At 40.6% G+C, this 72089-nt stretch overlaps 1 long non-coding RNA gene across 1 annotated transcript; it reads right to left on the bottom strand.

Annotated features, from left to right (window-relative positions):
* Positions 1-19169: 19169 nt before the first annotated feature.
* LOC116063361 lies at positions 19170-66524 on the bottom strand. The gene is made up of 3 exons (XR_004108254.2): positions 66141-66524; positions 65415-65466; positions 19170-20352 (listed from the first exon to the last, which is right to left on the bottom strand). It is a non-coding gene; the product is annotated as an uncharacterized LOC116063361 (long non-coding RNA).
* Between the last annotated feature and the right edge of the window lie 5565 nt (positions 66525-72089).

Genomic DNA, 72089 nt, shown 5'->3' with positions numbered 1-72089 from the left:
TTGCACAGCTGATGAGCTGTAATTATGTTTTAATTATTTCTGTAGGGCATCATTCTCTCCCGACATAACCCCACCCCACCCCACCCACCCCCATCCTGCAAATTAAGACATTCAGTATTTTTGAAAACATTTGGTGATGAAACCCTCTTCAGTGAAATCTACTAATTACTGCACAGCCTCGTGTCAGCACCCAATGAAGGCAGCTTTGATGTCTACTGCCCAGGATGATAATCAAGGGCACAGATCGCATGTGATAGGCTGTAATTGGGACAAGTTGTTTTAAAAAAAAGGGCACCGCATGACTTTGACGGCTGCTTTGCACAGCCACTGCTCCGAGACAGTAACCTCACCCTTCCCCCATCCCGTGCCCACGGGTGAGGAAGCCTTGTCACTTATTAAGGAGGCTGTTGCCATGAAGTGACAGATGTCCTGATGTGATCTGTCTGCATCTTTGGCCTCCATCTGTCTTGTTAGTACAAATAGTTAAGGATGGTGTGGGGAGAGAGAGCTGTTGTTCTTTCGTATATGTTAAATGTATTGGAAGCTCTCGTTTCTGGGAGCTGAAACTACCTCCCCTGGCAATCGCTCTGCAACAATATCCCAGCTCTTTTTTTCAAACCGCAAGGTTTCTCTGCCTCCTCCACCACTTCTGCAGGCCCTGATGTTTTAGGGTTCAGTGGCACTGAACCATCTCTGAATCTCCATTTTTGCTCTGCTTTGCTCCCTGCTTGGCAGAGAAAGATTAGGGGCTCGGGTCCTGGGGTGCGTATCCCACCCTCTCTCTGGTCCTCACACCCTCCCTCTCTTCACCCATCCTCTGAGATTCAAATCCTTTTAGCTTCTTCCTCAGGTAAAATTGCCAAGGACCTTGTGAGCCCTAGGTTCCCCTGGAGGTAAAATCTATAATGGAGTTTTGATTTGAGCAAGAACAGCCTTGAAAATGGACTTCTTTAACCAGGTAGCTGCCTCGCAGAAGGTCAACCCTACTCCAGGTGGACACAACATGCCACAACTGTGTTAGAAAAAGGCAGAACAAAGGAACAGTTTTACTCCAAAGAAAGTGACCTGTTGACACAGTTGTAAATAAAAAACTAAGTGATGGGTTACTTTTGTAAAAAAACAACAAAAACTGAATTATTCAGCAATACTTACAAGATCAGCATCAGGTGATACATACATCTCTGTTGACAGAATAATCCCGTATCTACTCTCATGTCCGTCATAGTTTTATGACTATAGGCTATGTCATATAAAATGACTCCAAATGAATGAAATTTCCAAGAAACAGTTGATCAGTTTACATTTAATCAATAATGTTTTTTTGCACCCTAGACTCAAAGATAGAGGGCACCAGAGCCTCAGTTTTGAAACGGCTGCTGTTCAAATCATCATCAGCACAGAGGATTTGAAGTGCTTTGTGTATTCAGTGTTTATTGTATTTTGTAATTTTACACTAACCCTAACAGGTTTAGGGCTAGGGTTAAGAAATATTCTATTTGAGATTAAATAGCTCTATGGCATGGTAAAAACCAGGTTATAGTATTAGTAGTAGTAATTGTAATAACAGTAATGATAATAAAACTAAAATAATCATTATTAGCTGTAGCAGCAGTTGCAGTAGTAGCATTAATGGTGCTGTTATTATTCCTTTAAAAACTAATGTGGATACATTTGAAAAGGTGCCATTTAATATGAATCCAATTAACATACAGTAAGCTACATAACACCAGATGTTTTTAGACTGCAAGGAGAGTGACAGAGTTTGAGAATTAGAAATTTCACACAAATATGCTTCATTACCACTTTATTGATGTACCCTCTGCTGACGTTCAATTATTCATCAGCCACTCAAAAAAAACCTGTTTGCTCTGCCTCAATTTATGCTCCGTATCAACACAGAAATCACATCCCTGCTGCAGCTATAATCTTAGTTAATCAGCATCATTTAATGCACTTAGCAGCAGTGTTTCAAATTCAAATGAAAACACTTGTGCAAAAGCAATCGCCGTCTGCCCTAGTTCTCATCGATGGTGGGTTTGTCAAAATGATGCAATTGGTCATTACCTCACATCAGACGCCTCTGAGACATAATTCTGCCTGACAGTTGGATTCTAGCTTTGACAGCCTCAAACTTGTTGAGTTTTCTCTAAATACTTGCCATTGCAATGAGTTAAACATCCCCCGGAGGCACCGCAGAGTTTTCCTTTTGAACCAACACCCGAGGGACACCAAGCTGGGACTGCACGAGGAACTGGAGGTCTTACGGAGCGGGCTGTTTGGGTTTATCTAATGGTACAATGGGTAATTTCTTCTGCCATTGCAGAGAGAGGGGAGAAAAGAGAGAAGGGAGTATGTTTAAGAGAGAATCTTTATCTGGGCTTAATATCCCATGCTCAAGCAGAGTGGAGGATTTTTTTGTTGTACAGATCTCTTTTGTCAGATCCTACCTACCCATGGAAGACCCAGGGGCACTCTAAGAACATACGCATCATCTAGATTTGCCTTCCAGCCCACTTCTCTCCAGCGATTGCACCCTCTCCCCGCTGGCTTCTTTGTGTAGAAGAGACGAGCGAGCATTTTGGAAATCAAATCTCAGTTTGTCGGAGTAAAACTGGAGCAGACTTCAATTTGAATAGATTTATTTCTACATAATTGTTCCGAGCACATACATGCGCAAAACCCTCTTCTTCTGCGCTTTGCCTGGTTGTGATTAAAAAATGGGGCTGAATGGGAACCACTGTGAAAAATAGGGGTCTACCGATACTGGTTTTTCAGGGCCGATGCTGATCGTTAATGAAACCAATTACCGATATTTGGAACCGATATGCATTTACAGTAAAAATGAAAATCTTTTAGTCAAAACTAACATTTTGAAATGTTACAAACTCCAACAAAAAAGTTTGTTGCAATGCTTAAAACTTACATTTTTAACATAATACACAGTCAAAAAATTAATAAATAAAAACAAAAATAGCTTTCTGAAATTTTAACATGCTAACAGTTTGTTTGCAAGTGCTTGCAGAGCTGTAGCGAAGCCAAAATAGCGCAATTTTTTTTAATGAATTAACTTTATCGGTTATCTGTCAAATAAAACACAGATACAGATAATCTGCAAATTGCCAAATATCAGCCCCAATAATCGTCCAGGCTGATAATTGGTCAATCGCTGGTGAAAAATACTGTGTGTCACCCTGGCTGCACCATTGAGAATCCCTTCAGAAAAGTGAATGTAATCTTCCACCAGACTCAAATTTATGTATGTTAAAAACTAGGGATCAGGGCACCTGGGTAGCTCACCTGGTAGAGCGTGCGCCCATATACAGAGGTTTACTCCTCGACGCAGCGGCCGCGGGTTCGACTACAACCTGCAACCCTTTGCTGCATGTCATTCCCCCTTTCTCTCCCCTTTCATGTCTTCAGCTGTCCTATAAATAAATGCCCAAAAAATAATCTTTAAAAAAAACTAGGGATCGACCGATACTGGTTTTTCAAGGCCGATACTGATACCAATTATTAGTAGTTAATAAAACCGATAACCGATATTTGGAACCATTATGCATATACAGTAATAAAAAGAAAGTCTTTAAATCAAAATTAAGATTTTGGAATGTTACAAAATCCAACACAAAACTTAGTTTTGATGCTTTAAGCAATTATTTAATAAATTAGAAACATTCAACATAATACACAGTAAAAGATAGTCAGATAGTGTTGTGGGTGGGACATTATGTCAGACTCAGTGGTGAGTGAAACCAAAGCAGAGGGGCAGACACAGAGCTGTAGTGGAGCCAAAGTAGCACACTTTTTAATGAATTAACTTTATCGGTTATCCAACACGTTCTCACACTCATCTCGTAAAATATGGACGCTTGGTCAGGTGCCTTTGTCGTTCTTATTGGCGCTAAAAGTCTCCTTTAGCGCTTTAAGTAAAAGCGCTTGGTTGGGACTATTGCCGTCCCTTTTGGCGCAGTTATGTTAAGGAAAAGGTCGTGGGTGGGCTTACGGTTCGGTGACACGCGGGAAGAACAGGACGGTTGGGTTTAGGAAAGGGTCGTGGGTGGGCGTATGGTTCTGTGACACGCGGGAGGAACGAAAAAAGCGACTATAGCAAGCGTGACAAGCGGGACGCGAACCCGCTCTCCTGGGTGAAAGTCCTGTGTTTGACCCATCCACCTCCTTGCGCGGAAATTCGCCCTTACATACTACTCGCTAAATCATATCTAACTGCTGCTCTCCCCAGTGCGTTACACAAACACGCTGAAAGACGTCTTTTTCGTCGCATCAGACACTGACAGCCACTGTCCAAACGTCCTTATTTTACGAGTTCGGAATGAGAACGGGTTGGGTTATCAGGTAAATAAAACACCAATACAGATAATCTGCGATCTGCCAAAAAACTGATCGATAATTGGTCTATCCCTATTAAAAACTAGCACAATTATAATCTAAAATATAATTATCTTCCCCTGCCGGTACAAGTTTTCACGCTGTAATCGTATGCTCATGTCTCCAAACACCCGGAGAGGCCCGAGACCTTGAACGGAGTGTGGCTGGTCTCTGAAGGCCAAGCCACTTTGCAAGGGAGAATTCAGGCACGTACAGTAGTCATCATTGTCAAAAAGGAGTGCACAACACTGCTGGGACAAAGGAAGGCGCTGATGAAAACACGAGGTGAGGTGCAGATAGGAGGGGAGGGAGGGTGGGGGGGGGGCAGTGAGAGGGAGGGGATGGGAGGTTGAAAAGAGTCCCAAAGCTCCCTGCCAGTGATGACCAGAGTGTCCATCAGCGAGGTCTCACGGGTGCCCACTGAAACAGCAGCGCTGGCAGAACTAAAAAACACCCACCCTGGGAAAGTGCTTTTTCTCCCGCCAGACGCCGAGTGATGGATTGGGCCGGCCAGTGCACACAATGCATTTGTGAAGAGAGACAGAGGGGGGTGGAGGAGGGGAGAGGGGGCAAGCTCTGTCAGAAAAACACTTCCACTTTACTCCTAGAATGCACTAAAATATTTAAGAGTTCGATATTTATTTCATTATTCCGCACATCTGATGTGAGAATAGACATACGGACAAATGGAAGCATACAACAAAATGTTTGAAGTCGCTTACTGTTCTGTACTGTACACTGAAGTAAAGACAAAGAAATGCCCAGATGAATATTTTAACAGGGTTTTTACTTTTTATAGCAAAATCAGAATATTAGCTACGATTAAACACTTCCACAACTAGGAGCCTTGGAAAGTTGGGAGTAGATTTCCAGTTTGGCCGCATTGAGGTTTTCTTCCTGAATGATGGAAATGCTTCTACTGAGAGGTACGCACCAACCGCACCTGCCAACCTCTAGAGTCAACAGTATTGATTAAACCGCCGCATCCTCTCAAATCCATCCCCATTTCCTTTGAAGGCGAAAATCATCCTTGATATCTGCCAACAGCTTACTTACTTAGGGATTTCTTCCTTTCTATCTAGGTTGTATTAATTAATGCACGTTTTTCTTAAATTAGCCCTCTGAGGAGCTATAACTCAAATTCCTGTATTTATGAAAGTAATAGGTTGGGAAAAAAATGCTAAACTGAAATAATTATGCAGTCCAACACTTTGCTTTGAGAATAAACTGCAAGAAACCTGATGAAATATGAATGTGGATTGGGTGCAAAGATAATTAAATATTTACAATCCTGTGTTAGTCCACAATCCCAGTAAAGATGCTAGTCAACTGCAATAATTGCTTTACTGCAAAACTTTGCACTTGATTCATGGATTTGCAGGGTGTTATACCAGTTCAGAGGTTGTTGTTTTTTAAATGTACACCTATTAAAAAATATATATTTTTGAAACTGCTGGTACACCCCATACAGTCCTGTGTACATTCCATTTCTCTACTTAATATAATAAGACAGGTAGTTGCATCTTAAACAGACCATACTGCAGTTAAGATGTTGAGTGAGCCCCCTGAGGGACTGATCTTATATCAGGAGACTGTATATTTCTACGCTAAAGAGGCTATTCAAACCCACCAATGCTTGAATTATTAAAGACACTGTATGCTTTTCAAAGCCTTGATTTAGCTTTTTTTAACGGGTGGTATGTGTGCTGTGTTGGTAGTGGTGTGACCAGAGGTTGGGGATTGTAGGGAGGGAAGGGGGTGGGGGCCATCAGAGGTTGGATTGTTTCTGTTTTTCACCCCTCCCAACACTGGCCTCGTCTGCTAAAGTGGCCTTTTACTTTCTAAGCATGCTTTTAAGTGCCTTTGAAGAGTTATTTTTGTTGATGAAAAGGATACACTGCCTCGGTTTAAGCGAACCCCGGCTATTCACAAGGTTGTTTAATACTTTCCCCTCCGTTTGGCTTATAAATTTATCATCAGTAAAGTATACCAGTGGTCTCACGGCGTAGTACAGGCTTCAAGCTAAGTGGCTAAGGTTGAGTGAGTGAACGAAGGACAGAGTGAGAGAGATAAACAGAAAAACAGAGAAAGAAAGAAAGAAAACGGTTTAACAGTGGTTGATCCCGTTCTGGAGTGGAGGAGTGTGTACTCAAGGTTTTAAGACATTAAAAGTCTCAAATTGGCTTTATCGATGACTCTCTTGATTCCTAGATACAGTACAGAGGCCTCACTTGTTAACAACTTGTATGTTAATGACTTGTATTAGAAGTGATCAATCTACTTTGGATGCAAGCGTTTCCCATCGCTTTGAAGTGAACGCATTGATTGGTGAGAATATAACAGAATTAAACAATCGCTCCTCCTAAGTGCTGAGTGCAGCTGTCTGCTAGTAAGCCTGCTTTGCTTTCTATTAATAGATTGCAAAACAACATGGCTAGTAGAACACAGATAACCATGTTAAAGGGCAACTATTATATAGCTTTTTCAGAATAAAACTTGCATTTTGTGTTTGTACTGAAACATGTCTATACAAAAAAACCCACTTTATTTTTCTCATACTGCCCATGGCTGCTGCATCTGTATGAGACGCTCTGTAGGAGTGCCTGTCTCTTTAATCCCTCCTCCCAAAAAAGCCCAGTCTGCTCTGATTGGCCAGCGTGTTTCCTGGAATCTCTGGTGCTCTCCAGTTTTGTTTCACTAGCTAGTTGAAGCTGGAGTTACTGCAACAGAGTATATAGCAGGACTTTGTACCGTGAAAAATCACCAATAAAGGCTTCTAAACCAAATATTACACAACCGGACATGTCCCAGCAGTAAAGTGACCGGAATTCGGGGAGATATGAGCAGCATTGGCCGCCAAGATTACAGCTATGTCGCGTTAGCATGCAGCTACTTAATAGTTAGCATAGGGTGACCAGATTTCCCGGAACTAGGCGTTTTTGTAAAAATAGGCTAACGATTGTGTCATAACCACGTGACTTTCTGTCGCATAGTAGACAAATTACCGTATAGTCAGGAGAAGCTCGCAGGCAGTTTCGACTTACATTAGCTGTTTAAGTTTAATTACTAATGTTAACTAGCATTTTAGTTAGCAATAATTAGCCTGTGCCTATGTTATCTCCTTACATATACCTACACTCTGTCTCTGCAAGATTTGGAATGATTGAGATTTATCTTGGCACAGCTACCAGAAGACAACTTTCAGACAGGTTGCTCACGTCACATCTACGTCGTCAAGCTCAGTTTGAGGCTGCGCAGCAACGCTCAGCCATCACTGGAAAAGTGCTTCTAATTGACTTCACTGGTCTCTGTGGAAGTCTATGGCGAAGCTTTGTCCATTCTTTTATTGTTTATGTATTTATGTTGGATGTGTACATAGCCTATTGTTTGCTAACACATTAGCCATTTCAACTGTATGACAGTCAATGTTGTGCATATAGCTTGTTTCTGCAGCCCCCATGTGGTCACAGAAATGAATTAATCCAGGTTTAAAGGCTCCAAACACCCACACAGATGTTTTCAGTTAAGGAACGTTCAGCCCCGACAAAACATAGCAACATGCTTATTTAAACTGAAACCGGGGTGCATTGAATCGAGCGCTGTGTACGCAAGCGCACTGCCTTTTTAATACCACAAGGTTGCATACACGTCGCTGCTGATTTTTAAGATTTCCATTAACTGGCACTAAGGGGCCAAGCACAAACCATGAAAAAAAGCCCCACAGAAAAATACTGAGGTTTCCACATATTTTTGACCACACAGTCTATGCAAATATGTTCATGTCACACCTGATTGCTCTCCTCACCTAACAAGACATCCCATCGCTTTCACATACAGATGTTCAAGATTTTAGTTGTTATTTAGAACCTGGTATAAGTGGTGCTAAAATCACATCCTTTACATAAATACATAGAACCTCCAGTGAAGAGATGCTGTTTATGGATGCTATTCCAGGTGGAACATTGCTGATGCTCACCCAACAGATGCCTCTCCTGAATTAGTTACCTCAGGATCCTCCCTGCATACCAAATCAGGGGAAACATACAAGTTGTACACAATTTTGATTTATTCATCCAGTCCATGCTTAGATAGAATGCAAATCAATGGTATTTATCACATTTTCACGATATACAGTATATAGTATACAGTATGGATAGCAGTTTGATGTTTCATTGATTTGGGTCCTACAAGGATATCATAAATAAATAAATGATACAGCCTTGAATTAAAGGTGCTGCTGCTGTATCTGACACCATCAGATTGGGATTGATATGGCTGCTCTCTCTCTGAGCTCCCAAACAAAAAATGCAGATTGCAGTTGTATTGCAGTGGCATGGCGAGGTGGTCTAGACTTGTTCTCAGTTCAATCATGGTTAGATCACTCTTAAAGTGGGAGGACATGAAAACAAGTGGAACTCATGATATCATCCCCTCTCCTCCTCCTCCTCCTCTTCCTCCCCCTCCTTTAGCCGACCACACAGCCCAGCCTTTCTTTATTGATAGAGGAATGCTTGACAAAGCAGGGTAATTAAAGCAATAGTGCCGGTTGGGTTTTCATTGATAAAGATTGGAGCCGATGCACCTCTCTGTGGTGTGTCAGTAGCAGAGAGCTCCCGTCCCCTGGATCCCTCATTCGCCTTTCATCTCCCCCTCTCAGCCATGAAAAATTCATCCAAGACCTCCAGAAATATTTATTGTAAAATCTTAGGGAGAAGTGGTAGCACTGAAAAATTAATGGCCTTATTCGCCTCCCAACAGCTGTGGACCCCTTAATTAATTTGATTGCTCACATTACACAATAAATTCATTTATACAATATTTATCTGTCCTTTTCCTCAACTTGGTCTAATCAAACAGACAGATACAAGCTACAGTGTGTTTTTCTATTCTTTTTTTTCACATACAGCACAGTACATATTTCTGTTTTTTATTTGGTTATCCTGCCAATATTTTTTCTTTCACACAATACCACTGTGTGGAAGACTAGTGTAGATGTGATATACAGTATGTGGAACAGCTTTGGCTATTTCATCAAGATCATAAGATGGCACTCGAAAATAATATTTTTATCACATCTTTGTAAATTCTTCATTTCTAAAATAATCTGTAGTGCCTTACTCTTCTGATAGAGACAATGCTAACTAAATCAGCATGCTAACATGCTCACAATGACAATGCTAACAGGGTTATAATAACAGATATAAACCAAGTTCACCATCTTAGTTTAGCGTGTCAGCCAAGTGGCAGCTGAAAGGTAAAGCCAATGCAGAAGTGCCAGCATTCTTTTTAATTTCCAGCAGGGGGCGACTCCACAGGTTGCAAAAAGAAGTCCCATTGAATAGAAGTCTATGGGAAAATGACCCTTTTTCTCTTATTACCTCAATAAACATTTTCATAATGAGTTTATGGTCTCAATTGTTAGTTTCAAGTCTTCTTCAATACAGCATAATGTTCATTTAGTTAATTATGATCCCATTTATTTTAAAATAGACGATAAAGCAGGGGATGCTTTAGGGATGTGGCTACATGCGGACCTGTCAATCAGGACAGAGGCTTCCATGGCTCTGTGTACATTAAAATAGATGTGAACATGTCTTTGGGTGTTGTCCATGTTTTTGTCTTAAAACTTTCACCCTCTCACTGTATGTTTTTACTTCATTTAAGTTAACTGGAACATTGTGATCGCAGGTTGAAAATTGGCGACTATCCTTCTTTAGCTTAGCGCAGCACCATTGAAACCATACACAACACTGGCTTAGCCACGTCATCTTCCGCAGCCCTCTTGTCCAAATATGGTCACTTCTGGCTCCAACATACCAAGATGGCAACGGCCAAAATGTAAACTCCCGTCTTCAAAACGGCAGTCCGCAAAACCAAAGGGTGACGTCACTGATGCTACATCCATTATTTTTACAGTCTATGGTGTCAGTATGCTAACATTTGTTAATTATAACTAAACACAAAGTACAGCTCAGGTTGATAGGAAAGTCTTTAGTGTTTCAGGTATTTAGTATTTGATAAATTAATAGTTTTACCCCCTTGAGGGTTTTACATGAAAAGTCAGTGGATCACTAAAATCAGCTTTTCGGCCTGTTTTTCGCTAGCCAAAATGAATTACGGATGCACCTTGCTAACCAAGAAAGCTCACTACCGCTAGCGTTAGCTGATAATGATAACTTAGCGTTCATCCCCAGCTCACCCCTCTCGTCCAAATATGGTCACTTCTGGCTCCTAAAAACAAAGATGGCGACGGCCAAAATGCCAAACTCAAGGCTTCAAAACGTCAACAAACCAATGGGTAATGTCATAGTGACTATGTCCACTTCTTGTCTATGGTCTGGATGCTAGCGTGATTTAAGAAGTCTTTTCATGAGATAACTGAAATATTACAATAGTTTTTATAATTTAAATATAATTTAACTTTTTTGACAGATTGTTACATGAATTGTGGTAATAACCATCTGCGGTCTATGCTACTGTCTACTGGGATGTCCATTATTTTGCATTGTTTGATGTGTATTTTCCTTCTTTCACATGTAAAGCTTGACACACATCAGTGGGGCTGCTGTTTATAATGGTGACTGGTGACAGTCATGTTGCTCTGTTAGTGTTCAAATGTGTCACCACGACTAATTTAATGCTGATTTATACTGCAGGTCAATCATTTTTCTTCTCATCTCCAGCACCACACAGCAACAAAACAGCTTCACCCAAAAACTCCGACTTGGAATGGAAATGACTCACCATGTAGCTCCAAATAAAAATTCTGAATCATTTTCCAGAGTCTGTAATTATTTTTGCCTCCTTATGTAGCGTTTTGTTTCTGAAATTGGAATTTGGGCATACACAAACACAAAAATTACACACTTTAACATAAAGTGTGTCATTTTTTCCACGCATTCATATGAGCAGCAACCAATCTGTAGGAAGCTTTGACAGCTAGTAACAGCTCCATGTGACAGGTGTCTTCCTCCGCTATGTAATCACAATGTGAGGAACCATGCTGTGCAAAACAGACAACAGTTTCTATAATGATGGAATATCTACAGTGTGCAGACTTAAAACGAGGACTCTTGAAAATGCTTCAGATGCACTTTTGAATCACATTTTTAAGTCACCGGCAGCGGTATGAGAAGCACAACCCTGCTAATAACGCACTGTCTCCTAAAGGTTGAATTTACAGTTAGTAAGTCGGAATAGATGAGAGATAATAGGGCCTATCAGACAATTCATTACCTGTGGACTCGGGTATTCAGTCTTGCTGCCCACTGAGATTTGGTACCGGTCCAGTCCTGCACCAGATGTAAGCCGGACGGGAGTGCTGGGTCAGGGTTAATGGCTATAGCATAGTATCATGTTCTGCTCTGTTGAATTCCCCCCTTTCACCCTGCCAAAAGGGCTACGAGGTCAGCAGGGACATTAGTCTCAGCCCTATTCTTCATTAGCCTTGCTAATTACAGGGCTCCTCTACGGGGAAGGCAGCTCATGCCTGGGCCGAGCCTCACGCTCTTCTGCCTCCTGTCTCTACTTTACGCCACCATGGGCCCTGCCATATGCTGAGCTTCGGTTAGCGCCTATAATAGAGGTGGCTATTCTTGACGCAGTGCTTCTCCAGTCAGTTTAGACATATGTCAAGTCAACACATGTCCACACCCAAGATCACTTGCTGGACTACGCTTTCTGACATCAAGCCCTAGAATTTTGCACGCTGACAGGCCCTATTTTCTGCTATGAGAAAGCTCTCTTACAGGTCCTTTGCACTGTTATCGATGGAGGGGTGGCCTGTGACATTGCCTTTGGCCTGTATCGTCTGTTGTTGTTATGTGTAAGACAGCTCCTCTAGCGCTGGCGGTGCCCTGAGGAGCAGCGCTGCTTGCTGGGCGAGGTGTCAGAATGATGATTGCTTTCTGACCTTGGCCGGCTCTCCATTACATCCATAATGAAAGCTGCACTTCCTCTACAGCTGCCTCTAAATGGTAAAAGGTGCCTTGCTGTATGTCTTCGTCTTTGATTTCACATGGTTTGCAGGCATTTTATCCTTAACGTGTTTCCTCTTTTGGTGACAATGCACCTCTGGGACCTGCCATCATGGCACAGTAGTTGGGTACCTTCATTCTTTCATTCATCTGTGGCCCTGTATGCAGCTCTTTGATTCTCTTTGAACAAGTAGGAGGAACCTTTAAGTCGCCCTCATATTTTAGACATAGAGCAAGCCTGTGTGGAAAACTAACCTCACTATAATTCAAAGAAGCTCTTCTCTCACTTTAAAAAGACTATAAAAATGTAGTCTACTTTGTTCCACTTCCGGGATTGCTAGAGTGCCCTCGGAAATTCAGCCGGATGTCACTCTTTTCAGCTGCTTTCTTTGTGTTGGAATTTTAACCTCTGGTCGATTTTTGAGGGCTATGGCTAACTGCACCCTCAGATCTCTGCAGGGTAAATCCAGACAGCTAGCTAGACTATCTGTCCAATCTGAGTTTTCTGTTGCACGACTAAAACAACTTTGAACGTACACACGTTCTACCAAAACAAGTTTCTTCCCGAGGCTATTTTGCAGAATGCGCCATGGCTCTGTCCGGTGCTTAGGCCATGATTGTGATTGGTTTAAAGAAATGCCAAGAAACCAGAGAATGTTTTTCTCCCATCCTGGAATGCTGTGTGGACTAGCCAGACCCTCCTCCACAGCGCTGTAGAGGAAGGTCTGGCAAAGCGAGGATAATAAAAATGTCACTTGGTGTTGGTTGTGCTGAATGATTGAGAAAATATCTACAGTAGTTCTGACCAATATTGCAATTCATTTCTATAAATAACATTCAGGTCTGTACTGGTGGTACAGTATATAGAGCATGAATCAAAATAAATTTGTAGCAAACATTTTGATGTGTACATCATGTACAACATGAAATGATGCATTCACTTGATGTTGACGTAGGCTGCTGCAAGTTCTTATTTTACCAGTCCGTTGGAGTGAACTTACACATGAACTTGACTAATTTCTTTTATAGAAAAAAAAAAAACTACCTTTTAGCATTTAGTAAGATTAACATTACTCGTTAGCTAATTCTACTAACTACTTATTCAACAGGGACAAAGCACATTAATATACATTTGTGTAAATGTGCCAGAGCTCGCCAAAATGCTAGTCCCTGGACAGAGTTACAGTATATAGGCTAGTTACCATGAAAAACAATTGCGTAGTTGTCTACTTGTGGTGATAATGACAAACCGCTGTTAAAGGCTACATGTTAAAGGCTTTGCAAACCAAGTCCGTATTTTGTGCGAAATTGTCGCACATTTTAAAAATAAATACGACTTCATGTTGTATCAATTACATTTACACACCGACTCTGAAACCTTCGTCCGCCATTTAGGTTTTTTAGAACAGTTTTGATTTTCTGCGTTTTCACATCTGTCAAAAGCCTTTAGAGAGTTGTTTGACCACTCAGAGCCACTGTACTTGCAAACGTCATCATCCAAAACGATATCTGATAAGCTGATTAATGTCTCCCAGCACGAAGAATATACGAGTAAAGAATATGTACTGTAGATGCTGAATTTAAAGATAGATTGTGGCAAGTGATTGCAGAACAGCTTGGAATCAAAGATGGTACTGATTGCAAAACAAAGGATACCCATTGTACCCACATAATTAATTAAGTTGCTAAAAGGTTTTTACTTTCAATATGTGGCAAGGCAGGTGGCGCTAGGGGAGGAGTCGCCACCCGGGTCTAACTAACCAACAACGCCACCTGGGGACTTCCACCCCAAGAAATGTTTATTTCCATTTCAACAAGCTCCCCAGTTGTACAAAAGGCTACACAGGTTCACTAACTGAAGTAAGACAGAGACGTGGTTACAAAAGAAATATTAATTTATTAATGGATGATTTATGACTGGAAGTGCCTGTAAAGAGGATGGTTAGAAATGAGGATGTTTGACTCAAATTGCCATAGAAAATGTAGAAAAGGTTTTATTACAATATATATATTTAGCAATCACATGAATTCTTTTAAAACAGATACACTCCCAGTTATGGATTAAATTATCAAAGGGGGGGGGGAAGTGGGCAGAGGCCAGCTGTGGAGAGACAGTCTACTAAGGATGTGTTCCAGGGGTGCACCAACTTACCCACCGCATGTGCCCACTGCAATCGAATCACTGCAAACCGGTTCAGTGCAAATCGTGTCACCACAAATCGTGTCACCGTGCTGTCATCACTACAATCTGAAGGGAACCACACTAACATGCCTAGCCTCCACCACACGCTGGCTACTAGCTCCACTGGAAAGCAAAATAACAATTTAACAAAATCAAGAAAACAATAAACCAGTTGATAACCTAAAATACAAACAAATCAAACAGGGAGTGTCCTGGGGTACTAACAAAGATGTACTAAAATGATTAAAATACAAGAAACAACTAAACTAAGGCAAAACAGCAGCTGACAACCTACAATTCAGACAGAAGATTACATTAATGACAAGTTTAAAAGCAGTGTGTGAACATTTAGCTCAGGTAGTAATCATACCAGACTCCCATGCTTTAAGTTACTCATACCTTCACTCATATGTACTCAGTAGGCTAAGGGAGAGTTCATCACACCACTCCAGGCAGGGGAGCTTGGAATCCCTTCCAGGCCCAACAGTCAGGCAGGTAGCAGACTGCTGCAAAATATACAACTAAGTATTTAAAAACACCTTGAAAGCATAAAACAGACTTAACACAATTACATACCTAAAAGTCACAGAGATGGTCCCATGTGGCAACCAACAGCCAGAGACAAAGCCAAGAGGCAGCCATGATGATACAGGTGCTTTATATAAGCTCAGCTAATGAGGGGGTTTGGCCTGGGTGGAGCTAATTTGATCTAGTTGAGGTGCGTTCAAGAACCGACAGGATGCAAAGCTTACTGCACACACCACTACAAATAGAATGCACCCACAAACTCCATTTTGCCTAATATTGCGGTTTCTGTGCATAACGATTTTCATCAGCTGATGGATTAAAAAAACACTACACTCATTTTGTAGTTTGTCTAGCTCACAGAATGAATCTGAACTAGCTACAGCTGACTAAATGTGCCTCGTAACAATTGTCTTTATACCCGGTGGAATTGACCAACTATACTTTGACTAAAGGTTTTTACAGTTCGTCTGGACATTATAAATGTAATTGTGTGATCAAAATGGCATCTCTTGCGATTTGACATTTTTAATATTAAAAAGATGAATCATTCAGTCCTATTTTTCACCTTCCACCAGAGCAGTAACATTTGCTTGTTCTACTTAATCGCTTCTTGAAAACTCTGCGAGCGGGCAGCAGGTCACTTTCCAAAGCTGTATGTGTATGTTGCCAACCTGTGCTTTTGGAGACAAAAGAAAAAAGAGACGAGTGGTTATTATTATTAACAAGTGAGAAAGCTTTTGAGCAGCACCGAGGTACCATTCCATAACTTCTCTCCACATAGGCCTGTCTGAAAAGTCCCATTGATCAGCTCCGAGTCTCTTGTTCAGCACTAACCGCTATCCCTCATCCCAAACTGTCACGAAGCCATCAAGATCAAATCCCGCTTCTACATGACAGGCCTGAGAGAGCATTTCCCTCTGATACCATACAACCCCAATAGACAGGGGAGCAATAAAAAAGAGCCCAGTAGAAAACTAGAACTGCTGCCACATCTTTGGCAACCATTACTGCCTTTTTTGTGACACGGTTTTTGATATGTCACCTTCTGATCTGATGCGGGTTTCTGCTGGTCTCGCCTCAAGGGGTCGGGGGGTAGGCTGTGCTTGCAGAAAAGTCTGCGAGAAAACGAGCACTTTGCATTCAATTGCTCCCCGTTTGGTACTTCTTTCCCCACCGCATCTGAGAAAGAGAGCAGACAAACAGATATCCAGAGGAGCTTTCTCTCCTTTTTCATCCCCATTGTCAAGTTAATTTACAGCAGAATCTTCCTGGATGCAGGATGCCATGTGAGTTATTGATTATTTTCCTCCCGCTCTCAGAGCCATCATCCTGAGCCTTGATGGAACAATGAGGGAGGGTTGGGCCCCAGAGGAGTGGTATGTACAACTCTGTACACGCCACTTTACACTTGTAGTCACTGTTGGGAGCATACAGCAGAATTCAATTTACACCGCTTTTAGACAAATGTAAACACACCGCATGCAGGCGTAAGTGCAAATCTCAGTAGTCGGGGGTCATTAGACGCAAGCAGGCAGGAATGGGATTTGACTTCAACTAAAGAATGTGTAAATTATTAAGGAAAAGATATTTTTTATGAAAAGTAAATTCTCAAAACAATAGCTGTGAAAACACGTTTTACTGGTTGGAATATATTTACTGTAAGAAAAAAAAGAAAATTTGATAACAGCAATATGACAACAACAAAAAACAACCTGGCATGCATAGACTATCAACACGTTGATGCGAAGCAGTGCTGATCTTCCTTTGAATTGTTGTTAATTTGAAGATAAGCAAATGAATTTGCTCCCTACAGAATGACAGACTGCAAGAATATCTCGGGAAGAGCTGAAGCTGAGATTCAGGATGAAAAGTGAGACGGGAGTGACCCGGTGGAGCACTGTCAGAATGTCAAAAAGCCTCCCTGACTCAACTAATCCCCTCGCCTATGAAGTACTCCCTCCTGTGATTAACTGTCTAATGAACATGCACAAAGACTGCAAGGAAAGAGGTCAGAATAATGCTTCTTAGGCAATTTTATAAAGTCTTTTGTCCTCTGATGTTGTACATATTATAAATTCTTTGGTGATATCCCCAGAGCCAAATATTTAACCAAAAGATTAAGGCAAATAAAAACCCTTGGCCTCCAATCCTTATTCGCTAATGTCGATTAATTTCAGCTTTTACCTGAAAACAACTGGACTTATTAGAATGTTTGTTGCATATATTCTCTATCAAATGATGATTTTACCTGTTTGCACACACTCATTTACATTTCAGATGAACAACATGGTGAATTATGTCCCATGACTGTATCGTACCTACTGTATAGCACTTCTCATTCTGTGGTTCAGTGTTTGCTAACAGTTGGTTCAATCGGATTTATACTGTGTCATCAAAAGAAAATCAAACAGAGGGATTGTTGCTATTGATGTGAACAGATTAAACCATCAAAGATTTTAATTGTTTCTAAAACGCTTTCAGATCTTTATTATTCCCTTTGCTGAGACTGTCTTCCATCTGTCTCCCAAACGCTGTACCATGAGGGGGGAGGGGGGGGGGGGGAATACAACACACATGTAAACACACACACACACACACACACACACACACACACACACACACACACACACACACACAGACTAAGTGTAAGGCTCAGATAATTATGCACTACTCATTCTAGGGTCAAAGTTCTGGTTCTCCAATTAATTTCTGAACTCAGAGATTCATTATAAATGTGTATGGTATAGATCAAAGGATAAACATTTCATCTTTGATTCATTCTTGTCACATTACAGCACAGTAGTTGATGAAGCTCTAATGAAAATGACCTCCCCGAGTCAAACATTTCTTTCCTTCTTTCTTTATGGAAAGCAAAAATCAACTTGTGATTTAATTACTTGAAACCAAGCAAACATTGCTACAAAATATGGATCAAAATGTATTCTGATAGACACAAATAAGTTGTTTTTTTTGCATACAGTAAGGGCCTCGAATGAATGAATAGTTGGTAAATACTGAGAGTGAAGTGAAAAGACTGATATGTACAGAGCTTGAGCCAGGATGTGATTAGCCTAGCTTAGCATAGACTGGAGTTAGGGGAAACACCTAGCCTAACTAAGAATAGCTCCAACACTTAACTGCCCCTAAAATCATAAATTGTTATTTTCATTAATTTGTGGTCATGCAGTGCTAAAACAAACCAAAACCAAATACATTGTATAGTTTAGGTGTTGGTAGGCATACCTTATTTTGTTTTTTAAGATTTTTTTTTTTTGGGCATTTTAGAACTTTATTTATATAGGACAGCTGAAGACATGAAAGGAGAGAGAGAGGGGGAACGACATCCAGCAAAGGGCCGCAGGTCGGAGCCGAACCCACGGCCGCTGCGTCGAGGAGTAAACCTCTGTATATCGGTGCACGCTCTACCAGGTGAGCTACCCAGGCACCCCGGTAGGCATACTTTTAAACCTCCCCAGATCCATGCTAGTTGTTTCCCCTTTCTAGTCTTTATGCTAAGTTAGGCTAAACACATCTCCAGCTCTTACTCAAGTGAAACTGTGTGCCATTGACAATTGTGTTTATTTTAATGGCTCCAGCCATCTGTTATATTGGTTATGATAACATTGCACTCACCACCCTCGGAATGTGGCAACATTGCAACAGTTTGCCCAGATTAGGCACATTATTCGTGGACCACATTATTTGGATGTGAAACCAAAAGAGAGCACTGTAATGTCACTAATAGTCCCTCACTGCACAGGAACACCATACTGTAAGTGACAAGGTTAAAATAGTTTTGCATTTTTAATTAGTTATTTTAGTTCCTTTTCAGAGTGTGTTTGCTAGTTTTAGTTTCAGTTTTTCAGAAAGATTTAGTTTTAGTTTTTATATATTTAGTTTAAGTTTTACAGTAGTTTGCTTTTTGTTAGGGCCAGGTATACTGTCTCAGAAGTATGTAGCTATACAAAATACATGGTTGGAGGATAACCATGATGTTTAATGTTTAATCTTTGCGCTACTTTAGTGTCCAACGTGAAGCAACTACATCACAGCGCCATCTCATGTCAAGTTCGTTCAATTTCTGTGGTTCAAAAATATTTTTCACTGCTTGTTTTATTTCGGAACTGAAGCTGGGAATGACGTCACACCCAGTTGAATGCGTTCCATTACAATTCGTATTTTTATTGTTTTTATTAGCTCTAGCCAGGTTAGCCAATACCAGTTTATAACATCGCATTGCGCTGTTTTTGTGCATACAAACAGATTAACAACATGTCCACAGTTAAAAGATGGACAGCACTGTCTGTATGACATGAATTTAGTGAGACACAAATGAGACAGAAGTGTTTATAACTGTATGTTACTTCAGCTTTCACAACTGTTGATGCACAGAGCAGCCATGTTGGATTTTTAGCTCGGGGTACTCGGTGGTTGTCCGAGTTCCACTATTAACAAAGTACAACCACTAACTCTACAGTGTGTGCTATATTCCAATCTTTATAGTACAATGTTTTTGCCATTAGTATACAGGAAATCAGCATGCTATATTATATATATATTCCTTTAGGATGAAACATAATCTCTCTATGACTATTACACTTTCCCCACCTCTAGAAATAAGAGCCAAATTGGGGCAATTAGGAAGGTAAAAGTTGTTGGAGTGGTAGAAGAGCCCAAACTTTGTGCTGGCAGTAATCTCGGCTCCACAGCGGGTCTTGGCCCCGGCTTCAACCTCTGTCTTTTATCTTCCCTTTGTTGGCGTGGCTGCGTTGAAACAGAGGTTCAACGCATCTCCTCCCCTCCTCGGCTGAGGCTCCACAAAGATGATTGCCTTCTAGTAACAAGCCTCTGCCCCGCATCACCGCTACCATCACCACTATACCTCATCCCACCTCTCCCCCCTTTTCTCCTTTCTCCCTGCTCCCTTGTTCCATAGCTCTATGCTTAGCAAACATCAAAGGGACCTATCATACCCCGATGGTTTAAATCTTTTAACAGGGAATAACAGCCGGAGTACATCCAGACCCCTCACATCCCACAGTCATGTCACCATGTGTTCCCGCAATGATCGCCAGGGGAGAGGCTCTGGCCGGGTGGAGATCCTTTCTGCTGGTGCGTGTTTTCTCTGCAGGACTGTTAGGGGGGCCCCCGCACTGTGATCAGGGGCCAGGCCAAATTCTGTTTGAAATGTGAATGGGCTAATTTTCATCAGCCTCCCTCATGCTAGGGGAGGTCCCAGGTGCCACAGCATGCCAAGGGTCATCATTAGAAGACGGCTGCCTTCAAAAAAAAAAAAAAAAAAAAAAAAATTAAAAAAGCAGGCACGCCACTGCATCTTGTGGCAGTGTTTCTCTTTTATTCTTTTATCATGTCCCTGTTAAATTCATAAACAGTAATGAACAAAATTTATACAACCCACATGCTCCTCCTGCGAGGCTCCCGCATCGTCACTTTTTCTTTATCTGATTTCTTTTCTTTCTTTGTATTTCATCCTCTTTTTTTCCTTGGCTGATGTATAAACAAACAAAATAGTGACTGAAAATGTGGAGACGACCTAGCTCGAGATATAGGGGGGGAGGTTCATATCTGATTTGAAATTCAGACGGATTCCGTGATCAAAGTCGGCTCAATATCTCTCAGCTGTTCAAAGGGACTCGTATAAAACAAATGTGATGTGACCAAGTGTAGAGAAGCACTCATTAAGAGCTAAAGCAGATAATGACAGGTAAGATGAGGAGATGGCGCCGTGCTCTAATTCTCTCCCCCCACTGAACAGGCATTTGTTTGCTTTTGCGTGTGTTTTTGTGTGTCTTCCTCACGCCTGCGTTTTTGTTGCTTTTGATATTGATTAGGGAGGGAATAGGAGAAGAGGTAAACGAGGGTTTCAGACACCGCTATCCTGCTCCCTTTTGTCAGAGACAGCCCTTGAGTTTCTTGCTGTTGTTCTCTGCCATGCGCCAGCGCGGGGAGTTTGGGTTGCTTTGCACACAAAGTCACAAGGAGCTAAACGCCTCCCTTTAGGGTCTGCAGGGTATAAACCACCCCATTGTTTTCTCTTTTGTGTTGTTAGGAGAAGTGAGCGAACATGATTTTTACACCCACCTTGTCAAGGCTTTCTAATTTAAAGAGCAACTTTATGCATTTACAACTAGAAGAAAAACAAATCAATCTAATGAACCAATCGTATCTGCTCTGGAGAGAATGGGAGTCTCAGGTGATGTGTTGTTCAAAAATAATACACATACTAGATGTTCTAAGCTCATAATCTATGCCAATAGAGAAACAATATGCAAAAACAAAAAGGTTTTATTAGGCATTAGATATATGTTTGATGTTCGGCCCTGCCTCCCTCATTTTCAAGTCTTGACCTTAAGCTAGCACATGGCTCCAAATGAGCCAGGCCAGTTTTGTAGTCTTTTTGTGCTTGAAGGAGCCATGAAATATTCAGGCTTAGTGCTTCCCTGAGACCAGGCTGGTGGCTGTGGCTTTGTTAGCATGCCTCGCCTTGCACTCCTGTCCAGTGTGTCTACTCCTGCACCTTGAACCATCGTCTTGAGGGGGTGATCTCGGGAGTCCACTCCCTCCGAAAATAATGTCCCGTTTTCTGCTCATCTTCACCGAAGGTTTTTCCTGCACTACTCAACGATAATTCTCCATGCCGTCATGCGATTCCTCCCACCTCATTGCTTGATAGTAGCATATCTGATGTATGGCTATTTCCAGCAGGTAAGGGTGTGGGATATAGCTCTATGTGGACTTTGTCAATTCATGACCAATGGCGAGGTCCTGCATTATACACTAAGCTGAGCAGGAGAGCAGGTTTGTTTTATTCACAACCTTGTGGATTCAAACAGATTGCTCAGACTGGGGAATTGAAGCAGATACTATCATACAGGTCCAAGACATGGAGAGAGAACAGGTAGGAATAAACTATGTATAAAAGCACTGGTAAGCTTTGGCCCCAGGCAAAGCTAGATGGGCTACAATGTTACCCTCCCCAAAGCCACAATCAATTCTTGGCTTCACGGTTTTCCAAATGTTTATTTTTTGCTCGGCTGAAACATAATGACAAGTCGTTCTGAGATACAATTGTACCCTTGGCAAGCATTGGTATTACAGAGCGCCTTGATCAGATTTACCTTGGCTTGGCATGAGTTCAGAGCAAATCTAATCAAGTTCTAAACAATGACAGTTTGTTTGCTGTTCATTATAAATCGAGAAATGTGAAGGATTCAGATGATTTATTTTGCCTATCGTAGAACTGAGCACATGCATTGCATCTCTAGATAAGTTAACACCAACCAATTTCAACAATTCAAATCACTCCAGATTCCAAATCCTGCATGTCGGAAGTAACAGCTGTAACATATTACTGCTCTATCCCTCCCCTATAAAATAATGCCACCATCACATCCACAAAATATTATCATCTCATTCAAATTCACAACACTGATGGCTTTCAAGCATCATCTATATAATCCTGGAATAATTTCCCCATGCGTATGTTCATATCTAGAGTCATAAATAACTGTTCTGTGGGAAAGTCCTTTGTAAAAGGGCAGCATGTATGTGTCGGTGTGGCTGCGGTGTGTCCGTCCTGTGTGATATATAAACCCGGCTATCTGCTCCATCTAGCCTGACACGTTCTTAATCCACCCTGACGAAGGGATGCGCTCTGTCGGTTAGCGGGGGCTTCACCAAGGCGGCGTGCGGCACCTCCACCCCAGATCCCACCTCCACCCCAATCTTTCCCTCAGCCTCAGACACACTACATCCATAAGTATTCCATTAACCCCAGTCCGACCTGTCTGAAGTGCTGAACATGGCTAAATCAATGACTTTGTGTATGTGTCGGCCCATGTGAGCTTTGTCTGTTGTCTTTGTCTATGTTAATGCATCACACCTGTACAAATGTGACTGTATCTCCACCTGCCCACCCGTCTCTTCACTGTGCATTATTGCTGCTGGCTCCTTGTCAGCATTGCTGTAAACAAGGTCTATGTTGCTTATTAAAGTGCTCATTGGGTGTGGCTAAGCCCCTACATCTTTGCTCCTTTACTGCAGGCCCCTGTAGGCCCTTTGCAGGCTGTGGTCCCCCTGCAAAACAACATGGGACCCCATGCTAGGGGTGGGGTGGGGATTCACCTGCTTGGAGCTGGTATTACCTTAGGGGTTTGAGTATAAAGGAATACATCATACATACTACTGTACACACACAAGTGGACAGGAAGGTAAACAGAGCACCATGTTTGAAATTGCATTGAGGTCCATTCATTTCTTGGATTCTTAGTGAAACCTAATAACCTAGTAACCCTAACCCTAACCCTAATGTGGCCATAACCCAAACACTAGCCCCAGCTGAGTTTAACTGCAGTGAAAGCAATTTTGGCAACAAATGGCTCCCACTCAACTGGTTTGAATTCAAAAATGCTTTTCATTTGTTGCATTGTTCAGAAACACACACACACACACACACACACACACACACACACACACACACACACACACACACACATAAAGCACTTACTACCAAACAACAATTTTGGATAATCATGCATTTACCTAAAACTATGCATTCCATGGATCTCTAAGTACAGCAGAGCAGAGGCAGGCACTGATTTATGACTGTAATACTTCACATTCACACCAGGGGGCAGTATGTGACTTAAAAACATGAACTGACGAAGCCAATGCCTTGACAGGCCCATGTGCGCGCTTCAAAAATTAAATGAAAATTTTAAGTCAAATTGATGTTATCCTCTATAAAAGCAATCCTCACAGCACACATCAGCAATATTCCTACGAGCCATGTATATTGCGTGTGAATTCAACAGCCCCTAAATAATCACATGTTCTGCAATGAGGCTCCATACATGGGAGTTATTTCAAAATGAAGCAAAGCACATGCTAGCAGGATTAGTTCCAAGTCCCTTCTTTTCACTGCATAGTTTTACAAATTCACTATTATGTTCTTTTTTCTATCTATCTATCTATCTATCTATCTATCTATCTATCTATCTATCTATCAGAAAGGTTGTTGTCTTTGAGAGTTGCAGGCTACACACAATGAAGCTGTGTTACAGACAGAAAATCTTTTTAGAATTTGAGACCGCTATGTCGGTTTACAATAATGTATTTAGATGCAAAGAAATGTGAATGCTTATTTTTTGTATTCATTTAAAATGAGTCGGGAGGCTGCAGACGTCACACTACACATCTGGCCTGAAATTTACATTGGTTTTACATACACTGTTGCTTAGAGGCCCACCCAGTGCATCCAAGAAATCCATTTTACTTTACCTTACGTGGTAAAAGTCTAATGTGAAATGCTTTCATTTTGAGAAGCTCTATCTTTTACTGTAACATGACTAGCCTACATTGAGATAATTTACCCGACACCATCATGCACAATTAGATCCGCTTGAATTGTTACAGAAAACAAATGATGAACGGCACAAAACATCCGTTTATGTTCCCATTTAAAATGCAGGTGGGCATGACCACAGCGCTGACACATGCACCGGTCTATGAACAGAGTCAATTAGAAGCGGCTGCAGATTATTTCTTAATTAAATAGGGGCTACCTTAACCACAAAGGTACAGGAGCTCACACCTCACAGTGCAACACTAACAGCTGCCAGGCCTTGTTCTGCCGAAAAAGAGGGGGCTGTTCATTAAGCAGCGCTATCTCTCCTGGGCTTGTCCACCTGCCTTGATCACGTTTGCATTAATAATGCATCACCGAGTGCAGTAATACAACCATTACATTCGCTGCTCTTCTCAGCCTCTCGCTGGCAGCTCTGCCACCACAACATGGGGGAAAAATTGTAATCTTTTTCTCCTTTATCCAGGGCTCCTCTTATATTGCCACCCCAAAGAACACATTTCTGCTGTATACACACCACAATGGCTTTACCCTTTCTCTTTTGGGTTCACTACACTTTGAAAACAATACAGTAGATACGGCTTCCTCCAGATGAAAGTTGACCATTTGGAGTCACAGTCTGAAGAATGTTCATTCCTCCACAATTCCTTATCTGGTATGATATATATTGCAGTAACTTAAGAACAAGAGTGTTTGTTTCTCAGAAAGAGAGAGAGAGTAAGAGAGAAGTGCCGACTGATAGGATTCACAGCCGCAGACATGCCTTTCAAGGTGACCATGAATTTTAATGGTAGCAGGAATTGTTTGGGAAGATTTCCTTCAATTATTGGGCTCCCCTGATAAGAATAGATTGGGGGAGATTTGCATAGATTTCAAACACCTGTAATTAAATCTAAATGTGACACGGCCTCTGTCAAACAGCGGGCTTTACATGCAAGAGGTCCAAAAGCCCGGAGAAAAAGTCACCATTTGCAGGGATCACATTCTTGTTAAATTCACAGAATAATTGCCTTTGTATAGGAGAACACTATATCCAAACAGTCAATAGGAGAAATGGAACCAGTTGTGGAGCAGGCGTGACTGCTTGCTGGTAGGGTAAATATTACTTATTATTTTCTAATGTAACACTCCTAAGCCTGAGCTCAGATTTCCATTTGGAAGCAAACATTAAGGAGATTCAGGAGCCATCCAAATGGCCAAGTAATTAATGTTACCACGCACGCCCAAGATATTAGAATGTTAACAGTGTTGGAGCCATGTGATTCCGAATACAGAGTGAGGGCTTTATTACTACGGCCCAGACAGGGGGTGACATCCCTCCTAATTGGGGACATCAGAGTTCCTGCTGCTGCGTCTTATCCTCAGTTCAGATTGCTTCTTTTTTTAATTTATTCACTTTCTCTTCTCCCCCCGTTCTTTCTCCCTCTCTCTCGCTCCTTATCACTGGGATCTGCTCTCATTAGCAGTCGGCTGCGGCCCCCCTCGTTTGCATTTCAAGTGGCGGCGCTGTGCAGGAGCAGCCCTGCGTTAACGTCAGGCAGGGAGGAAAGAGAGAAAGAGAGAAAGAGAGAGAGAGGAGGCGAGAGAATGAGCCGTCGCATGCAGTTGATGCTTCATCACGGCACCGCATCCCGACATCTGGGGCCGTCTTTTTTCCCATGAGCACCAGTGTGTCATTAACAGGATTAATCTGGGCCCTAATTTCCTAATGATCGCTGTTTTAATGTATGTGAACGAGTGCAGTCTCTTGACTCATTACCGCCAATTTGCCTGAGACACACATAATCAGACTCTCTAACAACCCACCAACATTTATTTTTGCTAATATGATTTTTTTCCCTCTGTGGATAGAGCAAACACAGTTTAGTTCTGGCTGAGTGGATTCCCAATCAGTGCTTATTATACACTTTACCAACACTGAATGAGAAAAAAAATCTCATTTATCTCTGGATGTGTGGCCTTCTGTTAATGTATTACAGCCCAACAGAGGTTGCTTAATGTCTTTCCTTACATTATTTGACGTCATGACATAACAGCACTGTGCAACTGTAGCACAAAAACTATGACATGAACCCCTGCAAGAAAGTTTTAGTGTCAACAAAACTCTTACTAGCAGGTAAAAACATAGCTAATAGTAAGAGTTTGAACACTATGTGGTGGAAAACAGTAAGCCCACTTAAACATTAACATCAAGTGTACCATTGACTGGGGAAATGGTCGGGGTTTTGTGGCTAGTGGTGCCACACCATCCAATAAACACACAGATGTATTCAAGCCCTGGGGCAGCTGCAGGGCAGACCTGTGAAACCTGGCCATGGTGTCTTGGTTTAAGGGAAACGACTCAAGGATCTTCACCCAGGAGGATCCTCTGTGGCTTCTGTGACAGCTGACCTTTAACCCCCCCAGCCTCCCGGCGGTTGAAAAAAAGTGGTTCAAGTCGCATCTTTGCAGGTCAGCGGCCCCTGTGTGATTTCATAAAGCTGAGCCTCAACAGAAAGTGAGGATGACACAATCTTTAATATTAATGTTTGACTTATACAACACTGTCCATAAAGAATGGTTTTGAGCTAAGTATTTAACAACTTGGCTTTGTTTATAGATACCAGTAAATTACAAATACTACATGGTATCAATCACTTGTTTTTTTATAGTCCATTGGGCTCAGCGCAAATATGTATGAACCGGGAGGTATCCTTTCTGAAGAAAAAAGGCTTTGTTTGTTATGTGCTTTTCATGTTTTATTGCTTATTATATGATTATTTAGGGCTGACACATTTTAATGAATTGCCCTTTGGATTTAAAAAAAAAAAAACGTTTTTGCAAAGGGAACCTTTCTTTGGCTTTGTTTTTTCTTTGTTGAGTTTTTTTGTTTGCCATGTAATAAAGTTATGTTCTTGTCAGGCAAATATTAAACCACTGCAACTGTATTTTCTGCTACTTTATAACCAATGGGGGAAGAAGGTTCAGATCCTTTACTGAAGTGAAACTAGAAATACCACAAAAATAAGTAAGTCATGCATTCAGAATTTCACTTAAATTAAAGGAGAGAAGTTTGTACTTAAATGTACTCAAGTACTTAGTAATATGCCAAATGGTCATTTTCCAGAATATCATGTTATTATATAGACTATATTATTGTATTCTAATATGTAATAATAATATGCTGCTTCCACATTGGTGTTGTAGTTGGTCGAAGTGGAGATAATTGTATATGGTTGGATTATTTTAATCCATAACAATGTATCATATTTTATAAGCAAATTGGGGGTTTCGTATGTAAAATCGAGAACTGCAAAATTGCAATCATAGCTGTGAAATGAATGCATTTGAGTAGAAAGTCCAATATTTGCTTCTGAAATGTAGTAGGGTGAAAGCATAAAGCAGTATAATAATAAAAAACTGACTAAAAATAATGGATAAATGACAAAACCAAAGGATATTTTTCGACATTAAATCGTCAAGTTGCTCTTATCCATTTGTCTAACACTGTCATGCCAATCGGTAAAATGTAAACATCAATCAATAGTCATTTGGGTCATTCAATATGCATTGTATGTGGATGGACTGATGAACAACAGCACCATGTGAAATCCATAAAGTGGTATTAAATCTCAGTCATAAAATACTGCCATACCCTAAGAGATTTCATTCTTAATTATCTAAAAGGGACACAGAGTTACACATCATGATAAACAATAGATAACTAATGCATGAATTGAAAGAAACTGAGAGATGTGCTGGCCAGAACAGTGATACTGCCTAAATATATTGATCCAATACATAAATTATATATATTATCCATGTAATATAATGTAGCATGTAACAACTGTATTACTGTATCACTGTATGCACACAGAATGTGTGCAAATGTGAGGTGTCAACACAGGAAGCTAAATCTCACAGCTACCAATAATGCAACACTCGGGACCCCAATATTTGAAAACTTGTGTGAAAGGCATTTAGACATAACTGATATCTGATTTCGTCTGTGACGAACTATTAATTAAAGTCCTTTAAATGCCAGCCTGCTAATTGGTTTGCACCTGCATACGAGTAGCAGATTTCATGATTAATATTACCCCCAACTCACCCCTCTATCCCCAGTAAAAACTCCTGGTACAAGTAGAGGAGTGCAGGGTAAATATTGAATCTGGGACTAAACTCCTGCCGCACACAGCAGAGCAGGGGAAGGAGATGTGTGAGAGTTGAGAAGCTGTCCTAATTAAGTAGCTATAATCAGGCTTGGAGCTAGGGGGTAACTCCCTGGGTGTCATTTGTGATATTAAACCATGCTGTCCTCCTCCTTCTGTTTGTTGTGCTTCACTGGCTGGAGCTAATCCTTTTTAATATAGCCGCAAATATGCAAATGGCCGTTTCAATATACCAAACCTCCGATAGCTATCCTCTTTTAATTCAACAAAAGTTAGGAGCAGGACCTTGTCAGTCAAACTCCCTTTCCCCTCATAACAATACTAATGTTTTCCCATTATGCACACTCCAGCTAATTAAGGGAAAGTTTGTGTGGAGAAGGATTTCTGGCTCCCAGGAGAATGCAGGACATGGCTTTTTTCACTTCTCAGGGCTGGCCTCAGGCGCATCTGAAAGTTGTTTGCTTACACTCTTCAAATCTTTATGAAATAATGCAAAACTGGAAATGCACAAAACAAACGGCTCAAGTCCGGTCTAGACCAGCTCCCCTGGCAGATGCAATACTCTCTACACGAGCAGTCGCGGAATGAAAAGCTCAGCATCACTGTCTGTGAATAGATGGCGCAGTTTGTGAGCGGGGTTCGAAAGGCCAAGTACCCCACAATGAGATAGCAGCATTTATATCCTTGCAACACAATTCATAAATAATGGATGAATCTGTAGATCTCTAGCACCCTGTGCATCTACATGTCACAAGTGACTCAATGATGATACCATAAAGCAGAGCTAAAGTGGTTTAAGGTCTATTCTGTGGAAGTCTCAGGATAAAGAGGGCTAAGAGAACCAAGGGACATACTTCCTCTAGTATTCCCCTGCCGCCTGTGGGGAATACCAGAGGAAGAAAAACTCTCAGCTGCTTAACCTCCCGACTAAAAGCAACCCAAGAACACTGTTACTGCTAGCTGATGGAGGGAGTTTCATAATCACAGGCCGGCTTGCTGCTGGATTCTTGCCTCGTTTCAGTATTGAAATCACAATGATGGAAATATTATCATATTTTTAGTTTAGTTTATTTCGATCACACAGATACACATCACATACAGAACATAAAATGGTAAAAGACAAAAACAAAGTGTCATCTTAACTCGTTTCTAATCAATACTAGTCTCGCTTTGCCAGACCCTCCTCCAACGCGCCCTGAAGGAGGGTCTGGCTACTGCACATAGCATTCGGGGATGGGATGAACACATGCTCTGGTTTAATGGCATTTCTTTAAACCAATCAGAATCTTCATGGGCAGCGCTAAACTCTGCACAGAGTGCAAAATAGTCATGCAAGAGAAACCTCAGATTGGACAGTCTAGCTAGCTGTCTAAATTTACCCTGCAGAGATCTGAGGAGTTAACTATAGTTGTCATGAATCCACCGAATGTAAAATTCCAACACAAAGAAAGCGCTAGGAAACGGAAAATACATATTCCATACAATACTATACAATACATACAATACTGACTGAAGCATTTGCTTATTACATCTACCCTTTTACGTTATATTTATTTTTTTCTTAGGTCCCTCAGAATCTTATCAATCTCATTACAATTATTGATATACATTTCTGTATGTTATATACATATTACATATTAACACACATATTACGTGCAGAAAGTATGAAACAAAACAAAATACATTCCCATTCATACACACATTGCCATACATGCCTCACTTTTATATTTGTTGAGCATCTTCTTTTTTAGTATTTAAAAAAAAATCTTTGTAGCGTGTTACACATTTTCATTTCCTCATCTAAAATAATCCACGTTTACTCCTTTTGCCGATATACATCTTCGTTTTACATTTGTTCTAATCTTTATCTTTGTTAACGTGCACATTCCTCTTAGTTCATACTTACTCTCTTTATTAACTTCTCAAAGCATTTTAAAGCAAATTGATCAGTCCTGAGCATCATTTAGGAAGTAGCTTGGTTATCTGCTGTGTACGGTGGCCCAGAAAGCTCAACACACTGCTGCCTACACAATCAAATGAAGAAAATATCTTCACTACTGTGACAACACAGCACATCATTTAGAAGAAAAAAAATCTGCATGGAAATAAAACATGGACAAATAAAAAATAAAAACACATACACCCCAACCACAGAAATGCGTTAAAGCTGACTATCGTGTTGCAAGCTAGCAATGTAAAGTTTTAAAGTGTCTGGAGAGTGGAGATTTCTGCATCACTAAATCAATACTGGTTGCACCACAGAAACTAGTTCTTATCAAGAGATTAGTTGTTATTTAATATTTACACCCATTAACTGCCAGGTGTAACTGTTGTGTAGCTAACTGAACCAACTGACTAAAGTGTTAGCTTGCTCACATATGACCTGCTTAGAGTAAAGATTAAGAGGTAATGGAGTATGATTGACATATCTGACCTGGAACTTGATAAATACTGTAAAATAACTTAAGGAGGATGTGGCGAGGATTACCAATCATCAAAAAGCAGCATGACAATATGATAAAAGTAGGCTTGCTCGGCAGAGCAAAAATAGATATAATAAAATTGCCAGCATTTACAAACGGGGAAATGAGCAGTGAAACAAAAGCTAGAAAAGAACAGTTATGTGTCCAGTCAGATTGTCCCCTGCGTGGGAAATGTGAAAATGCGCATTATGTCAAATTGTGTAATATTGTAGTTTTGCGTTTGTGCAAAGTAGTTGTTACCCCAACATTTTGCCACCAATAAACGTCACTAAACAAACCTCACATTACAAAACATTATGCCAATAACACTTTTAACTTTGTACTTATTAATGAGTAAATAACATCAGCCAGGTTAGCATCATTGGATATTTACCTCTCATTCTCTGTATTCTGCTGTGTTTTCTGTATTTGGCTATGTTTTTGCTGCACGTTTCTAAATTAGGTTGTGTTTTCTGTGTTTGGTTGTGTTGAGTGTATTTGATTGTGTAGTTAGGGTGACCAGATTTCCTGGAACTAAAACCGGGACACTTTGCGCGTGACAGTGGTGATCGTGCACGCACACGCTTTTTAACATGAACATGTGCTAGCCCAGGTCAAACATAGACACAGACAGATTAGACAGCACACGCAAGCCTACTGCTCACAACATAATGGGGTATCTCAGTTAATATTCATGAATTTTCTTGGTATGTAGCCTACATATCTAAGAAATACTATTAAAAGACATGAGTGAGTTTCGTGTGGGACCAACTTTATTTTTCAGAATTAAATCATTCTTTTGGAAAATGCACCCACTGAACTTGTGAAAAACTTTGTGAAAAGGTATTTTTCATTGCATGGCACTAAACAAATTATTTGGAACTGCTGCCACAGGTTTAAACTAAAGTTATGGTAACACTTTACGGTAAGTGTACATGAATTATGAATTCATGCATGAATTAATTCATGATTTGTGCATTACTTCATTCCTTTATGCTTCATTAGTCTTTCTACATGGGTTTAGTTCATGATCGGGCTATAATAAGACCACGTTGGCTATGTAATCGCTGACAACCGGGACAATTTCATAGTGGTTGGTGTAAAGCGGGACATTTTAGCGTCCCAACAGGCTTTTGTCGGGACTCGGGACACGCAACTCTGAATCGGGACTGTCCTGGTCAAACCGGGACATCTGGTCACCCTATGTATAGTCCATTTGCAGCACGCTTCTGTATTTGATTGTGTTATCTGTGTTCACTGTGTTTCCTATGCTGCACATGTATTGTCAAATTGGTAAAGTTGTTGTCTTTAGGGCGCCTGGGTAGCTCACCTGGTAGAGCACGCGCATATAGGGAGGTTTGAGCGCCATCGTCTTTTTTTGTCAGGCCGCTTCGAGCACTTCAGAAAAGTACTGGTGTCGTCAAAGACAGAACAGCTTATTTGTGGGAACACTTTGGCTGGAAACTGAATGTTGCTGTTGGGTGTTTATCACCGTACGTATTATTAGCTTGTTGTTAGCTTGTTGTTAGCTGTGTAGTCAACCCCTTTGTTAACGCAGTGAAGTTAGCTGCCTAGCTAATGTTAATGCGATCATAGAAACTAAACCCATGTGCAGCACTTCAAATCGCTGGGCTGAAAAGCGCTCCCCAGCGCCCTGCCAGCGCTTTTCTGCCAGAAAAAAAACGCTATATGGACACAGTTAATTGAAGATTTAATCTGATAATGGGGTAATTACCGTTATAATACTTGTCTTTGTTTAATTACTTGTAAAAAAGTATTACATAGCTATAAAGCCTGACTGAATTCACAGTTAGCTTCAATCACTGTGATATGTTAATAGGCATCATGCCTAGCTTGACAGTTGCTTGAAGGTGTTACCTCAGAGTGCAATGCTGGACTATGACCTGTTGTTAATAGTCAGATGCATCTCCATAGGCGCGAATGAGGTGAAAATGAGAATCAGATAGAAACGGCTGAGACCATGTCTATATGTTTATGTGGCATGTGCTGCTCTAAACAGATTTAGTGGATTAGGCTCAATACAGATAAACCGAAAAAAAAATACTAAATCTCACAGCCGACAGAATAAAGCATGCCGACAGAATAAAGCCCCCCCCCCCCCCCCTTATTCAGCCGCTGTATTCAGTCTGGCAAAGCATTTTAACTTGCTGGGTAAACTCAGCCACCCTATGCCCCTTCAAATAGCTGTGGAAAAAGCTCCTTCAGTGGTTGTTCAATTATTGATTGACAGTAAAAAGCTTGTGGATTCATTAAGATCATAGATGTGCTGGGGGTAATGCTCCAAAACTGGGGTAACTGCACAGCACTTAGTCACAGATGGCCCGGTAACAGTGCTCAATAGCTGGGAGGAAGGAGCGCAGACAGGAGCCTCAGTAGCACACTGAACCTGGTATTGGTGTACCATTAAACACTGAGCCAGACTGTTTCTGCTAAGGATCTGTGTATCTGCTTGAGGGGAGCTCAAAGCAACAACCACAGACAGCCTCCTCAAGGATGTCTTATAAACGTCACCCCTTACTCTTCTTCGAAGGAACCCTCTATCTCGCGATGCTGAGTATGAATTAAGTCTGTCGTCTGCTAAAGCACATGAATATCCATATGGGTGATCGAATCAAAGCCAAATTCTTTGTGAGAAGGCAGAATGGGGATATGCCATGGCCAACACACTTCTACCCATATTTATCCTGAGCAGCAACAGCACTGAATGCCATTATCTGACAATCTTGTCTGATAGGGGTAGACACTGTACCTCGCGGATGATTTATTGGGGAGTTTACATTTTGGGGAGTGAGGGTGAAGGCTGGCTGTGACACGGTGAAGCCAGGTAATGGGTCTCTCAACGGAAGCAAGCGGAATATGAAACAAGAGACTACTTCATTAAAAAAACTGCTATCTAGGTCACATGAACTAACTGCATAAAGATCACTGAATTATTAACTATAATTGGGGCACCTAGTTGAAAAAGATTGAATCAAATGAAGAAACCTTTAATGGTAGGTTCATAAAAAGGATTCCGCAAAATACGTAAACAATATAATATAATAAGCTACAGAAATACATCAAATTATGTCTGGTGACAACATACATATAAATAGCATAATCATTGTTGTTTTCTGGCTGCACGTAATAATCAAAATGTTAATATGAAAAGATTTCCTTGACTTGCAGTACTGTATGTTCATAATTAAGTCAGAGAGAGGACATCTCCATTCCCCCTGAGGTAGACCAGGTTAAATTGAGTTGAAAATGAGATTTTAGCATCCCGTGCAATAATAGCAGGGAGCTGAACTTGGGTATGATCCCTGTTAATAGAGTGAGAGCACAAGAGAATTTGGTGTTATGCTGTGAATAGAGGCAGAACAGGTGGAAACCAGGATCCTTTTCATGAACAGGCATGAAGTCAATTAGACAGGAGTGAGGGAGTGTGAAGAGTGGTGGGAGGAACATGTGCTTGTAGGCACAAGGAATCTGGAGCCCATGTTTCGGTAGACGTCACATGACAAGGATAAAGCAGACTTAAGGCCCTATTTTAACGATCTGAAACGTATCAAAACGCCAAATGCAAGTAGCTTTGTGGGCGGAACTCGGGTGCTGTTGCTATTTTACCAGCGGGATAAATGACTCTTGCGCCCGACGCAAATCTAAAATGGGTTGGTCTGAAGTAGCTACATTACTCATAGGTGTGGTTTGGGCGTAACGTGCAATAAACCAATCAGACCTGTTATCTCACATTCCCTTTAAAAGCAGGTGCGCTTGTTCCATGGCGGATTGCTATTGTAATGGCGGATTTGCTAGGCGCACGCCAGGAGCGGTTCACAGCCGAGGAAACCGACGTTTGCTATTGGTTTTTCTTTTTGACAACATGTAAATAAAGAAATGTCACAAAAACATACTTTCCGATGTTTTGGGCTCACTCTCACTGAATCACGAGATAATGAATGCATGGTGATATTTTTGCAATGTAGTCTAACATTAGACCCGAGATTACCTCACTATAGACGATGCAGCTCTTCTGTCTCTCCTCTCCCGTGCTGCTGCTAGGGCATTTGGGTAAAGTGACATCGGCACGTGCAGTTCAACATCACATCTCCTTAAGTCCTGTAATATTTCCTCATTAATGTCATCAACACATCCATGATTCACGGAAATGTTGTGTAAAACAAGGTCATATTTTTCCTTGTATTTATGTATGGTTCGCAAAAATGGGAACTGCTGGGTCCGTGAGATGAGAGAAGCAAAGTGTATGCGCGGTGTGCACACTCTACATTACGGCCAAGCATGCGCCCTTAAAATAGCATCTGAATAACGCGCCACTGACTTTAGACTAGGTTTTTCCTGGTCTGTGGCGGAATTTTTTTGTGAAACTGCAAAATAGCACTAGGGAACGTTTGCGCCGGAACACGCCTCCTCTTTTTGCTGAACCGCCCCCTGGAGTGCAAATTCATTCCCTAATTTACCGACGTGAGTCTGTGGAGGGAAAAGTCTGCTGTGCGTCGGGTGCAAAATAGGAATGATATATGCGTCGGTGTACAAAATCAATTGCGCTGGGTGCAAGATAGGGCCCTTAGCCCTGTAAGAGAAAACTTATTCTGCTCCAACAAATACAAGTTCAATTTCAATTATTGGAGACGAACGCTGTGTAACCAGTAACATAGCTCAATCACGGCGTTTGACTGTGTTCCCAAGATGGCGCCTGCCTGTATATTGAATGGTACTGTCTTGATAAACTATCTTTTTAATAAACTGTCGGTACACTTACAAAGTTCTCAATGCTTCGGTTGACATGTAGGGACCCTCATTATGCTACCGTGGAAGTGTGGTGCTATTTTGAGCCTTTTTAGCAATTTCTTTTTACTTTCGCATGCCCCGACGACTAGCTTTATAAGCTAATTAGCGGTTTGATAAAACTGGTCACATTCGATTAGCATGAAAACAAATCCCAGAGAACAGTCGACTCGGTACCCATGTGTTATTAACCCCTAGGTTCATTTTGCACTGGAATTGTCCTTTAACAACTGTTACTGGTTTTAAAGAGTGTCATGGTAGAGCTGAATGCTTAAGGCCGGTGAAATTAATTTTTTTCTTATTGTCAACATGTGTATGACCAAAACCAACAATGTGTTAGTCTGTCTCTTCCCGAGTCTGTCTACGGCTCTGAGCCCATTATTTGCAACTGAAGATCATTAAAAACGGTTCACAAATATATACTTTTTAATTTTTAAAAGAGGCTAAGTAGTTTCCTAAAATAGCTGGGCACTGTAGTTTTTGGCTAACATTTCTTTATTAATAAATATTATTATATAAGTATTTGTAATATATATTAGTAGTTGTTGGTTAGCAAGTTTTTACCGTGCAAGGAAGGTGTATTTGGGATCGGCTCCAAATAAACCACAATGCTCATGTTCATTATAATGAAGTAACATGTCACCCAGTGCAATGATGTTTGTTTGTTTTAGACAAGAATGGAGCTTTATGGCACAGAGAAATAAGCTATATTAGGCTTTGGCTACACTTGCAATACTTGTTAGTAGGATAAGTTCATGGTTTGTTTTGCTACTAGTACTTATTCTCATTGCCCATTAATCTGCTGATTATTTTCTTAATTAATCATATAGCCTCCACATAAAAATATAGAAAAATGCCATCACAATTTTCCAGCCCAAGGTGACTTCATCTTTAGATGTCTGGTTTTATCAAACAGTCAAAAACCCAATGGCATTTAATTTACTGCTTAAAAAAATAACTACATTTTCTGACTTTTTAAAACTAACTCATCATTTCAGCTCAATTGGGATTTGTTGACATAAAGAAGAGTTGAATATCACCAGACTTCTCCCTAATCTACTTTTCACAATATGAATCAATACTTTCCAGAAACATAAGGTCTTATTCACGAGCATTATGGTCATTTATACTCTGAATGCATACACTGTAAATGGACAGTCATAGAATTTAAAAATAGTGGAATATTTGCTTTGCTTTTGGTGTTTAGTAATAAAACATCTTAAATTATCTCAAATTTCCTTCGGGATGAATAAAGTATCTATCTATCTATCTATCTATCTATCTATCTATCTATCTATCTATCTATCTATCTATCTATCTTGCCCTAAATAAAACTTTGTGACAAAAGATTGGTATTAGTGCAATAACTGTCATTTTGTATCCGGATGATGTAAATAAGAATTGACAACTGACCAGAGTTCCACTTATACATCTTCATACATCAGCATGAAATAATTCAATGATCAACCACTCATCTTCTTTGATGAATCGCCATGTGTGCAAATGAGATTGTTTACAACATCGTTGCCACTGTGGGGGTTATAGAGTGTCTTTCAATCAAACCCTGTTGTCTTTAACATTCCAAATATGCAATTAAGCTAATTGGTAAGATGACTCTTTGCGATCCATTGTGGAAGATGATGAGGGGCAGACCTGATCAGTCCCCTTTCAGCCCAATACGTTGGTCTTTCATTGTAATCTGCTTCACTAGACACACTCTTGCCCTCTCCATTATGACTATCCCCAGTGGAGCGCCTTTTCCTGCATTACACTGTAACAGGCTTGTTAATAATACATTAATGAAGAGCTGCTCCTCCAGATTAGGTGGTGGCCCCTTGATAATGGGGAGCTGGAGGAGGGCCAGGCAATAACCTCAGTGTTGTAATCTAACATTGGGTTAAATAAGCTTTTGTTAGTGAGAGATAGTGAGAACATGAGAAAGAATGGGGGGTGGGGGGTGCCAGAGAGCACTCACTCAAGGAAATGTAAATGACTCTTTTGTCTCAGACATGGGTGAAAATATGAAATGTTGAGGAAGCAGAACTAAAGCTCGGTGCTGTTTGTGGGTATCCGTACATAATTGTATGGTGGAAACACAATTACCAGATACTTTAGGAGATGACAGGTGATTGTTGCTCCTTGTCTGTGAAGTGCTGTAGATGGGGTGAAATGCGGCAGTGTCAGCAAGTGCGTGGCAGGGATCATTCCTTGTGTGTCAAATTCCCCCTGTTCTCCGTGAGTGACGGTCCACGCTTGCACACGAGATGTACTGCTCCGGGTTTGGAATCCCTGCTTGCAAATGTATTCTGATGCTAGCAATCAACAAACAATAAATAATGGGAAAAGATGCCAAAGAGTTTGGCTTAAATATTTTAAATACCCTCTGCTCTTTTTGAATGGTATTCCACTCTCAGGATATACTTGTCTTGTCTGCGTGCTGTTTTGGCAGCATCTTTCCCCTGTCTGTCTCCTAATAGAAATCTTGATAGAAATATCAGAAGGAGATTTTAATCACAGGGGTGTTGTGCATGCTTACTTATCTGAACCACAAAGGAAGAAAGAATTTCCAGCCGGTGCTGTCACCCCTCTCATACAGCAGCCTCTGTCAGGGAGAAATGTGCCTTAAGACACATCTCCCATTCAGGCTATGTAACACTTGCCAAACTGCAGCAAACTTAACAGCAGCTGAGAACAAACGGAATAAGGAAGCGATAGGAAAATAAGATTGAATGAAATGTTTCCTAGAGTCAAATACAGTATGTTAAAGGAGAGCCTTGAGAGAAAACAGTCAGGGGGAGAAGGTAAACACAACCATTAAGTTTCTAACTGAGACAGAGTGCACAGGGAATTTGGATTGTGCTTTTTTGTCTCCCTCTTTCTCCTAATCCCAACCCAGTCTTTGTTTTGTTTTGTTCCTTAGGGTGTTTTGATAGGGACACATTTTAAAATCCCCTACTCAAGTATTTAATTTGAACATCTGAGGATGAAACACAGCCACTGGTTTGGAGGAGTGAAACCCATGTCTCCCCAATCCTTTCTGCTCCTTCACCAAACGCACAAATCAATGCGGCATTGTAGTGAAATCGGCCTGAACCTGTAAACGTAACGTCCCCCTCTAGAAAGTTACTGCCAAGAAACTCCACTATAGGTCACTTCAAGACATCTTTTCTACTTTGGTCCGTAATAAATAAATAACAGCACAAATAAAACTTTGGTATCGTGGATTAAAAATAAAGAGCGGCTGCTGAAGTAAAGTCAGTCATGTTCAATTAAGCCCCTTACAACCAATGTTCTTTCTAAAGTTGGGGTAATTTGAAGCTCCCTGATGTTTTCATACAGGCCTTTTCTACTTATCTCCACATAAAAGCAGCAGTTCAGAAATTGTTGTCCCAAAGTAAGTTCTAAAAGACCTTCAAATCATTAAGTATGAGTTTTCAAAGAGCTGCCGATTGAAAGCCAATGGGAAAGTCCTCACACTTTTATCTTGGATGTTAAAGAAAAATATGAGGATCTTGAGCCTGGGCCTTTCACATAAGTGAATATATTTAATTTTTTAAAGAATCACAGAGTTGGTGTCTTTGGTCCTCATGCCTACTGGGACCAAGGCGTGAAGAAGTCAAAGTTTTTTTTTTTCTACCCTCTCTCTCTCCATCTCTTACCGTGCTGTATTCATAAAGAGGAATAGGCCCTGAAACCTCTCTGGGCCCCTAAGTTGATTTATTTATCAGGTCTACTCTGCTCCCGAGTGATGGCTGTGTGTGATGGATACCCAGGGGTGGGTCTTCGCAGAGCATCCCCTCTCGTTCCCCCCCTCGCTCCCTCGTCGTGGCATCAGAGCTTACGCCTGACACCGGGCTTTCATCGCAGGGCACGGCTCAGGCCCATGCTCCTAATGAATGCCGAACTGGGCTGCTGCTGCTGCTAGCATTTGCAAGAATGTGACTGACCAGGCTATTAAACACAGACAGGTTAGGTTTCACATTCCCACAAGTCCCTCATCCCCTCTGCTGTGTGGCTCAGACATGGCACTGTGCTGTACGTCCTACCCATATGCCACAGCTGTTTGTTTAGCCCGGAGAGAGTTCTCTGTCACCCTGCCAAAACTGCACTCCAAGAGACTTCTGGAAACCACACATGCAATACAACAAAACAGAAAGTCCCTCATCAACCTGATATGGAAAGAAAGACAGATAGTATAGTATAGTGACAGTATGACACAAAAGTATGATGAGTTAACTTATGTTGTGATTTAGCGCTATATAAATAAAATGAACTTGACTTGACTTTCTCTGTGTTTCCATGGACAATGTTTCCTTGCTGAGCCATTTGGCTAACTCAGAGTACTAAAGCCTCTAGCCTCACAATGAAAAAACTTTAAGTGTATGAAAAACACTGGCTCTATTTCTCTGGAAAATCACAACTTTTTAGGCCTCCCGCTGTTGAGAGTCCCAAAAAGTCCTTTTGTTATTTGTTCCAAAATGGCTGCTGTTGGTAACAGAAAACACTTGTTTGTTGTTGTTTGGTTTTCGTCGCCGTGTTCCAACATGTTAACGGTGCGTGGACCCCCTGAAAGAAAGAACATCTGGCTTTTGTGCATAGCTGAAAGAGCACACATATATTATACATGATGTTCTGTACATCTGCCAAAGAGTCAGCCTGGATGTTCCTCAATCAGTGCAAACACAAGAACACATAATAACACATTGTTTCTCTTTCTTTTTTTAAAAACTGAATTCTTAGCTTGGCGTGTTTTGTTGCACTTAGGGGCAAACAGAGTTAAATATTGAGTTTTCCATTTAGGGAAATTCTCAGAGAAAACAGATGGATTGCCAATGGTGTTACAGGCAACACCTGAATTCCGTCAATAATTATACTGTTGGGAGGTAAATTATCTGAAACCATCAACTCTCTTGACTAATAAGCACCTCTCTCATCAACAGAAACCTTTGTGTTACACTGTTTTGTACTGTACTGAATGCAGTAAATTGTTCAATTAAACAAAAGATATGGCCACCAGTCCTTTATGTAACAGGAAAGCCTGTGGCAATGCAAGATTGTCGCATCAATGAATTGCCACTTAGGGACTATGTATAGATGAATGACCATGCAAAACGAAAATGAATGTTATACAATGCATGAAAATGCTTCAACTTTCCATATTTAAACACTAAATTGTCCAGTATAACATGCTTGCCAACCATCTGAACACTCAACTGTAATTCCTTTGGGGTCTGAGTTAGTGAGGTTCCACTCACCATCTGTTTCATGACTGTTATGATAGCAGGGACTCTCCCATCTTTTCAAACGTAGCAGAGGAAAATAAATTAAACCAAAGCAGATGCTATTTTCTTGAAGAAGTGAGATTAATACTGAAATCTACCTATTAACTGGAAACAGACAACCAAACCCTGTGCCCTAAAAACTTTGCTAATATACTGTACAACAAATTTACATTAGAAAATACTTTTTCGGGAACATAATGGTGTCTGGATTTCTTTTTAATCAATATAACTATATTTTTGCAAACTGTTCACTGAAATGTATGTCATGTATTTGTATATTTCCTACAGTATCTGATACTGGCAACTAAAGCATAAGCTCTTTCCATGTTTAACAATATATTGCACCTGGGGTTTTATTTCATCATCCAAAATACCACCACAGTACTTGCTGAGCTCCATGAATATGGCAACATTGCTATCAGGGAAGAAGCAGGAGTGGTCAGACAATCATAAAGGTTGAAAAAAAAAAAAGCTATTCAACTTTGTTTGGAAGAAAAAACAAAGGTGAATGGTGAAAAAAAAAACATCCATAATGCTTCACAGTCCAACTCCATGGTTCACCATTGATTGTACTTGCCAACTTTTTGGGAGCAATTACTTTGACTTATCCTCCAATGTTGCAAAAAAGAAATCCGAATGAGGTGCGTTTGGAGCAAATAAACTAGGCTACAGCGTATCATCAGAAGATTCACTATAGGCTATGCGTGGCTCTAATCCACCAGTAAACAAAGAAGAAGAAGTAAAGGTTGCAGCCCGGAAGCAAAACAAGTAGCCTTGGCCATCCTACACATAAAAAAATGGAGAGAGTTGCTCAGGAATTTGGTTCAACTGGGCAAGTTTTAATTGTTCTTTCATGCCAGCTATATTGGCCATGTTTTATGCTGTTTGGACGCGTAATTATGGATCCAACTGGAGTTCTAGGCAAGACCTGCCCTTCAATAGCATTAGTGCGCTACGATTGGCAAGGCGTCCATGCTTGAGCGTGGTAACGGAACCCAATTTGCTCAGATCCTATTCCCTGACCAATCGGCTATCCTAACCTTAAGTACTCAAGGTCAATGCCTAACCTTAACGAATCGGGCTGCTTCGTAAAGCGGGTCTTGCCTAGAACTGCAGTTGGATCCACAATTACCGGTCCGGACACAGAGACACATTATGGTAATATCTGGGAAGACACCGACAGCGGAAACAGCTAATCAGTAATGTCAGTTAAATGCTCGCTATGTCAAATCATACTCAGTAAAGGTCCATATCCCATTCAGTGCATCACCTTTTTTTTTCGACAAAGGCAAAAAACACCTTAAGCGAGTGTAAAAATGTTTTTGCGCAATTGAGAAAGTTTTATCGAATGTTGCTTTCATACAGCTTTTCTAATGTGATACTTCAACATACACATTCAAATAGATGAATTAATACACAGCTATGGCTTAGATAATCTTAAACTCTTGGCTTGATTGTCTGATTGTCTAACTGCTCGTGTTCGTTTCCCCGTTGGACCTATTTTTAGCGATGTGGCACTCCGAGATCTCAGCAATCAGCTAATATGAGGCTTAGTTTTGGCTGAGCTAGCTACGTCTGTGTTGGCTGAATCAAGTGGGTATCTTGAAAGTTAATGTCTTTCCAGTATGACACAAAAGTATAATGAGTTAACTTCTGTTGTGATTAAGCACTTGACTTGACTTGACATTCCCGCTCTGTGTTTCCATGGACAACATTTCCTTGCTGAGCCATTTGGCTAACTCAGAGTACTGAAGCCTCATATTAACTTTGTATTAGCTTCAATGTTAGAATGCAGCTTTACATAGAAAAAGTGAGATGTACTACATTTGCTTTGGGAAGGGATCACTTCATAGTCAGTATGGAGGAAAATGATTACAGTGACTATCTAGAAGGGCACTCAGAGAGCGTAGACTTCCACCAAGACATGCCCTATCTCACAATGTTAATGCAGTGTAAATTTTCCCAGCCGGAAAACAAATTTTTCAGATTATTCCACCATCACATGAATGCAGCACAACTGCCTGCAATCTGCCTATCTCGCAGCGTTAACGAAAGTGAAAAATATGCCCCGTGATTCGGATCTGCTCCGAAATGTAATGTTTTTTTTATTGGCCCATGCTACACCCTTTTCACCAAGTAAAAACCAAAGAAAATTGGGCCAGTAGTTTTTCCCTAATTCTGCTGACATACAAACAAACCAACCAACCAACAAATGGACCAACCAGGACCAAAAACATAACCTCCCTGGCGGAGGTAATAACAGTTTCAGTGTACATATGGCATGTGAGTATTGCATATAGACTGAAAAACAACCATTACGTATCTTCCAAAACACAATGGGCAAAACAAATTACTTGTACTGTATATAAAGACATTTTGAAGGAGACAGGGTTTCAGACCGCAACGCTATACTGCAGCCTACACTCACACTCATGCAGAATACAATACAAATTCTAAATAGATCCGGTAAATTCAGTAAACCAAATAATGCACCTCACCGTTGGCTTACAGTCCAAAATATGTCATATTGTCTCCTGACATAACGCAGCACACCCCGTGCCTTATATGTGTCACATCTATTTGCTGTCAACTGGTGCAAGTGTGTACTCAACATGTAGCATGATCCACACTTCTGTTCTCACAGGAAAGTTTCACTTTTCCATACCGTCTAGCCGTGAGAGTGATAATTGGGTAATGAGTAAATAAACAGCTGGAGTCACTGTGTTGTGGCTCTTCAAGTAAAAATGGTTAAATGTACTAGAACTGAACACACACCCAGCTACTGACACACACACACACACACACACACACACACACACACACACACACACACACCGACGCTCCTTCCAACACTATTGAGGTAAACTTGTCATAGAGGGAGCTATTTGGGGGCCATCTTGTTGTGTGTGTCTCCCTGGCTGAACTGCAGGGAACAATGACAGGAAGGAAGCAGGCTGGAGGTGAGTGAGGTGTGAGAGCCCTAAGAGTGTGCATCCAAGCCCTAATTAACTCTCTGCTGCTTCCTCTCTCCCTGGCATTCCTGCCTTCCTGGGGCACATGCCAGTTACACGGATGGTGTGTGTTTATGCATGTGTGTACTGTATGTGTGTGTATTTGCAAGCACCATAATATCACTGTCACCATCGTTTGTTCCCCCCCCCCCCCACCCTCCCTCCCTTTTGCCTGGCACGCCTGCCCTCCTGTGTCAGGTTTTGTGAAGCATCCTGAAGCCAACGGATGGAGCATTATTACCCTCTGCTTGCCGTGAACCCTTGTCCCCCAAACAAGAGCTTTCTTAGACTGTAGCCATAAACAAACCAGCACCCGTCCCCCCACCCCCTCCCAGTGTGCCACCCACTCATTATGAGTGTTCGTCTGACTGCAGACCTGGTCAGTGAGTGCCCCTGAGTCTGACAGAAGCTTTTTAATGACATCTCAACATGGTAAATGTTCTCTAACAATACTGTCTTGTATAGTAGGTTCTGATCCTCTTCTTAAACTAGAAAACTCAGCTATTAGTATGACCTACAACAAGGGGGCTGCTGCTTACTGGAAATGTATAAGACTAAAACAAAAATAAGCAATTTATTTATCCCAAGGTGCAACAATCGCTGCGGCCCTTCATTTTGCTAAGCCCATTTTTTTAAGTAGCCTTGTCAGAACTTGATGGGAGCCATTAAAGGCAGTGATGATGCACTACGGCACCCCCCCACTCTGACAGCCGCACTGTCGTCGCCAAGCTGCAAAGCTTTAATACATGACTAGGAAGGCGTCCAAAGACCAGAATAAATAAAGTAGGGAAAAGATGAAATACAGGCGACAGTGAGGCAGACAGCTGAACAAACGCAATGACTTAGAAAATTTGCCTAACAGCTCACTCTTCCCCCACTCTTTACACAATCAACCATGTAAATTATTGAGATATCATGAAAAATAAATAGTTCAATAAAAAAAAAGCTCTGCTAAGGCCCAATTATGCAGTTTAGCTGCAGTGTTTTCTCCTTGGTAATGAAGGGAATGAAAAAGACTATTGTTCATGTGGAAAAGAGTTAAGATCTAACAGATCCTGGAGTGTCTCAGACTATGGAGTAGATCCAAAGCAAAGAGGGCTCAGACCACCATAAAATACAGCTAGCTGCCAGCCTTTATCTCTTCATCCCACAAGGTTATCTAAAAAATCAAATCAGGTGAACTTGACATGGCTCACTTCCAATCGGAGTCAGGGTAGCTCCGTAGCTGCAGCAGCACCATCTTTGAAGCATTAGCTGAATGAATTCTGCAGAAGGGAGAGTGCAAAGGCTGTGTTAAATGCCCATTGTTTTAACGGTTTGAGGCTTTATCCCTGTGTTCTCCAGTGGCACTTCCTCAAAGAGTAATGCCCTGGGAGTCCAGGCGCTTTGAGCTGGGACTAGCCCTCTTCCTCTGGTCCTTACATGTGATCTCCTTGATTTTAATGAGGCCACATGGACCCCCTGTGATGTGCTTTGGAGGATGGGGAGCTCCCGCACTCGCTCTGAGGCCGTGATGGTGGTTGAACACCAGTGACCCCTTCTCCCCCACCCCTCGTTTCAGCCGGGCCTCTCAGGCACTTCTAATGTTTTATTAACCAGGTTCACTGGTTCACACTCTTCTGAGGAAATACAACAGCCTGTCAATCATCTGTGTGTATAAAGTGCACTGCAGCTTCACAATGGAGCCTGCATGTATTACAAGCACTGGATCGATAAGAAATCTTTCTGACGGCTCCACAGAGGATGTTGACAATGATGCTGCACCTGAATATAGTCCTCTGTATGCATCTACAACACAATGGCAGTAATTAAACAAACCCACAAATTAGTCCTGTCTTGTAAGCATGATGGAAATGTCTAATTATGCTTGTAGGTGATCCCTGAGTGTATTATTAGCAGCACCAGCACAATGTGAGAGCCATGTGCTGCTTCTGAGGCAGTTTGAGTTAGTGTGTAGTGGTTTATCTTTGAACTGCTTGCAGCATTCTAGGCCTAAAGATGTGGACAGTCCAGTGGACAAACATAACGTATGTTATTCTGTTTTACTCTTTGGTCCAAATATATTTAGACACTAGTCTCGCATTGCCAGACCTTCCTCCACAGCGTGAGGGTCTGGCTAGTCTACACAGCATCCCGGGATGGGAGAAAAATGTGCTCTGGTTTATTGGCATTTCTTTAAACCAATCACAATCGTCTTGGGCGGCGCTAAGAGCCGCACGGAGCAACAGCGCCTCTGCAAAATAGCCTCGGAAAGGAACTTGTTTTGGTGGAACGTGTACGTTCAAAAGTTGTTTTAGTCATGCAACAGAAAACTCAGATTGGACAGATAGTCTAGCTAGCTGTCTGGATTTACCCTGCAGGGATCTGAGGAGCAGTTAACCATAGTCCTCATAAATCCACCGGAGTTTACAATTCCAACACAAAGAAAGCTAACCGAAGGTATCAGACATCTGGCCGTAATGAAAGACATCCGGCGGAATTTCCAGCGGCACCTGAACAATCCCGGAGGTGGAACGTCGTGGATATAGACTAGACAAACACTGGACAGGTTAAATGAAATGTGGTATGGATATTTATGGTTTTCAAGACATCATTCTAAATTAATTTGCATTGCATTTTGCATTTACTGTACCACAATCAAAATTCAAACTATTATAACAAACTATTAGGGCTTGGACGATATGCTTTTGTCCAGATTCAATTCTTTCACAAAACATGGGTGCCGATTCAATTTGTATTGCAATTTTCATTTAATGCGATTCTAGAAGTATTGCGATTCGATAGTATTGAGCTTTGTGATTTTCTTTCCCTTGAATAATGCACATCTAGAGACAATATATTATGAGACATTTCTAAAAATGAATTGTTTGCTAAAAGAATGCATATCACATGTCAGTCAGTCCATCTAACTTTTATTTTATTTGTAAAGAAGTACATAACATGTATTTTCTGCATTTTCTGCATTCGGTCTGTTTTGCTGGAAACAAATATAATGTAGTTTTGTCTCCATCTGTATGAACAGAAAATATTTAAGTGAATCATTGGTAAAAAAAATAAATAAATAAAAATGATCTATTCTGGGGAAAAGAATCGATTTATAAATTTGTCGCAAAAAATCACAATACATACGTGAATCGATTGTTTTCCCTACCTCTACTAACTATAACTAGTAACTATTGAAGATACTCCTCAGTGGAAGTAGTTAAGCTACAGCAACACTATATTTTTGTTGAAAGTAGCAAGCTACAAACTACTCAGAAAATATATCAACACATTGAAGCTACTTTATAGAAAGAGACATCTACTTTAATTACAGTAGCGTCCCCAACACTGCTCACTGCAACGTGCTGTTTGTTGCAAAGCCACTGCACACCCAACAGCAGACACACAAAGTTAACCTTGGGAAAGCATTAGAGCATTTAGCAGCCAAAGAGCCAGAGATAAAAAAAAATAAACCAAAAAGTAAGCAAAACCTGGCCGTATATTGACCAGGTGGACAGAAACGTGACTCCAAATAAATGCTAATGTTGGTCCAGATGTGTAAATCTGTTGTTTGCTAACACATTTGCAACTTAATTTTTTCAATTCCATCAGGCCGAATTTACCACTTCTACATAAGAAATTTAATAGGTAAAATGCCAGACATATTCATGATCCCGAGGGGAAAAATCCTTGTAGTTTTAATGACTGATTATTGTTATTTCCATTAAACAAGTTCTGATTATGTGGTGAAACGACACAGCTACATTACAGCTTCAAGGGGTTGTGAGCGTCTTTAGACCATGATAATGTCTTCCTGTGTGCGTGCCCCTGTGTGTGTCTGTGCATCTATTGTATGACTTGTAAGGCAGAGACAGAAGGTGTGTCAGTGTCACAGCATTGTGTATTATAAGTGTGTAAGTGTGTCCTTTTATTGTGCGCGTTCACACGCATTGGGAAATTGCACTGAGTCAGTCTCAACATTGAAGGTGAGACAGGAAGACAGGGGTAAGACATGAGAGAGAGGGAGCAGGCCTAGACAGGATCTAAGACAGGACTGTCATATCAGCATGGGGCTCTGCAGCTTCTCTGTCACAGCTATATACAGCTACAGTGGGTGGGATGCTTAATTGTTCCAATGTTTACATTTTCCCATGGCAACAATGCCTCGGAAAGGAACTTTCACACTTAAAAACAATCTTCAACAAATGACATAAAGGTGAGATTAATACACTGTTATCCCGAATTAGTTGACTTTACTAGAAATTTGCATGGAAACACGTTGCCTTAAACCATTTAAAGGTGCTCTAAGCGATGTTGGGTGAGGTCACTTCTTGTTGACGTTTGAAGTATTGTCAAACAAAACGGAGGCTAGCTCGCCCCTCCCTCCTCCACATCCTGTCCCCTCCATTCCACGCACTAACCCTCCAACCCTCACCCCCAAATAGCTCTTGTCGGTTATTGGCTGGAACACTGTTTGTTATGTTTCGTGGTGCAGGTTGGTGCAGTTTGTTTTTGTTGGTGTTTGTGGAGCCTGGGCTTTCTATAGAGACCACGTTTTTTTTACAGTGTGTTCAGGGGACAGGCAGCTAGCGAATAGTGAGATGTTTGCTGTATGTGACAAAAAATGTTGTAGCCTAAAAAATGCGTGACATCGCTTAGAGCACCTTTAAGTTTTTACACAAGGTGAGACTTAACAGGTTAAGTTGTATTAACACAGATCGTTAAGTTGATGCAGTAGACAAATCAAGTTCAGTAGTCATTACTAAAAATCATTAGTAAACATAAATTATGAGTTATGTTGTCTAAAGTAAGAATGTTAAGTTAAACATGCAAAGAAACATAACAAATGTAAAACATTAGGCTACTTATCACTACTAAAGACATAATTTCTTATTATTTGTTTTCATATGCTTTTAACAATAATGTATTCAATACATTTGTTCCAAAAAAACAAAGGAAAACAATCAACATAAAACCTTAGTCATGTTTCCATCAACATATTGTTATGCACATTTTGAAGTATCACATTAGAAAATGTTGATGGAAAAGGCAAAATTCGAAAAAAAACTTATATTCGCAAAATGTTTACACTCACTTGAGGTGTTTTTTTGCATTTTTTTTCGAAAGAGTTAATGCGCAAAATGGGAAATGGAAATAGCTTTGTTGAATAAGTTGTGACGTAGTGAACATGGAACTCACATGACTATAGTCCCGGTATCCATCGGATGGGGGAAGGAACGGGAAATGGGTCCCATCAGTGCGCTGTACACTTATGTAACAAGGTGCGTAGTGGAGTTGCAGTGCGCTATAGCCTGTGCCTCAGCCACGTCGGGTGAATTGACGAATTTGTTCAACAGCTTGAATCGTATGGCCTTGCATACCGCGTCTACACAGCGCTGAACGGTTGTCTTGCTGACACCAAATGTCTCTGCCACAACCCTGTATTCTGCACAGGTGGCCAACTTGTACAATGCTACCTCTCTCCATTTAGGCAAAGAACTTAGCTTCTAAACTCTTTGATTTAGCAAGCCAGTTTGCAATCAACAACCATGCATACGAAACTACACTTTGCGTAGTCTAGTTTATTCGCTCTAAACCAGTTGATGGAAACGCTTCTAATTCACATTTTATTTATTTTTTCTTTTTTGCAACATTTTAAAAGTTTGCTTAAAATTCGCTTGACAATTAAATGGAAACATGACTATTGACATTTTCCAATGTACTGTGCTGCATGGAAAGTTTCACTCAGGAGACAGAGTTACTGATTTCCAATCAGTGTATATAACATTGAACACTTTCTAAACCCAAGATAACATAAATGCACAGCCAACATTAACTGAACATTATAAAAACACACTTTAACTAGAACAGAAACCGTTCAAAACCTCATAGTCCTCATAAATTGACCAGAGTTTAAAATTTTAACACAAAGAAAGCGCAAGGTAATGGGATATCCGGCCGAAATGAGTGAAATCCGGCGGAATTTCTGGCAGCACTGGAGCAATCCCAGAAGTGGAACGCGTGGATATAGATTACTTCACACAGACACACACAAATATGCCCCCTCAATAAACATTGTTTTTGCTATACATACGAGAACATTGTATTATATTATAGTACATTCATGGCCTAAGGGCTTACCCTAACCATGCCCATAACCAGTAACCACTGGAACCCTACAATTCAATTTAACCAATGAATTAATCCAAAAATGTATTCACAAAAACATTGGACTGTTAAAATCTGTCCCAATGAGTATAGATTTACCAAACACACACACACACCTGCTCACAGACGTCTGATGAGAAGCCTATATGAAACATCTGTTCCAGTCACGGCATCTCTTTTTCGATTATACCAGCATTTGAATCCACACAAGTCATTACCGCTCGCCTAAAACAGCATTACCAAGCGGAGACAGGGCCAACGCACCTTAACACTTGTTGTAAATCTAATTTCATTTTGAAACTCACCCGAACTTGGCGGATTGGGTCAGCAGTTCCAACACTGACAGTCGGCAACAGTCTCTTTTTCAATTGCTATTCTAAGTGGATAAACATGAACGTTGAGAGTTATTAAGTTCAGCTCATCTCTGTCCTTTCTCCACATTCTCAAACACACCAAGACTCTAGATAGCTATGTATTGTATGTCATTGCTTATGCATTTCCAGTTTTCCTCAGCTTCCACAGCTGATGGGTGCTATTAGGTCTGAACATTTATGAAACAGCCCACTGACAGATATCTTTGTGAGTCCAAGGCCATATACACATCAGTACAAACATAGCTGGTTCCATTTTATTAAAAGAAAAAGACCTCTTGACTCCACTCAGGCTGTAATATTTTCATATATATGTATTATTCTGCCTAAAAGTATTTTTAAATTCAAAGAGTGAAGGTTGTTCTTTTTCTGCGATAACTATAGATGGGACTATTTTGGCGCAGTGTATGATATTTTTAGAATGTAGTATTGATATTTAATGAACAGAAACTGTCATAACATCAAGTAAAAGTAAGTAATATCCTATCCATTTTTGGGTCTTGAATAACAATAATAATGATAAACTCAACAAGTGTGCCTCCGCTAATGTTGTGGAAAGGGTGCGATTTTCCGGAGGAGATGCGTGGGATTTCCCTCTTTCTGGTCTGCCTCTGCTGAATTATTTTTTATCGTCGGTAGGGATATGATCAAACACCTCACCCGCCCCCCCCCCCCCCCCCGGGGTTTTTTCACAAATCACAAGATTGTGGTTAACCTGAACTAATCAGAAAATGACAAAATATAAAAACAAACATTTAAGAATTAGGGTTACAGGAAATGTAGCAAAAACGTTACAAAAATGCTTCCCAAAGTGGCCATAATGTGTCTGATTTGTCCTGTTCTCCTTTCAATAAATATTGCATAGAAAGTAAACAGATGAAGATGACAGTAATGACCAGAGCGTTAAGTCTACATTCTGCTACTCTTTTCAAATGGATCCTCAGTGGGAGCAGAGACAAGGCCTTTTTCTGTGATGTGTCCCACAACAGTGTGGTGAAGGGCAGGCTCAGGAGAGGAAAGTGACATTTAGGAAGAACTAAAACAATGGAAGGGTACTTTAATGTCTCATAAGACGTCCTTTAAACATGGCTTTTCCATCTGAAAGCATCTCCATGCTGAGTCAAGTGCACTAACTGTGCATGAAAGAACTCGTTCCCTCAGGACAAGGCTGCCTGATACCCGCAAGAATAAACTGTCCTTTAACTGGCAAGCTCCACACAGCACAAGATACACAGACTAAAGCTCCCTGTGCTAGAGACCAAAGAACACCAAAACTAAGGCTACACATCTGCAAAGACCCCACACAACAGTATTACCTCTACCAACAACATCTGAATAAGACCTGATAACTAATGCCATGAGTAAATCTTTCAGTTCTTTTTCTTTTCTATTTATAAAATGTGAGGAGATATGAAAGATGTTTCAGATGAACATTGGCATGTGATGAAGACATTTTGTCAGAGAGAGATTTTGAACTTAAACGTGCTGTTAGTTGCACAGTTAACAGGTAGTTATCGCTGATGTTCAAGTGTTTTTTGTATGTCTATTTTGCTGATATGTTTGGTTTGATACTACAAACTTGATTGACAGCTGTGATCAACTTGCGATCGGTCAGGCGGGGGTACAGGTGGGACTTTGATACCATCGCCCAATCACTACTGCGCAGCCTTTGGCTACAAAATGTTGCTTCACTTCTATTTTGGCTTTTACTTTTGTACAGTGGGAGGAAGTGGAGACAACTCGCCATCTTTATGTCTATGAGTGAGGCTTAAGCGTGATTTATGGTTGTGCGGAGGCTCCCAGCCCAGTCTCATGGCAGTTCGTGAAATTGTTACGTTATTGAATCTATTGATTCGTGAACAGGACACGATTATGTCGTTTCTTTCGTGTGGTGATTACGAATTTTTATTTAATGTATTTAAATGGGAAGCATATTTCGTGATCACAGCACGACAACAGTAGGGAGTAGTATGAAAAGCAGAAAATCCATGTAGAGGGGATGGTCGGGTGGTACAGGACTTTCACCCCGGAGACCGGGGATCGCATCCGGCATGTTGCAGTTCCTTTCTCTGTCATTGCGTTATTGTCTTCCTAACCACAACCGTCCCATTGTTGTCGGCGTGTCCTGCCTGTGATGGTTCCTTTCCCAGTTCTTCTTTTCCTAACCTCAACCGTCCCGTTGTTGTGGCGTTTCATGTCCCCGTTGTTGCGTGCCACAGAGACCGCGGATCGTGTCCCTGCGCCCGGGGATCGTGTCCCTGTGTGGCGGTCCGTCCCGTTGTTGTCGCCGGCGTGTGGCGTTTAATTTCCCCGTTGTGGCGGTCCGTCCTGTTGTTGTCGCCGGCGTTTAATTTCCCTGTTGTGACGTTTAATTTCCCCGTTGTTGCGTCCCCCAGAGCAGCCCAGTGTTATGGCAGTTCGTGAAATGGTACCGTTCAAAAATCGTGACCTGTACACGAAATACACGAGAAAATCATGACCTGTACATGAATCAATAAATCAAAATAACGTGCCTATTTCACGAACTGGCGTGAGACCGGGTTGAGGCTCCACGCAGAGCTATCGCTGTAGACTACATGAGTGGCCTGAAGTTTATACTTGTGCGTTGGTGTGTGGGTCGATCTCTTTAAGAGAACAGCAGGGCCGGCATGTGTGTGTGCGTGGGGAGTGTGTGGTAGAGCGCGTGAGAAAGTGACGGTGGTTAGCTTCGGCGCGAGAACCGACACTGGAGGCATGGTAAGATAAACAAAGTGTCTCCCCTGTGCTTTCTTTCCACGGTCAGAAATCTGTAGCAGGAAATGTTAACCCTGTCCTTGATTTCATGTTGTTTATGGAGAAGGAGAACCAGGAAATGAGTAGGGGGAAATGTAGTCTATATCCACGACGTGCCCCTTCCGGTATTGCTCCATTGCCAACGGAAATTCCGCCGGATGTCCCTCTTTTTGGCCGGATGTCCGTTCCCTTCCGCTTTCTTTGTGGTGGAATTTTAAACTCCGGTGGATTTATGAGGACTTAGCTCCGCCCATGACGATTGTGATTTGTTTAAAGAAATGCCAATAAACCAGAGCACGTTTTTTCTACCATCTCGAAATGATGTGTGGACTAGCCAGACCTTCCTCCAGAGTGCTGCACAGGAAGGTCTGGAAAAAGCAAGACTAGGGGACATGAAACGCTACCAAGCCACGGCCGGGCGACGTGCATCGCGCAACGTGTTTCCACATACCTACGTACTTAGCCACGGCGTACATTTAACACAGAAGCATAAATCACGCTTTAGGGACCGGGTTGCGATTTAGCATTAGATTAGTGGACTGCCCATACAGCTGGTGTGACATGGTGAATTTAATCATGGGGAGCCCAGTGCTGTGGTCAAAACTTTATGAGTGTGTTGAACGTTGTTGCAACCTATAACGTTACCCAAATAAACCTGTCATTTGTATCAGTGATTAAATAAGATTACATTTATTTTGGTTTAAACATTGTTGGAAACATTTGAGATAATATAAAGAACACAACTAAGCACACGTTTAGAGACATTTTAATGCAGAAATATTACATTTTTAAGTACTATGAGTCCAAGCTTGGAGAGTAATACTTATTTTAAATATGAAAAATTCACATTAGTTATGAAATCATTTTGACTTTTAAAGTTAGCATTTACAATATATCAAGTAAATCCTTTAATTAACTTAGTCAAAATCTAACTTACTATCTCACAATTTGACTTATTTCATAATTGTGTCTGATATTTTTGACTTATTTCATAATTACTTAGTATATGTATAATAATCAAATCATTTTGACTTACCATGAGTATTTTTTAATTATTTTCTAACTTTTCATATGATTTTTTGTTTTCTTATGGTGGAAATGAACTGTCATAAAATTAAAATTGTAGCCGCATTGCAAATGGTTTATCTAAACAATACAACATGGTTACATTGTATGGAAGCCCATCTCTGCCAGTAGGGAAAAAAGATGAAAAGTTAGGAATGGCAAACAATCTAACTACTCAAGGTAAGTCAAAATGATAGGATAGGTGAATTCTTTACTCTTTAAAAAAAAAGTCACAATTATGAGATGGTATCTTATAGTTTTGACTGATAATAACTCTCATAATTACTTAGTGAAAGTATCCTATAATCTTGATTTACCGTGAGTGCATGTTTTCCTTTTCTGAGTAGAACTGGACTTCCACTGTTAGTGTTTCATATGGCAAACATCACTGAGCATTACTGTGTATGAGGAGAATAAAAGAGGTCTAGACCCAAGCATTGTGATGACTTGACCTCTGTTATGAACACTCTCAAAGATTTGTTGCAGTTCCTTTCAGACATACTACATTTTGAACTAATGCTTTCCAAGAATGGCCTCTTTTCAAGGTTAAGATTAAAATTAATGGACACAAGCGCCACTCCCCACGCCCCGATGGGTGGCTCACAACAGTTTGGAACGGGCTGCTCAGGAAAACAAATATTTTTTTGCCATGTGGCTGTGGTTGTGAAGTACATACGTCCCGCAGCTCTGATTTTACATCCTGTCACATTAATGATTCAAAGCACTCAATATAAATATTAAAAGTAATAGCTTTACTATTCAGCTATTACTCCATCATTCCCTGAAATCATCATAAAACATTCAGAGCCTTTTAGAAAATTTACACACTTGAATTTGATGGCAGGGAAAGCAGGCTGTCAAGAGTGCGAGGTCCTGGAAGCTTAAATAATAGTGGAAAGCTGTTTATGGAACATGCTTTATTTATTCATCGTCTCAGAGTAAGGACTTCAGTTTAGATGGAGAAGGAGAAACAGAGGGAAGGTGAGACAGAGAGAAATACATAGCAATGGAGAGGGAGAAAATCAAAGTAAGACCTATCTGGGGAAAGAAGCTGAAACACAACTCTTCCCACAGTGCAATAAAAGAGGGAAACATGCAGAGTCCATGAGATTCTCGGCGCAAGGTCAATCAATGGAAGGACTCTGGGTCCAGGAGCAGCTAATGGATTGTGAAGACGCGTAGCAGGGTTATGAATTTTTAACCAGTTCCTTTTTCAGCCCAGACCGCCATAAATCAATGACGACTTATTGGAGAAGATCAATTATGCAAACTTAAAAACATTTAATGACAGATAATGAAGAGGTCCCCGGAGGGGGGCTGGAACCAGACTTGTATTCCAGAAATCATTCATGGGGCAGTAGCCAAACTGGGGCTCTTAGCACAACTTTCAAGGCCACAACTTAAACACCTCGCTGACAGCTTCGCAACTCCTCTGTGGGAACAACCACTGGTGAAGATTATTGATGTGGGCATTAAACCTGAATCTGTCAGAAACACTACACAGTTTAAAACATCACCATCTGAATAAGCAGAACTTCAGCGATTATTTCCTATCGGTTTAAGTTTGATGTATTTGTAAAAAGATTTTTACCCTGCAGAAGAAAGACATGGCCACCTTTAAAGAGCTCGGCGTATTATTGGCCATATTTATTTTCTGAAGCTCATCATAAAAAATGCCCTCGGGCCGCCCCCTGTGGTAGTAATCTCAAATCACTGAGCTCTAAACAATGTTAAGCACAAGAGCGCACATTAAAAGACTCTCTGCAAATCTGTCCCTTCCACTCACGTCGCCCACAATGCCTGTGACCCTGTCACCGAGCGCTTTTATGTAGTGTGTGTCCTTCGAACAATTCATGTTTAATGTATCACTTCTCTTTTGCTTGTCTAGCCACCCGCGCAGGCTGTTCAAAAGATTGTACAGCAGCTTTAGTGCTTGTTACATCTCAATCAGAAAGTAATAATGTGCCGTCTGCTTTTTAAATTCTGATATTAAGATACCTTTAAACAGGTGTTTAGGATCAGCAAGGCTTGAGTCATTTGGGCATGATGGTATTTCGTAGCATTGACGCTGAATTCGTACAATACGCTGGACTATTTGCAATTATCGACTTTGCTCAAACTGTGTGCACACTGCCTAAGAAACACATGAGACGGAAGAGTGAGGAAGACACAGATACGGGGAGGGGGGGATTAAAGCGGATCTAAGCAAATGCATCATGGCTCAGGTCATTTGTGTTTACATCGAGGCAGGGACATTCATTTTTTATTACTCTAGGTACTGTATCAATCCCATTGACAATTCTTCCCAGATGTTTCTGTGTATCCCAGGGGTGTCTGAGCAGCATCTACAGGGCTGATGGAGAGACTTATAACTAAGCTCACATCTGTCCCTCCTGCCATTTTTATGTTCTCTGGGAGAGCAACCTTTTCATCACTCTGACAGTGGAAGAGAAAGTGCTTTTTCCGACTGTACTGAACTCCTCTGTAAGTACAGTACATTCTAAAAAAGTGTATGCCTTTTCTGAGTGACGTGTGTTTGGTTAGATTTTCCCCCATCCATAATCCCAGAAGGTCAGTTTTTTTTTCTCTCGTCTCTAGTGGTTGAAGGAGGTAAAGAGGCACTTAGCCGCTGATAGGCTTTATTTTCTGACAGGCCTTGTTGGTGATTTCTTTGCCCCATTTCCTCCCGATTTTACCAAATGTACCTCTGAGACGTGTAGTCAGATAATTACAGTAGCCTAGATATAATTTGAAATGACATTTCATTTACTCATTTGCAGTATTATGGTGCCATATTGTCTTGTCATGTATTAAATCCGTGTTTCAGATACACTGTATTTTGTAAATCAATACTCATGTCGCTGTTCTGTTTTTCTTTTTTAAGTTATAAGGCTGTTTCCGTTTTAGAATTTGAGTATATCACAGTTGATGTTGGTACTGCCCTAGAACACCCTAGATTTTTGTTTTTGTTAGTGTAAAAAGAAGGGAAAGAAATATAAAATGTAAAAGAGGTGAGGTGATAAAACCCTTCAGAATCCAGGAAATTTCCATATGCTACAGTATGTAGCATCATAACAATTAAGTGGGAGGCGATAGGGCTAAAAGGAAAGTCTGAAGTGACTGAGTCTGTCTTGGTGTTTGTGCAGGTACATCTTCACGCTCTGCTGGGTTTTGTCCAGCCAGGAGAGATGACCCAGAGTCAGGCCAAAATGTTTACTGGCAGATGTGTTTTAAAGGAGCTCTCCTTGGCTGGTCATGGCAGCGGAAAATACCCTGCTGTTCGGTGCATCTGCAATTCACTGCTCTTCCCAATTCCACCTACAAAATCCTGACCTTTTAAAAGAAATGATGGATGAGCTGGCTATGCTACTGTTTCTTCCCCTTTCTCATCTTTTCTTTCTTTTTTTCCATTCCATTGAAGATTGAAGCTCTGTCTATGTTAGGCTCCGAGGCAAATTCTGCCCCTCCTTTTGCTCACTGTTTCAAATCGCTTTAAAGTCTGATGCAGGCTTTGGCCAGAGCCCTTTGGCACTTGGCTTCTGTGCAGCGGTTCGCGTCAGGAGCTACGATTTGTGATTTGCAGATGACATGAGCAATGCCTCGCTTGTGGCTGTTGAGGTGGTTTTATAAAGCAAATCCAGTAATGTGCAATATGATGTGACTGGGGCTTTACATCAGCACTACTGATAAATTGATTCAGCTGGTAAAAACACTGTTTTATGTCTAAAAAAAAAGAAGTCCACGCATTTTCTAGTGTTTACTGTGTGTCTGAATATTTCTACACATGCTTAGTGCATGAAGATGCTGTTTGTGATACTTAGTGATAAGTTCCCTTTTATGTAATTTTGTTGTTACAGACATGCAATATGTATAAACTGTATATACTACTTTTCCCTGTGTAGCAGGGAATAAGCACAATACTGCAGAAAAGGCTAGAAAACTTCCTTTCTCCTGGTTAGCGTGCGGGATATTCACTATTTCATTATATATATTTCTAAACTAAATTTACAAAATTAATAAGCATGCACTGTCAGACTTCAGGTTGGCAAATACTGGCTATAAAATGATAATCTGTGTTTTTAAGCCTTTCCGAGATTAAAAGGTAATCATCCTGTGTGCTAACTCTGCTTCTGACTGCCTGCACAAACTTCACACGCCGATGAACATCATCATCTCAGTGTGATGAAGCTCTCTTGCTCTGCAGGTCTTTCCACCAGCCCCTGATCAGCTGCAGTTTGCAGCAAAAGCTACAACAATATCACATATCTGCAGTAAGCTACTTTCTGTCTAAATAATTGTACAAACATGCAACACAAACTGAGCTACAACAAATATTTGAATAGTTCTTCAAGGAATAGTTTGACAAAAAAAAAGCGTATTCACTTTCTTGCAGAGGGTTAGATGACAAAATCGTTGTCTATATTGATGGCGTTTCAATACTCCTCAGATCTCTGCAGGGTAAATCCAGACAGCTAGCTAGACTATCTGTCCAATCTGAGTTTTCTGTTGCATGACTAAAACAACTTTTTAATGTACACATGTTCCACCAAAACAAGTTCCTTCCAGAGGCTATTTTGCAGAGGCAGGTGGAGGAAGGTCTGGCAATGCGAGTCTTAGAAAATCGATACCACTAATGTTTGTACGATAAGAATGAAGCTACATTATCTTCAGCAGCCTATTAGCGTAGCTTAGCACAAAGACTGGAAACAGGGGAAACTGGGCTCTGTCTAGGGGGTAACCACCTACTGTGTAGCACCTCTAAAGCTCACTTGTTACCACGGTGTATCTTGTTTGTACGAAAAGCGTAAATGTAAAAATGGTAAGTTGTATTTGTTTTGGAGGGGTGGGGGAGGGGTACCAGGTGCAATAACTCTGTTGGGATCTATAAAGTATCCATAGGCACAAATGCCATACAGAAACTGTAGGGGTGTCATGATTTTGATTTTAAAATGAACATTGATCAAAATGAGCTTTCGATTTCAGGTTAACATTAGCTTACCAGTAGCCTGCAGCTGTTCTTTTCCAGACACCAATGTCACTGCCAGAGTCGGAGATAACGGAGAAACAACAGAACTGGAAAATCCTCCTGCTTTTCAGAAGTCACCATGTGGCAACAGTTTGTCTTCCCCTGAGTGAGTTAAATCAAACCGAAACCGTGACCTTAAAAGTCAAATCGAATCGTGGCTTTGGAGAATCGTGACAGCCCTAATAAACTGATATTTATAAAACAAAAGTGTGTGTTGAGAATGTGTGCACCTCATATATTTCAGAACAGGCCTACACACGGTTTTCTAGAGCCAGCTGCAAGTGTCATGATAAGGTGGACGAAATATTAGGTGACAAGAAATCTAAATAATAAAGCATTTTTACAATTTTACTGATTGAGATATATTTTATAACTCACATTTATAGATTTAATTTGAATTCATTACTTATGAGTGATGCATTATTTTCATTCTTATTATTAACATTTGAGCCATAATTTCCCTGTTTTAATGAAAATCATTTTCTCATCAATTGTGAACTACTTTGTAAAGTCTGTATCAATATAGTGGTATAAATTAATCATCGATCATCCTTCTGAAGTTTAATTATGATGACACATCACACCAATGATGTTTACAGGTGCATGTGATGAATTAATGGTGTGAGAGCTTTAAATAGCCACAGCTGTGCCTAAAGGTTGTGCATACTGGCAGCTGCTCTGGAATCGTTGGGGAACCTGATACAACAGTTGAATGTAATGGGATGGCTACATTGCACGCAAAATGTATGCGGAGTGGACGTTCCAACACTACGCTTCCACTATAATCAATGAAACTGGCTACACCGGGCACGAGAGCAGCGTACGTGGTGCGTATGCTCCGCGGAGATCTGCTCTACAAGCGTAAAAATAGGACAGTCTTCTATTTATATTTTTTTACGCAAGGTGTGTGCGGCACTTTTATACAGAAATGGATCATAAAGTGTCTATATTTCTTTTAAATTAAACTACCGATATACAGACAGACAACAACTTAATGAGCGTATTGGCGGTTTCATTTTGAGACTTTCTGTTTTTATTTCTTGTTTCCCTCACCTGCATCCTCTGATAACAGCTGACCGTACATTTATGTTTCCCAGCATTGTGCCAACTCCAAAAAACTGAAGAACAATCCCAAAAAGCAAAAGCTCTCCGTCTCGCCTGTGACTCACACAATCCTACGCTGTGTGTGCGCTGCAGGTGTAGCCAGTTAAAACATACATTCTGTGGCACATACGCTCAGCGAACGGTGCGCATACATTAAGCATTCAATGTAGCCAAAGCGTAAGACCACAACCTTTGTTTTTATGTCCAGATAAAACAAACCTTTAGAGGTGCTGGTAGGCAGATTATGTTACCTTTGGACAGAGCCAGGCTAGCTGGTTTCCCCTGTTACCATCTTTGTGCTAAGCTAAGCAGCTGGGTGTAGCTTGGTATATACAGACAAGACAAAAGTGTTTAAATCTTCTTATCTAGGCAAAAGGGCAATTGAGCATATTTACCAAAATGTCAAACTATTTCTTTCATAGAATTTTTTACAATATATTATAAATTTACATATATGTAGACTCTTCAAATGGTAAAATCAACACTGTGTACATAGACAACTGTACTGTGCAATGTGCAGCATTCTGGGAAATGAAGCATAGCTTACTTTGGCCAACAGTTCTCCTGAGAATACAATATGCCCAGGGCATTGTTTAGTTTGAAAAATCCTCTACAAGAGCTTTTGCTGGATTATATTGGTCACCCTCTTAAAGATGGAATTGACAGGGTGTGTGAGATAGAGCAAACACAAGTGAGAGAGCCTTGACAGCGTCCCAGACAGTCAATCCCCAGTGACTGTGTCCACTGATAATTTACTTTTCAGGAGATGTGTTTACCAAGGGTTACAATTGATGTACTAAAATATTGATAAGCGACATTTTATAGGCTTGGGAAGAGGTGGGACGATTGACCCCATACAAGGGCTGGGAGGGCAGACTGTGTGCAGAGCCTGTCGATTGTTGCTATTACTACAATGTATGGACAAATAAAATGTGTCCACACTACAAGACACACGCTACAAATCTTCTTTTGTATACATATTAAAAAAGATGCAGGATTTCCCTAAAAACAATGTATAGACTGATCGGAAAAGTAATCCCTCTCAATCATCACTTATGACCCACTAGACTCAAGAATCAAGGCCAACCACACTTCCCCTTGGCTCTATTTTTTTGAGAAATATAACATTTTGTGTCATTGTTATACGGACGATACACAATTTTATATTCCAGTTACTCCTAATAATACCTGCTCTCTAAAAAAACTTTTTGATTGTTTAAGTATCATAAAATGTTGGAGGGCGGCAAACTTTCTTCAATTAAATGTAAACAAAACTGAAGTAATTATGTTTGGCCCCCTCTCTGCAAACTTGCATGATGTAGTAAACATCTTGGTGTCTTCCTGGGGCCCGTTTTAGGAAGGAGGTTTAACAAACTCTGAGTCTAACCCTGAACTCGGAGTTGGCTTACCCTGAGATGGGAAACTCTGAGTTTTCGGTTCCAGAACAGCTGATTTGAGTTGGTTCAATCAACTCAGAGTAGGTTGACTTGAGTTAGGCACGTGCACCACCACTATAAAAAGGCAGCATGAATGGAGCAATGATACGATTCACCATAGTAACAACCACAAACAAACTGGTCGGCGGAAATACTCATGCGCACACAGCGAGTTTGAACATATATTTCTTTAAAAAAGCAACACAGTGGCTTCTGCAAAAGAGAGAGAATTTGCGTGGGGGGAAAATTGCTGCAAGAGTAAAAGCGTAAGTTCCAATATAGTGTATTAATATCATATTTAATCATAAGTATAATATTAATGGTGAAATGGTATTGAACCTAATGTATTTCATTTAGGTGCAATCCTGTAGGCGAAAAAGTGCTAGGCCTACTAATCCCATTCTGAGGCTGCAGCACCATCATTAACAGAATTATAATTCATAATATTTTATTTCAAAGGGTTTACATCATTCACCTGCAATCCTGTGGAACACTACAAAAACGTTTAAAAATCGTTTCAGAGCGAGTCACATTCTTCTGACGGCGCTTTGCTATACAGTGGCTTTACTAATATGCTCCGTATCACCAATGTTGTAAAGAAATTTACAATTTTAATTAATTAATCTTACCATTTGTTTTTAAAGCCTTAAACGGACTACGTCCACAATGTATTACTAACCAGCTAACTCCATATTCTGCCCCCAGGTCACTCAGGTCATTCTCACAAAAGCTCCTCCTAGTCCCTCACTAACGCTGCAAAACTAAAGGTGACCAAGCTTTCTCTGATTCTGCTCCTAAACTTCGGAAAGGCCTCCTGTCCCACATTAAGGCATGTTCTACGATTGAAATATTTAAATCTAATTTAAAGACCAACCTTTTTTCACTTGCTTTTAGCTTAGTCTGAGGCTGCTTGGCTCCTGTCAAGTCCTCTCTTGGCTTATCTTTTATTTCCCTATACTGCTTTTTAATTTCCTCTTCTAACCTTCTTCTTTACTTGACTTTGTTTTTTTCATGTCAGTTATTTTGTATTACATTTTGTATCATTGTGCTTATGTACTTTTTACTAATGTAATGTTGCTGCTATATGTATCAAGGCAGATTTCAAACCATCTGCCCGTGGAGGTGCGTGTTTCTGTGTGTGATTGGCTTTGTTTGGCACTCCCTCTCTTCATACACACATCAGATCTTTGTGGAGCGATGAGTGTTTTATGTACTAAATTTTATATATATATATATATATATATATATATATATATATATATATATATACATACATATCCATCACATTTTCCACATGCTATTCCACAGTTGGAGGTTTAACTGGTGCTCCTTTACCACCATCTTATTGTGCCCTCTTCTTCTGCCCTTTTGAACCAACACCTAATATTTGCATAACCATAACGGATGGGACACACATCAAGCAATTACTTTTTCCTGTTTTCTGGATATTTGGTTAACGTTTTTGCTGTATTTGAATCGAAACCTGACCAATGTACTCATCTCGTTTTCAATGTTGTGTCCATTGTAATGAAAAAACAACAGTATGCCAACATGTCAAATGAACATGAACATGGTGATTTTTTTTTTTTTATTCCATCTTTAATACAATTGCCCAGGTTTGTCTTAGGCTCTACTGCACATGAAGACAATGGCGATAGAATCTATCAAGCTGTGCCTTATGTTTTTGAAGTGCAAATGTAATGACATGGTATTGATGGCTATGCTGGTGACACATGTGGCCTGTGGCTAGGTCAACAACAGTGAGTCCTTCATTGTAATGCCTGCTCTACAGGGGCCCTCGGACACATACCTCTGCCCCTCCAGCCGTTATAGAGCTGCTGAAGCCCACAATCCTTCGCTGATGAGACGTAGACGCCTCCTTTGTCCATTGGCCTTGTGGATCAGAAAGGTGTTACTCTGGCTTTCAGACAGAGTGAGCAATATTGACTTAAATAGATTGACCTGGCTCATCCCTGATGGCTCTACCTTTTCACCCCAACCTCTGAACTCTTCCAGTCACTGCATCATTCTCGCGGTTTTCACAGTTGAGCTGGAAGTCTGCCCAGCCTGCCACCAGGTCACCCTTTGTCCAAATAAATTAAACCGCAGGAAGGGAAGGCAAGAGTAGAAAAAGAAGAAAGGACCCATGTCTCGACAGTTTAATTATCCAACTCAGCTTTCTGAGGCCTTGAGAAACAGCAGGTTGGATTTGGTCTCCTTAATCCCAACCTGCCATAAACACGTCCCAGACCTCCACCGGCTGACCCATAGAGGTAGGAGTGGGTGGAGGGAACTAAGGGGCTGACAGTGTCCCTTGATTATTACTGAGATTATTATTTTTGAGATGGTACTTTTTAAAGGCTATAGTTAGTAAGATGTAATTACTAATGTCTCAGTTAACACCTCAGCCTGTATATTGCTGTGTAATGTATGGAGGGTGCGATTTATGAAAAAAAGCAGGGGCTGATCATGCACAACAAAACATGCAAGAATTAATTCCCCCTTTTTAATACCATGGATATAGTGCCACACGTCCACTAAAACACTAAAATATGCACTTCAATATTCAATGGAAAATAATCTCAATGTATATTTATATATTTTTTAAATTACCATGTTTTTGGTGCACTCATGTTTTGTTAAGTTTAATACAGAATGTGTGAAAGAATCTAAAAAGTAATGTTAAGTGTTAAAGTTTAGCTACATGCTTGGTGTTTAATGGTAGTGGCAAAGTTATGGAAGCAAATGTAATGATTACTAAACACAGCATTATCATTTCAAGTTATTGAAGAAATGAAAAATTACAAAAAGACAAAAATCTGCCTGCTTTTGCTAAATGAATTTGTTATGAAATTAACAACATTGTCAGTGTCTTAAATATCTTAATACATGGTAATCATGGTAATGTTTTGATTTCATATTCAACCTTTAAGTAATTTTTGCTGACTGTGGCTTCAGGACACCATTAGTTTTCATGTGTGGGGTTTAGCATGTATATTTAATTCTTCTCCAACCTTATTACAGCCATGATTTCTTTTTTCTTTCCCTCTCTTTCAGGGCCTACAGCTGTGTTTGCTGGTAAAGCATTTAAGAGGCGTGAAGTGTCTTAGGGGTGCCCTAAAGAGAGAGAGTGATGTATCTTTGTCCTGCGCTGCCAAGCTGGAATAACAGTATGCAGATAACATTCCATAGAGATGATCAATACGTCCTGTCCCGCTCCCACACATCCTGTCAAGCTCCAGCTCCACTGTTGGACATTAATGTGGCAAGCATATCAACATGGTCAGGTGAAAAAACAAAAATAGCTCTGCATGTACTCACAGTGATGATGACATACATTGGTGAGGCTTCTCTGTTGAAGGGCCATCTTTTCCTTTACAAAACACACATGGGAGAGGGAAATTGTAACAGAATAAATTGGACATTCAAAGTGATATTAACACTGCTTTACTTTTGAAGTTGCTGCACATGTGTAATATCAGCTGACATTAAACAGACAAGACAGGGATATCACAGAAATATATACAGCATCCCTATATATGTGTATTGGAAAAGTGATAAATTGTATTTCTTTTTTAGTATCATACATGCGGAATCAGACGGAGCAGAGATGATAGTCTTTTGGTGGTGGTGTGGAAATTAACTGCGGTACACCCACAACTATTCACTGTGAGGGTGCATGTGTGGACAAGCATAGCTTTAGGGTCCAATAATTGTATCCTTGATGTGTCAAAACATGGTATTTTTACAGTATTGTGCTGAGACTGAGCCGTCACGCTTCCTGGTGAAGGTAGAGTTTAGATTTGCCCTGGCTTGTGAAGGCCCTGGGTCTTTTTGCGCCATGAGCTAATTGTGTATATCATCACACGTTGTTGGTCTCTGTCCAGTCCACAGCAGTGAAACAAGCAGGATGCCTATCAAAACCATTATTCCCAGGTGTGAAAAGCTGTCACCTTCATATGTGTCACTTTTGTCTCTCTGCCTTGTCCCACTTACTGGCCCATTTTGCTTGGACAGGTGAAATATGTGCCACCTGCCATTGCTTACCTGTTCTGGCCGTGGGATTGATGGAACACATTCCCCGAGAAGGTGATGGTAACCGACAGGGTCTTTACATCATTCTGCGTGGAAAAAGGGGCAATGGCCATTAATCAATACTATTTTCACGCACTGAGCAGAAAAAGACAGGGCTGATTCTATTTCCGAAACTTTGCCCTTTACCTCTCTCATGGTACAGTAAACAAGCAGAAAACTGAGAAAAATCAATTTCATTTTTTTTTTATAAAGGACTATTATTTCCTGCAACACAGCTGACATGGATTGTATGGGCAACATTATGGCTATACATTACAATGAGCATGATGATTACCAAGCTAGCAATACTTGCCTGATGCCAGCAAATGCATGTTTTGTGGTTATTTCCTGTCATAACAGCTACTAACCCAGAATCCAGGCATTTTCATGCTACATTTCATCACTGACTGACCCATAAAACATTTGATGAGTGCAGAGAGCTAACTGCCACACCCTATTAAGTGAAGGCACGCACCAATGGGTGCCAACTTTCCATTCAGACCTCAATCTAGTATGCACAGTGTGACCTCCCCCACCACCACCCCCCTACCCTCACTGATACTTCCTGGCAGGTCTCAGCCCTAAAGAAAGAAAAAAAACTCACCTATGCTTAAAAAAAATGCCATCATTTTACTGTTTTAACTTCACTTTAAAAGAGTCTCCCAGCTTTCATCTTTTTAATCTAATGTTTTGGTTAAAGTGAGTGCTGCGGGAAGGAATTGCAATGCTGAGCAGAATCCAATCTGTTGATTAATCATCTAGCGTTACAGGCAAGATGACTTCCGCTCCAGCACACCGTTCATGGAAAAGCTTTTTTCATGCTTTATTTAACAGAGAGTCATTTTGATTAGTGTGGAAAGATACTTTGAGAGGCACAATGACTAAATCTGACCTGTCAGTGGCTTTCACTGTACTTACTGAGGGGATGATATTGACAAGACAGGCAAAGGCAGCCTAGGAGGTGGCGACTCAGGGCACAGCTGTGCTGGGAGACAGATAGCATGTCCTTTTCTCCGTCTTAATGTTATATCCATTTACAAATAACAAATCATTACTCTGCTCCTACATTTTACTGTGGAATAAAATAAGACCTATATCCTAAGATATAGACTTCATTCTTGTATGTTTTTCAGAACTTTTCATCCTCACAAAATGCTTGTGAGAGAGAAAAATCTAACTGACACCATGCCTTAACATTTGCCATTCCAACAATCAATCAATCCTCCAACCACTACAAGAGGGCTCGACGTTTATGGGTTTTGCTCAGTCAGACGGCTTGACTGGTTGCTATCGATTCACGCCCCTGCCTCAAATGTCAATACCACCTCTTTTGGGTTGTGTCACAAAAAGAATAAAAAATCATCTTCATTGATCACAGTGGTCGGTGAGCAGGTGGCTTCCTTGCAGTGTGCCACAACAATTTGGAACAACGGTTGGTATGCCGCCCCGAAATGTTAGACAGACAATTCATGGTCCAGTAGGTCACCTGTCAGCCGACGACAACGACAGACACTTTTTATTCACTGACCTGTGCCCACCATTAAGAAAAACACCGCACAAATCCCCACGTGCACACATGCGGGTGCACACGCACGAAAGCACACACTCACCTGCCGTATCTGCTTCAGTTGAAATTGCGTTTTTCATGTGTTTAGAAAGAAAAAGAGCATAAAAAGTGTGCGTTTGGTAATGAAAGGTCGAGTGGAAAATGAAAGCTGAGGCTGCATGGTTGGAAAATGTGTTCAGTGGTTGGTATGATTCTACTCATCTAAAAATCCATGTTGTTCTTTAGTCAAACTGAAACAAACTACAAATGGGCTGAGTTTATGTCAATGTTAATTTTCGGGGCCGCTCAAAGTGGAGGAAGAAATTTAAATGGCTTCTTGAATTCATACATAAATGAAACATTCATGCCAAATGAAAACAGCAACATAGCTACTGTATGTCCCATATTTGTTTTCACAGCGATCTAACTTTGAATATTTATAAGAAAAAAAGCCTTGCATCGTAAGGAGAGTAATTCTCATTTAATGCACAGTTTACAAGGCTTTTAAATTCAACTGGGCAGAGTCACTGAAGCATTAAAGGATGAACTGGGCACAATTATTCTATTCTCTGCATGCTAATGAATTTAAATATGATGGGGATGAATTAAACATTTATTCAAAGCAAATATATTAATATTATTTAATCAAAACTATGTTCAGTAGATTTCCATTCACATCAGTGTGACAGTGCAGCAAATTGGAAAAGGTTTAGGGTTGACCTGACAAAACAAGACTATAAATATAGCAAAATACACAACTGTAACTTTAAAAATATTAAATTTCACAAGGAATCAAAACATCTAAAAAAGATTTGATCCTAGTCTTTCATCAAATGTACTGTTTTGCTAAGCCACCACCCGAACAGTGATTGTCCTTCATAGTTTAGCAACCTACTGGGAATAGAGAGGCCATGGGGTGGCAATAGCTGGAGAGGTGCCAGTTCACCTCCTGGGCACTGCCAAGGTGCTCTTGAGCAAGGCACCGAACCCCCAACTGCTCGGGGCGCCTTTCCATGGGCAGCTCCCTCACTCTGACATCTCTCCATTAGTGCATGTATAGGTACTGAGCATGTGTGTGTAATTCAGGCCTGTGTGTAATAACAACAATAACAATTACACAAATTATGTTTTTTCGTAAGTCAAGAAAGTCTTAGTTTGTTGTAAAACTGTTGAAGTATAAGATTGTGAAATACGTAGAAAGGCTACTCACCCCAAAGTCTTTATGTGGCGTCTGTTTCTTTCGTACCGCGATGTTAGTAACAGATCTTGCTCGTTCTTTCGCTTCCTGGCAGATAAAAAGACACTGGGTAAAACACATCAGGTAAGATAACGTTACATGTGTTGTGGAACATAGCTAAGCTAGCTAGCAAGTGTGCAAGCCGAGCAGCAAGCAAGGTGACATACTGTATGTTGTGTGAGTATATAATGTGTATGATGCCATGCATCATAAGACCGACTCAACTAATCGATGAAAAGATTAGTTTGCAACTATTTCATAATCAATTTTAATACTTGTAGTGCATAAAAGACACTTTTACAGTACAGGAGTTTAAACTGTAAACACTAAAAATCTAGCCAGAGATGGTGTTTTCAACGGACTCATGGTGCTAATGTTAGCTTAATTAGTTAGCTAGCTGCAGTTGATAAAAGCTGCCAGCGACAGTTGTCAGCTGGCAAAACTGACTGCCTGCTTTTGTGTGTTTCTGTCTGAAATCAAGAACCCAATGTTTCAAAAATAACCAAGAATTTGGAGGGGTAAATCTGTCTCACTGTTATCATTATAAACTGCATATATTGTGAGCATGGAAATCTTCACAGATGTGGCAACAGTCAGTAACTAAGAGTAGCAGGGCTTAGGGAAGATTCATTGCTTATCATAAAGGTCACTTACACACAGGGCGCGATTTGCTGGGGGGAATGCTTGGGATTTCCCCCTTTTCTGGTCTACATATCCCTGCCTCTGCTGAATTTTTTATCCCTGGTGGGCACAAAATGTATCCCCCCCTTAAAGTGATCAATGCTACTTTAACAATAGACCATTTATTATATACCTAAAATAGAAGCATTTTAAACTAAAGCGCTGTAACGTGAACAGTCTATAGTGCCATAGAACGATAAAATCCGAGTGGCAGTTGCTGGTTGTTTTTAGCTCCGGGACGCCGACTACCAGCGGCAGTTGTTTAGCTGCCAAAAGGGTGACTGTGAGCCGGCTTCATGCACCACCAAAAGACGGTCCTTTCAGGGGCCATTGTAGTGGAGTTTAGCCAGAAAATTTGATTGAAGTTTAGGCACCAAAACGACTGGTTAAGTTAAGGAAAAAGATTGTGGTTTGGATTTAAACACTCCAGAGAAACGAACGACCATTTCCTGGTTGAAAGTATTTCGTTTTCACTGCGAAGTAAGCTCTGTTTTCCGGCTTGAAAGCGTTGTTTTATGTTGACACCACGTTGTGCTATTTTCTATTGAGAATTGTTTCCATTGAATATTTAAGTTAATAAATAATTGTTTTGGAAGCAGGGTTTAATTCTGGCATGTTTTGTTCTGTTGTGCATAATGAAAAAATATCCCCCCGCACCCTGCTTAGAGCTTGGGCAAACCAGCTATACAGGTTAAAAAATGAGGGATCAAAATGTCAGTGCATCACTACTATTAAGGTGTTGTACAGTACATTCTTATCAAGGTGGTGTAAGCTGCTAGGAGAGCATTACACAATCAACAGTCCCTGTTATCAGTATCAGCATTATTTTGTTGCCTTCACGGGTGTTGGCCAAGTTCTCTCACTTTATGCTTAAAAAAAGGCAGAGATGGCAGACAAAGAGCCTCCTCTTCCTAATCTTTATGATAAACGATGAAAGCACTTTTCCCTTCCGAGTGTCATTCTCGCATGGAGAAAATCTTTTCCACTTTAGATTGGGGTGTTTGAAGTCACTCTCTGTCTTCTTGTCTCATTAAACATAAAAGAATGAAATAAAATTCAAATGAACTGTTTACCCTGTTACTCTAAAATGTGTAATTTACCCTCACTCTGCGAGAGAACTCACAATTACAGTGGGTTGGCTCTCCCAGATCCGTTTAGTGTATTTTCTATAACAAACCCCTATTAATCATTTCAGAGATCAAAGTGACACAGCAGAAGAATTTTAAATATTTAAATCTTCACTATTCAAATCCTATATCAGATCAAAGAATTATGCTTTAATTTCGCGAGGCACATTGCCAGTAGATACAGAGACATACACTGAGATGCACAAAAACTCCAATTAAATATTGCAAATTTCAGTAAATCTCCATACTATTTTCATATCTGAGCATGCCTCACACTGGGTGCATCTGAACTGCTGAAGAGGAGGCAGATCCAGACGCATTTGATTATTATGGTCGGTCTTCAGATGTTATGTGGATGACAAGTTACTTAAAAGTACATGCCATTATTGACGGGATGAGTGCTTAACGGGGTAGCACAACAAAAATATATATGATAGCTTATATGAGAAAGGTGCATTATGTAAATTGAGAGGCCACCATTTTCATTGGTGTCAAGATAATCCATAGTTAAGATACAGCCCCATTTATTCATCAAGGCGTTCTCAACTTTTCTTTCTTTTATCTGGAATGTTTTTAGATGTTTGCATATATTTAGTGCCAAGCATGACCTCTGACATCATATATATAAGCACATCTGAATGAGACCTTATCTGTATTTTTATATTTATACTTATAATTACAGTAAAATACTTTTCCCAAAACTATATTTTCCAATTAGCCTGTATACTGAAACATTAGTGTATAGGACTTGTTCACGGTTCAAAAGGTCAGATGTAAAGATATCTTTAATCGTGTCATCTACTGGCAGTGAGTCGGAGCCATGACCTAACTAAGCAACCAGATACCCTACTACACATTTACTGACGTGTTCTCCATCCAACAGTATGGCTGAATTCAAGCATTTTATTACATCTGTAAATTAAATGTTTCATGACATTTTTTCACTTAGCTAATCAGTTATCCACACAGACTGTCAATACCTTTCAGTGTAGAAAATAACTAAGTAACTAACTAGTACTAAATACTGTACTTCCAACTTTATGCTTCTACTCCACCACACTTTGGAAGCACATATTTTTACATTTCACCACCTTTATTTGCCAGTTACCTTTGTTTGCAGTTATTTTAAAAACTGAAATGTCCCACACCAAACATGTAATCCTCTTATAAGATGTGATTGTAATATTGAAATAATTAACTACCCAAAAGTATGCAGTAGTTAAAATAAGCTCCACCTCAATCAACTAGAACAGTAAAACCACCCTCGTTTTGACTGTACATTTTATATAGTAATAATTTCATTCTATAATATAAAGTATATATATATATAT

Source organism: Sander lucioperca, chromosome 11 (genome assembly GCF_008315115.2).
Source record: "Sander lucioperca isolate FBNREF2018 chromosome 11, SLUC_FBN_1.2, whole genome shotgun sequence".
Taxonomy (NCBI): Eukaryota; Metazoa; Chordata; class Actinopteri; order Perciformes; family Percidae; genus Sander; species Sander lucioperca.
Note: the sequence above shows the minus strand (reverse complement) of the source record. Positions and strands in the feature narration are given on the sequence as shown.